Below are 51002 nucleotides of genomic sequence, written 5' to 3' on the forward strand. Positions count from 1 at the left end.
TTCTCCAAATGTGTCAAATACAAGTAAGTGAACTAGATATTATAAGTGTAATTGTTACCTGATAATTGTTCTTATTATATATAGCTTTACTATGTTAGAGTTAAGACTCTTTCATGGTTGTTTAGACAAAAAGGGAGGAATGTTGCAAATATCTGATTACACTATGTAAAGATATGTCACTATGATTGGTTTAAGCCAATAGCTAGGCAGGAGGGATAGGCAGGACTTCTGGACAGAGGGAGCTCTTGAACAAAGAAAGGAATAGTTGCCAGTCAGACACAGAAGTAGCAGGGTTAATTTAAGTTATAAAAGCTAGTTAGAAACAAGCCTAAGCTAAAACTGAGCTTTCATAATTAATAAGAAGTCTCTGTGTTATCTGTGTCATTATTTGGGAGCTGGTTGGTAGGACAGAGAAAGACTTTAGATGAAGACTGAAGTAGGACTTCATTAGAAGCATAATGTTATTTGAAAATGCTACTGGAGAATTTTCTTAGAAGCTTGTTGAGCCTGGTCTGGTGACAGATCTCTGTACTCCCAGCACACAGAAGGCTGAGGTCAGAGGATTTCTGTCTCAAACAAAATGAGAAAATTGTTGAGGTTGTATTCAATTTTTTTCTTTCACTGTATAAGGAGAACTCCCCTCAACTTCAGCTCTGAGGTAGAGGCCTACTGTGGGAGCAAGTGAGAAGATTGACACACTATCTGCCCAGTTTGAGGAAATGGATGAATCATATCCAACACTCTCTGAGGAACAAAAGGAAATCAAGACCAGGGCCTTCTACTCTGTTGCCCCGACCAGCGGGGGCCTAGTTATTCGTGGGTCGAGGTGGGCTAGAACCTGAAAATAATGGGAGAGAAAGAAGGAAGGAGACCAAGCAATCTTTGTCAAGGTCTAACTTTATTAGGCACAAAGGTTTTTAAAGCAAAGCAGGGAGGAAATGGGGAGGGGTAGCTGTGCTAACTCTGGGGCTCTGGTATTTTCCCAGGCCAAAAATATCAGACCCTAGATGTCTGCCTATCTCAGTTCCTGGTGTCTTAGTTCATCTCAGTTCCTGGGTTGAATGGAACAGACTGCTTTTTCAGCAGTTTTCTGCTTTACCAAGATAAGGCTCAATTAGAGTTTTAAGGTATACATTATTTTGCTAGAGGATGTGACTCAAGGCCGGCTCCCAACAGAGAGGCACCTCCAGTAGGTACAGCAAGGGAGTTTCCACTGGCCCTTTCAGCTGACAGAGAACCTGAAAGAGGATTGCTGGTAAACTCTTCCATGTAGGACCTGAGATGTACCAAATCTTGAAGTCAATTTGGGGGAGGGAACTGGAAAACCCCTGTATCATTGAAACATTCCTTGCCCCATGATCCACTTACCCTTCTGGAACACTGGACTCTTTAAAAAGATCTAAGGATGTTGTAATCACCTCACTGGAGATCCTTGATTTATTTGGAGTTGACTTTTGTGCAGGGTACTAGATCTATGAAACTATTTTCATTCTGCATGAAGCCACCAGTATGACCAGCACCATTTATTGAAGATGCTGTATTTTTCTTTTTTCTTTTTTTTTTTTTTTTTTTTTTTGCTTTGTCAAAAATGAGGTGTTAATACTTGTGTGGAGTTATGTCTGGGTCTTCAATTCTATTTATTGAGATGTCTGTTTTTATGTCAATGCATGTTGTTTTTTATTACCATTGCTCTATAATACAAATTGAAATATGGAATGGCAATGCCTCCAGCAGTTTTTTTTTAAATTGAGGATTGTATTAGCTGTTCTGAGTTGTTTTGTATTTCTATATGAAGCTGAAAAATTGTGCTGGAATTTTGATGAAGATCGCATTGAATCTGTAAATTATCTTTAGTAGGATGGCCATTTTCACAATATTAATCCTACTGATCCATGAGCACGGGTGATCTTTCCATCTTCTCATATCTTATGGAATTCTTTCTTCAATGTCTAGAAAGATTACACAAAGAAAAATTTGAAATTCTCTCAAATCTAAATGTATCATTTGTAGTGAGATATTCACCTTGTCTGCACTTGTAGCATAGACCACACCCATCATTGGGGGGTGCAGACAGGGCCAGATGTGACCTGGGGGAACTAAGGCTGAGGAGGGGGCTCGGAGAGCTCTCTTGCTTCCAGCATGGGGACAGGAGTACATCCAGAGGCATCCTTGGGACCAGGAACCTGCTGGTGTTCATCTGTCTATGTTGTGAGTTATTTCTCCCTGGATAAACATCTATTCGGCCTATTTGTTTCTCCTGATCCTTATTAAACATCAATAATCACTATCATTAGCAATAATTCTCTTTTATAAACTCTTCGTTTCTCATTAATTCTGCAACAGTCAGATGGTCAAGTTACTAATATTCATTCTTCATTTAGCAAATAAGAAGACAGACTTAATACAACCAATGTGCTTTCTTCCCTCCACATAGAAGTGCAGGGAATTATTTCAAACGAGCCCACAACACTTTCTTTCGTGAGATGTCTTATTTTGTGTTATTTTCCCAAACCTCTAAATTCAGAAAGGGGAAGCAGAGCAGCTCTTCGTTTGCTAGCTGCTTGTAATTACAGCAAATTCACATCCTGAGTAATCACGAATACTTTCCGGGGAAAACACAGACTGCCTGAGTGTCGAAAGCAGAGAGTGAAACTTCTGGAGGGAGCAGCTGGTGGAAGGTTGAGCCTGAGAGCTCCAGGGGCCTGAGTGATTGGACACAGGAGCACACAGGACAGGGCTGTGAGGACAGGTAGGACTTTAATGGGGCAGAACCCCTGGGGGAGACTTCCTTCAGATGGACAGACTGGAAGCTGGATTCTCATCTGTCTTTTCTGTTGACCGCCTGGTATTTTGGTTTAGATTCTAATCCCTGGGGAAGACTGTGCTCTGGATTGACAGCCGGGGAACTAGATTCATATTCTATCTTTTCTGTTGGCCACCTGTATGAACTGGCGAGTTAAATTCCCACCTGGGGCCTCTGTTTACTTGCTTGCTAAAAAGCAAACCACCTTTAGATTTCACCTGAAATTTGAACTGATGACCTTCTGGGTTTCCCCTATTACCCCACTGTTCCCCACTCAGTCTTACAAAACGTGTTCCTGGTGAAAACTGGGATTTGAGAAAATGTTGAATTTGGAAACTATAATTATAATCTAATATTATAACACAGAAAAGTATTCTACAGAGCTGTTTGCCTGAACAGTGGGAGTTTTTTAACCCATTTCAAAAGCTGTGGGCCACTACCACTTCACCTTATTATAATGAATGTTAAGGGACAAAGCATCCTCTCCATTGTTGGATTTGGAGGCAATGGTGTCAGTTGGCAAACATAATTTTTTTAAAAAAGAACTTCATTATATAGAGTTGCTCCTAAAATAACTATACATATCCAAAATAAATACAATAGCTGAAATTCTTTAAAAAAAACTCTACATGTTGTCATAAGTATATGATTTAATAGATAAAATAAGCATAAATTCTACAATGTTTTAAAGTGCACAGATGTTTCCTACAGCATTATTCATAGCAATAAAATTTAAAAAGAAACAGAAAAAAACAAAATGATCATGAACATGTGTCCGATTTAATGAATCCAGAAACATGCATTCATTTGGATTGTTTAATTAGAGTTAAACCCTGCTTACATACTTGTGGCATTCTAACCAAAGGAAGTTTTCAGTTAAGTGGCATCAAGCTCATTCATGTTCTGACACCTTTACCACCTTCCAACTCCAGAACTTGGTCATCTTTACAGAGTGGAACCATATCCACTAAACAGCTGCTCCTCAGCTCTTCCCCAGCCCTTGACAGCTACTGTTTTACTTTCTACAAAATTATGTAGACTAGTCAGGGTACCTCATAAGTAGAATAGCACAGCATCTGACCTTTTTTTGACTGACTAACTTCACTTACTTTATTTTTGAGGTTCATCTGTGCCGTGGCATAGGTCAGAATCTAGTATTTGGCTTTAATACTTAAGGCTTTTATATTAATTAGTCAAAGATGTCCACTGACAAATCAATGAAAAGAAATTCAAATGGATGGACTGACCATTTGCATAATGTTGTAATTGGGTAAAGTCATACATAAAGAGGAGAGAGAGAGAAGAGCACATAAACCCTGAAACTGATAGTTTCACATTAAATGCTGAGGAGTCCAGAACATTTAAATTCATGCAAACTTTATTTCTTTTAGTTGAAATTGTTGCTTTGTGGTCTTAAAAAAGCCCAAATCGGTCCATTTTAAAATAACAACAGAAAATAAATGCACACAATGTTGATAGGCTGGAGAAAAATCAACCAGGCTTCCAGTTCCTAACATGGGGCTTAGAATATTGTATAAGTTAGTGTTCTTGGATATGAGCCCTGGCAAACCCAGGGGAAAAAATCAGAACCAGAGAGATTAGTTAGTAAGATTAGTTGAAAGGGACAAAAGTCAAGTTAAAATCCAGGTTTCCCAATATGGGAGCAGTTCTGGGAAGAGACACCTTTAACACACTTCCCCAAGGCCACAGCCATTCCTAGGGGCCAACTCGTCACTCACGAATGGCAGTCAGTGCTCCAGATGTGACCAGCACTCCATTCCCATTCCCATTGCGGTGCCATCCCCCCTCCCCCACTGGAACAAGATCTGGGGTTCCTTTTGGTGCCATTGACCCCGTGCAGCATTGTTTTCTCCTGGAGTGGAGCTGTTAATACTGGGAAGGAAGAAGAGGCAAGGTGAAAAGAGCTGGTGTTGTGTAGAAGAAAATATTGCAAGGTCCTGATCCCAGTAGACACAGCCCAGGTACATGCAAGTTAGGCAAATAACAGACTAACAATAATTATATTTGCTACAGTGTATTAAACACATGCAATGCATCAGGTAAGTTTGTTTTTGACTTTCACTTAATGAAATGAACTTATTAGCTCCGAGTTGCTAATATATGAAATATACTTAACATCTTTAGAAGGATTAAGACCTTATGTGCTCTAGTGTCTGGGGGAAAAAAAAGTGGAGTAGATGTGTTCCTTTTATAAACTCACCCAATACTTATGGGTAGAAAATGAATAGTGGGAGAATTAGAGAGAATAAATGCAGCTTCAGTGTGAGCTTCTGGGAGATAGAGGATTGAACTATAGAGGAAGCAGGGTTACAAGAAGAAGAGAAAGGGGGCTAAATGTAAAGGCTTTGTGGGACAGGCAGTGAGGGCTGCAGAGAAAATTCTGTTTGAATTACCTCCAAATTGTGGGCTTCCTTTAATTGTTTATAGTTTTCCCCAATAGCATGTTTCTTATTCATCATGGATGAAGTACAACAAGCAAGCTAGCTCTTCTATGCTCCCCCTGAAACTCAGATCCAGTTCTGTTTGTAGAAAACAAGCCAGTCTATGGTCATTACACCCTGAATGTACCCAATTCTCATCTAAAGAAAAGTCATTCCACACTCCCTACAGACTCTGATGCCTGTGAGTGTGTGTCAGTCACGCCCTAGGAACTAATGAGCACAGTGCCTCTTCTAGCAATCAATAGTATCATACTTGTCATCAAGAGGATTTAGGGGCCTTCCTTCCAATGGACATCGTTATTCACAAAAGAGAAAGCTGGACACAGCCACCAAAAAGGAGATGACCTGGTTGGTGTGCCTAAGGAAGCCACAGTTCTTGGGGTAAGTCCATCTCATTAGAAGGATAACACATGGAGATATTAAGATTGTGCCCACACTATGGAGCTATAGTGTGTAGCTGAATGTTTTCTCTGCCATGCTGGTCTGCCTGGACTGGTTTCTCCCCTGCTCATGAGTCCATGAAGCCACTTATGAAATAATTATTCCGAGGCTAAGATTAAATACAATTGTTTGGATTATTACTGGCTAGCTCTCTTCTAAATTAAACCACTTTCAATAATCTGTGTATCACCACATGGCCATGCCATACTGGCAATATTCTGGCATCTTACCACTTTGGCAGCTACATGGCATCTCCCAACTTCTCCTTCTTCCTCTCCATAACTCTGTTTGGATTTCCTGCCTAGCTATATTCTGTCTGGCAATTGGTTAAATCAGCTTTATTCATCAACCAGTAAAAGCAACACATATTTGCAGCATACAGAAGGACATCTCACATCAACAGGGGATCTGGGCACATTCTTGACTTGTTTCTGGCTGATTCCACAATCTATCCAGAATGTGAAATACATCTATTTTGGAAATGACATCTTCCTAGGGCTTTCATTTAATTAAATAATTTAAACCACTTGTGCTTTTTCAACATAACACTGCATAGTTAAGAAATTACTTTCTTCTCATTAGTCTTTAGTGTAGATTTATGACAGCCATACACTTTTATTTGGTCTGATTAAATTAGGTCTTCTTACTTGAAGTTTGTTTTCCAAACATTTTCAGATGATACCATTTTAGATTGCTTTCATCCACACATTTCTCTGTGTCCACATGGGCTGCTGTGAGACATCCCAGTATCAACATCATTATACCTCATAAGCAGTAACCTATTTGTCATAGGGTTCTGAATATTTCCTGTTAAGACCCATCTTCACACACTTTACCAAATGTGTCTTCTGGGACTCTGGATCTATTAACTCCATCATGTCCTTTTAAAAATTAAAACCACTATTCAAATAGTTGGGGAGGGTAGACTAAGTGACTCCCAAAACAATATAGAAAATTGATTTAGCCCCTTGGTTGCTTCTCCGGGATCTGGGGAGGCTCCTTACTGCTGAAGACACTGCAGACTTAGGACATAGGACTCAGGTGATTCAAGCTGTGTCTGAAAGCTTCTTTCCTTTGGATTAATTCCCATGGTTCCAGAAAATACTATGCCAAAGAAATAAAACAAGCAGTCCTACCCAACTGCAATACTTATGATCCACAACTATCCAGCATAGCAAGATATGCATAGAGGTGAAATAAGTGGCATTCACATGTCAATGGCACCCAACTGCTGCCTAATTGGACCTAAGGCTGACTCAGCAGGAGGGAAATCATGCCTGGTGTGGAAACCTAGCCAGCCACCTGAGGCTAGTAAGGTTATGAGTCTTACAAAGAATAATCTACTATAGTCACTTAGCTATACCAGCATAATCCCTTACTGTTGTAATTTTGTAATTTAAAAAGTGGTGTAAGGCAGAAAGATGCAATGTAGCAGAGCTCATGTGGGGGGGGAGCTTTTTTTAATTAATGGAAAGGGAATGGGAAAATCATGGAGGGAAATGGGGGGACCAGCCTCTGGGGGCAGGAACAGCAGAAGAAAAAAAGAGACGGGGTGGAGACAGAGGGACAGGCAGAAAAGGAGAGAGAGAGAAAGAGAGAGAGAGAGAGAGAGAGAGAGAGAGAGAGAGAGAGAGATGGAGCCTCTTTAAAAGGGATTGTAGTAAATGTGCACAGGTGGTACTCCTACTGGTTGCATCTGAGGATGTATCCTGTCAGAACCCTGAGGGCAGGCCAGTACGGATGCCAGAATACTAACATTTACTACATCTTGAATCTTAATCATTCCCCTCTATTTTCTCAAATGTCTCTTCTTTGTTGAGCCAGCAGCACATTTCCAGAAGGCACATACTTCATCAGCAATTCTCACCACAAGTCGCTGAAAGGAACTTGGCATTGAGATCTTTTAGCTATGTTCTCAGCCCTGGAAATTCCCACTTTAGAAACTCATGTCATCTTACTCAGTGACTCTTTCACTACCTGAGAAACAAGACCTTGGCCCTTATATCACCACCACTGCTTTCAACAAATAGATGATGGATGGATGGATGGATGGATGGATGGATCAATTGATTGATAGATAGATGACAAATGGAAATATATATGTATACATATATTCATATTTGCCTGATTATTATGTTCCTGATTCCTTCCCACCCTCTCGGTGGTTTTTTTCTCTCCCAAATATTTTCTCTCTGCTTTTTTACCACACATGTGACGTGTGTGTGTGTGTGTGTGTGTGTGTGTGTGTGTGCGTGCGTGCGCATGCACGCGCATGCACGCGCACGCATGTGCACAACTTCAGATTCTATATACAAAAGAAAGCATGGCATTTGTCTTTTCTTTCTCATTGTTTTCTCTTATCTTCCACCTCTTGAACCACTTTCTCTCTCCTAGTAGTGCCTCTTCTATTCTCACACACACACACACACATATATATATACATATATATATATATATTTGTAATAAAGAAAACACAGTATTTATCTTTCTGAGATTGTCTTATTATTTAGTATGATGATCCTTCGTTCTATCCATCTCACAAAAATGTCATTATTTTATTCTTCGTCACAGTTGAATAAAATTACATTGTGTGTAAAGACCACATTTTGCTTTTCCATCCATCTGCTGATAGTCATCTAAATCGTCTCATGCCTTGACTATTGTGTAGCAATGAGCTTGGGTGTGCAGGCCTCTCTGTGGTATGTTGAGTTTGAGTCCCTTGGGGATATACCAGGAGTCATCATCTGGATCATATGCTGGCTCTAATTTAGTTTTAGTTGTTTGAGGAACTACCATGTTGATTTCCACAGTGGCCACACTGGTTCACATTCCTAATAGCAGCATTTAACAGTTCCTTTTTCCCTACATCCTCATCAGATGTGTGGTCATTTGTTTTCTTGATGATAGCCAGTCTGACTAGGATGAAAAGGAATCTGAAATCAGCTTTTATTTACATTCCCCTAATTAGCCATTAGGATACTATGTATTTGAAAAATATTTGTAATCTGTCCTTGTGCTACTTAATTCCCTCATGTTCCTCATCTGTAACGCAGATGTTACAAATACTGCTGGTAGTGCAGAAACCTTAAACATGTGAACTAGTCCGACACCTGGTGCTGTGACAACCACAATGAGTCTTAAATTCAAGTCACAAATGAAAAAGGATGATTGACAGCACTAGGAATATGATACTCAACGACTCTCAGTTGAAGTTGAGGCCTGAATCTACACTCACGTGGGAAGTTCCTTCTCCATATTCACCTAACTATGCTCTAGTTTAGATAACTTTTCTTCCAAAAAGGAAATGTGAAGTATATTTTTCAGAATTACAACATTCACATTATCACTTCCTGAGTTTAAAGAGCCTTTCCAAAAATAAAGTGAAATTTGGATTTTCCTCTTAGAACAGGCTTATTTTTCCTTGTGGGATCCCCCCCCACCTTTTAATATGGAAATCATACCTACTTTATACTTCTTATAAGTCAATGTGTATTCAAATAATCCTTTGCATCTACTTAAAGCATGTTCTAAAGTCCCTGTTTTGACTGTCACAGACCATACAGATACTATGTGCCCTGACAATTGCAAGCTTGGGGGGCATTTTGGTATCAGCTTCCTACTCTTCCTACTTCAACCCAGCAGCCTTCACCACTTTGATGACTGGATACCCATTTGTTGGATCCCTATGTGTAAGTAAAATTTGATCTCCAAAAGCGTTTATGCTTCCTAAATATATACTAGGCATTCAGTCATAGAATGGCTTCATCTTCAAGAGGAAAGGATGAACGAGGAGGCAATCTCAACATCCCTGTCATTATCTCATGTCCTGTGTCTCTTATTCACTTCAGAAGGGCTCTGATTAAGACAGGAGACAAGAAAAGACATCACACTGGATACATCAGCCCATTTCTTATCTGACACCATATCCTGTTAGATGAAAGGAACATTATTTACAGCCCTCTTTGAGGCTTTGAAGAGGCCATTGGATTCTAGCCATTTGAAGAGTAATTCACTTCTCAGGTACAGAGTGAGAAATGCTGGTTAAACAATAACCTGGGACCTCTATTAGACACCACAGTTTTGTCTCGGTAACGACAAGGCTTGTGGAAAACAGAGGCATTCTTCTGCTTCCAGGTAACCCTGAACCTCTGTAGAGTTCTTGGGCTTATCTAATGGCTCATGGGAAAGGGCACTGCTGGATCTTAGTTTCAGAGTAGCCAGGCCCAATGTATACCTCCTACCAACAATCATTTCTCTTCAGTAGAGAATCTTGTAAAAATGAGGGAAATGGGCACATACAGAGAAGATGAATTATACAAAAGTGACCACGATCCCTACCTGGACACAACTACACAGTGTGCAAAAAGTCTGCTCTTGTCCCCAAAGCATAATTTGTCCTGGAGTTCACTGTCTAACCAGTGGTGGCAGCATCCACAATTCATTAGTGAAGCTCCTACTGGTTCATTTTTGGCTTTCATTATCTGTGACTACCCAATACTCATGTCACAGACATAATCAATGTTTCAGCTTTCCAGACCACCATCCCTCTACTTGATGGGCCCTTTGCTAGAACCACTGCAATCAAATACTGCCTTCTTGGCAGTTATAATCAAAGTTTCACATCGGATCTTGTCCTCCTGATTTCATAAACTGCGGGCAACTTTCCACCTACATCAATAGCTTCAACTCCATATTTTTCTGTCTCTTGTCACATGAGAAGCTCCCTTGCTAGGTGCTTCTGTTGGTTTTCTTGTCTCCATTTGCCTCAAATTTCAAGTCATTGATCTTCCTCAATCTCCCCTTTAAATATTAGTAGCATCTTCCAGGTATTTGTTGCATCTTATCTGCAATTACTGCTTTACCATAACATAAACTCAACACCCTGAGCAGGTGTCTATTCTTTAAAGTCAGCACAGACATCCCAAATAGATATGAAGGCTCCCTAGCAAGAAGGACATGCCATTCCTATAGGGTTGTGTCCCTAGAAGTTTCCCATTGTTTATTCTGAGTGATTTGAAGGCAGCTTAGGTCAACTCTTTCTTTTCTCTCTCTTTCCTGAACAGTTTGTCATTGCTGGATCTCTCTCGATAATCTCTGGGCAACTCTCATTCAAACCTTTTGTAAGTATGAAGAACAATCTCCAGTTGGTTGTAATAGCTGGAACCTCATAATTAATTCTTCTAGTTCCATCCCCCCACTGCACAGTTTAGGGAAACAAAACTCAGAACAGGTTAGGGAGCATATGTTCTTCAGCTGACTTCCTGACACACTTGAGAAGTCACTTCTGAAGTGAATGTGTTCATTTTCCACGTATGATGGGAGAAAAACCGAAACCTAGAGTAGAAAAGCATTTGCCTGCTCTCTCTCTCTCTCTCCCTCCCTCCCTCCCTTCCTACCTCCTTCCCTCTCTCCCCCTTCTTTCTCTCTCTTGCTCTCCTCTCTTTCTCTCTCTCTCTCTCTCTCTCTCTCTCTCACACACACACACACACACACAGGGGGGGGGGGGAGGAGAGAGAGATTAGTAACAACTGAGTTGGAAGTCTACATTTCCTGATTGCAAGCCCAGGATCATGACCCCATTCAATGCTGAGAACTCTTCAACCACCATACAACTCAAGCTTCAGTCATCAGGAACATGTGCCAGCTCCCACACCACCATTGTGTTCTTAGCATAGCTATCTAGACCCTGTGGCTTCTGGAGTTGGGGTGTGTGGCAGGAAGCAGGGAGGGCATATACCCACAGGGGCAACAGTGTTACTGTTTCCTCCTACTGCATTTTATAGGCTACTGCCTGCTCATGTGTTATTGAAGGGTGAGCATAGGTAGAACCATAGGGACTAAGCACACACACCAATACTTCTTGTCCTTTCTTGGAAGGAAAAAGAAGGTGCACATTTGTCAGCTTCTTGTTAGATGAAAGTGCATTATCTTCCACTGCTCTAGGTTACCAAACCTCTTCAGTTTACTTTCACTATTCTCTAAAGCTGCTTTTTCCCTCTCCCAGTTCCCTGTCCCTCCCCTCCCTCTCTCTCTCCCTCCCTCTCTCCCTCTTACTCTCTCTTCCCCCTCACATGCACCCTGACCACCCTCCCCTCCCATCCCCCAACCCCAATTCCACATGTAGGGCAATGCTATCCAGGTGGGGTCATGTAAATCTGTCAAGTCATTTGAAGCAGGGACTAGGACTTAACCTAGAGACAGGAGAGAAGTCCTAAAGCTGCTTCTTTATGTGCGGTAAAACTATAGTCTTAGTTCTCCAGAGGATGCCAAAGGCCATGGTGTAAGAGATATTCAAAGGACAGTTCTAAGAGCATTGGAGAAGTTAGTGGAGATGCTGACAGCAGGCTTGGGCACCCACCTTGGTATTCAGCATCATGGAGAGTCAGGAAGTCAGACTGTGGGGAGCTGTTCACATTCTCCCCTCCAATACACATTTTCTGACTGTCTTGTGTGACAAACTGTAGAGTGATAAACAATACAAAGACAAATTATCATGGTCTGCCTGATAAGAGGCCCCAGAATATATTATAAACTACCCTGGGGAAGTACCATTGCAATATAATAGGCAAAGGGAATGGAGAATTCTGCACCAAGCCTAAGATGAGAACCTCTCTTCCAGGCACTGAGCAGCTTGGCCTCCAATGCAGCAAGCTCTGCTGTTGCTACAATTGGCTTCCTCCTCCTCACCCATAGCCTTATAGACATGGGGACTGCTTCTCCACACTGTAATTCAGAAAAGAAATTTCTGTCCTTAATGCTTTATTCGGAATCCCACCATTGGATGAATGAAGACAAGAACTGTCTCCTTGCTTATGTCAGCATCATGGTAAGTAATTCCAGACTAAACATCTTGTCATGTAAAACCCCTGTTTTTCCCCTTTGTGCAATTTTTGCTTTTTCAGCAACCTCTGGTTTTGTTGGTCTGACTGTCTGGGGCAGACAGGAAAAACACAAACACATATGTCAGAAAGTTAGTAAATTGTGTGTTGGGGGATGCAGGAAACAAAGCAGAAAGAGGGGAAGAGGGTGAGGAGATTAAGAAAATACAATGGAGAGTTTTAAGTCACAATAGGCAATGCTATTCTTTGTTATTTGTGTTGAACCTGAACTTGGGAAGCCCTTTGGGGTTGTTGCCTGGAGTTGGAACAATTCGCCCGTTAGAGATGTTTGCCTTTTGGTCACATGTACTCTGAGACTCGGAGCAGACACAAAGTGTTTAATTTCCTCAAGTGCACATCTGCTCAGGACTGGCAAAGAGGGGAAGAGGGTAGGAGGCAGCGAACTAGTAGATCTGACTCCTGTGAAAACATTAGTCTTCCTGGGCAGAATTTCCTTGACACCTCTGACCCAAATTTAACAGCCACCACCTACTGATAGTAACAGGTCTGGCTTAGTCCATTTTAAATGTAGGATTATAGTGTCTAAACCATAACAATGTTCCTTGTTCCTTCATTACTTCTCCTAATGGGAGCAATGAATGACCAAGCCAGTATCTTTCATTCTCTGGTGTCCATCTGACTTAGGAGTCTTGAAGAATGTGTGAATGTTTTTGGACTCATATCCCTCTATGAGTCTGACCCTGTGAGTAGGCCAAAAGTGTTGGGGGAGTGAAAGAATGGAGATCTATCTTGTTAGAAGTGAGGCTGAGACAGCCCAGGAGATCACACTGCAAGACAGCGTAAAGTAATGAGAGGAAAGTGTTCTCTCACTGGGACACTGGTGGATTGTTTCAATTAGGGTTAATTTCAGTACATCAAATTATCTGATACCCTGATACAAGTAGAGCCAAAAATGACTTCCTCAATACTAAAATGTAAGCCATCCTCAAAGGGATGTTAACATTTAATAAATACAGCATTAACCTGAACATACGTGTGTGTGTGTGTGTGTGTGTGTGTGTGTGTGTGTGTGTGAGTATGGTGTGTGTGTGTATGCATATGTGCGTACTTAAGACTGGAAGAAAGTAAAGGGGAGCTGGAGGAAGGAAGAAATAAAGATGACATAGGGTGCAGAAGCAAATAAGGATCATCAAAGCAGAAAACTGGGGCACCTACTCAGAAACAGGTGCTAGAGACAAGGATCCAAAACTGTTAACGCCCAGGGTAAGGGTTTAGGGTTGTCAAGCTCGTCTGCACACACCAAGAGCCCTGCAAATGTCTGACAGCTCACTCAACCTCGTGCAGATGGCACATCTAAACTCACAGTCCCATCAACACTAGGATGGCTTCTGATAAAGGAGTTTCAAAACTGCTTCTGTATCCCTGATACTCCTAAGGTCCTTACAAAATCAAACTTAAAGCAACTATCTAGGGACACATCAATAAATCCCACTTATAAGATTCTCACATATTGAAGACACAAACTAATACCGTCACCATCACATGTGCACTTAAACTATATGATGATAAGTATATGAAAAACATGATTTAAAAAAAAAAAACACTCAATCCTGTTGAGTGCTGTAAGAAAGCAGGCTGAGCAAGCCAGTAAGCAATATCCCTCCATGGCCTCTGCTTCAGTTCCTGCCTCCAGGCTCCTCTCTGAGTTCCTACTCTGACTTCCCCCAGTGAGAGTCTGTTACCTATAAGCATAAGATGAAATTAACCCTTTCCTCTCCAAGGTGCTTTTGGTCATGGCGTTTTACAAGAGTAATAGAAATCCTGATTAGAACAAAGCCAAAATCCAGGAACAGGACAGTATGATAAAAAGGACAAGGGAACTTAATAAAGAGGAACCATGACTAGCAATGGAAACAAAACAAAACAAAACAAAAAACTTAGGAACAGTAAAGGGCAGATTTAATGCATCTGAGGAAATATCTCATTAGAGCATATCAAATTTGAAAAATATAAATGACACAGATGCTGAAGTTACAAGGAAAGGTTGAACATAAACATGAGTTCTAGTAGAAAAGTTTGGAAGAAAGACTATGAGAAAATAACTATCTGAGAATTTTTCACAATCGAAGACATGAAATTGCACACTGAAGGAACCCAGGGAGGACCCTGTAGGTAAGTATTCTGAATCCACACCTGAAAATGGGAAGAATGAAAAGCACCAAGGACAAACAAAATGGCGAAAACAAGTAGGGACAGATGGGCAGTCACTCTTCCCTCTCATCTCTGTGTGATCACTAAGAAACCTGAAAGTGAAAACAGAGAGCGGATGGAGCCATGGTCTCTGCTCTTTCTGATCTCCATGGTTGAGGGCTTCCATGCCTGCCCCGCCCCCGCCCCCGCCCCACCCCCGCCCAGCCCCCGCCCCCGCCCCGCCCCCTGCCCCCATCTCCTCTCAGTAGGGCCCAAAGGCTTTCTATGGGGTTCCACCCAGGCCTGTCCTGCTTTGCAGAGTGGGCTGGTGGTGATGCTCATCTTCACTGTGCTGGAGTTTTTGCTGGCTGCATACAGTTCTGTTTTTTGGTGGAAGCAAGTCTATGCCAACAAGCCTGGGTAAGTTCTCTGTTTATTTCTGTCACACCCACCCACTGTCTCCCTGCTCTGATCTGCAATGATACAGGCACAAAGGATAAGATGGAAAGTGACTTTAATGATGAAAATAAGAGTTCGTTGAATAGTCACCTGGGTGGGATAAGACAGTGCCTACAGGGCAGCAGCACTGTAAGAAAATCCCTCCCTGAAGAAACTAGCTGGTTCTAGATGTTAGCCCCTGAAATTTCATTAGTGAACCAAAACTTAGATAAAAATACACGGGAAGAATGAGAGTTTACATAGCCTTGTTCTTATCGTGCACTCTGACATCTGTCTCCATAGCCAAGTGCTTGCTAACATGATTTTACCAAGATTTTACTGGGTTTTTTGTTGTTGTTGTTTGTTTGTTTGTTTGTTTTGCTTGTTTGTTTCTGCCTTTACTTAATGGCTTTTAATTATTATTTTTTCTTATTTTACATATCCATCTCAGTTCTCTCCCTCCCATGCCCCCTGACCCTCTCCCATCCCAGCCCCCCGCCCCACTCCACAAGGAGGGTTTTGGGTTTTTTTTTTTTTTAATGTTTTTCTGCTCTTCGCCTTGCTTCCTCTTATCCTCTACTGTTATAATTTCAAACTTTTCATTTCTCCTAAATGCTACAAGAAGATAACATTATAATTTGAACAAATCATGATTCAACTTCGAGGCTACGAGAAAGCAACACAATGAGGAAATGGGGTGAAATTTGCTTGAACTAATATTGCTGCAACTATATACTATGATGGAATTGCAAAAGTACTACTGTAAAATATTATTATAGTATATGTTGTATTATTGCACTTAAGAGAAATACATGAGTATATTTTAAACCTTGCCCCCCCCAAATCAAAGTGTTAAAGCCTATTAATAAATGTTATCCTTCTAGAGTGCATTTTTTTCATGCCTGAATCACAAGATCATACCCAAGTTGTCAAAAGCAGTTTGTTGAAGCCATGGATATGAAATACAGAAGAAGGAAGAAATCCAGTTCTCCCAGAAGAGCACAGATAGACATTCCTGAAATCTCAGTCTTGGTAGATCCAAATAAACTTCTGAAAGAAAAAAAAAAGCTTTCCTGTGGTGGCTTTCAATATGAGTCATTTCACTCCTGATGAAAATCATTTCCTCCAAGTCCAAGGCAGCAAGATTCTATATTTCACCATTCTACAATGACCACAGACTCTATACACTTCTCCAAACAGAATGAGCAGACAGTGTTTCATCTGTCTGAAGTTAGATGAGAAAGCGAGCAGCCCTGCAGGGGTGGAAGCTAATGACATCATGCATCTGGGTAGGATCTTTCTCTGTGTTACTTATACATTCCTGTTGCTTAAATATTAGACATCATACATTACCAAAACATTTGCAATCTTTTGAAAATGTGACAGCCTATGCATGGATCTGGGTTTTATACCCAGCATTGAAAAATAATAATAAATCATAGCTAGGCATGAAGCAGAAGGATTGCCCTGAGTTCAAAGGTCAGCTTGGGTGCAGAGTGAGACTCTGTTACAAGAAAATGGCTTATTTCTGTCTCACTTAATGATTTCACATATGGTAGGAATGGGATATTGAACTTAGGGCCTTGCACATGCTAAGAAAGAACTCTAACACTGAGTTAGATCCCAAACACACTGGCTTTAATTTTTATTTGAATTCAAAGACTATAATTCACCATGATATACTCTCTCATTTAAGTACTAGACTGAATAAGTCACTGAACACAGAAAAGCAATAGCAACTTCAATCCTAGATTGGAAAAAAAATCAACATTTCTCACCCAAGAAAGAGAGCTTCTAGTATTGCTTTGCATAAAGCAATGTTCAACTGAAATAAATATGTAAGGTTTCTAACATACAGACCTATTATGGAAACACAGCAGTACATAGACCAGTCCCCTACATGCCTAGGAACAGTAAAAAAGACAACTAAAATCTATAGAGAACTCAGAAAGAAAAGTGTGAAGAGAGTTCATCTCTTTTCCTTGGATTCATTTGTGTGTGTGTGTGTGTGTGTGTGTATGTGTACATACATGTATGTGCTTCAGAGGCCAGAGGTGCAGACGCCCCTTACAGATAGTTATGAGCTACCATATATCAGTGCTAAAAACTGAACTCCAGCCCTCTGAAAGAACAGCACACACTCTTTTGTTTTCTTTTCATCATCATCATAATCATAATCATCATCATTTTGCACATTTTAATGAAAATATAATATTATGGCTGGTGGGCTGACCAATTTCCAGGGCTATGGCTTAGCCCACCCCAATATCCAACTCATCTATGGACTGCTAGAGTATGTAAAGGGGCCCAGACCTGCAGATCCAAAGTTGCAGGATCTCCACGACCCAAGACAACAACAGGGTATCCAAGAGGAGTCCCAGTGAGGGTCCTATGACAATAGTAGCAGAAGCCAGAGTCCCTGAATCAGACCAATGATTCATTGCAATAAACACAAGTAATGACGTGTGGACTAAAGGGTACACTGTCTGACTCACTGTGACACACTACAACTTCCATACCAAGATTTTGTTTGTTTTGGTTTTTATTTTTATTTAAAATTTTTATTTTGTTTTAGGGATGAGGTTGCAAGGTCAAGGGAGAGGAAGATGAGTGGGATCAGGATGCATAATGTGAAATCCATAAAGAATCAATAAAACGTTTTATAAAAATATGTAATAGCATCATTTCTCTCCTCCCTTTCCTCCCTCCAGCCCCTCCCAAGTCCCCTCCTTTAAACTCCCTCCATGTCTTCTCCCTCCAAAATTGATACGCCTTTCCTTCCTGATTACCATTGATATATAGATGTATACATATGCACAAACATTAATATAATTATTATAATAATTATTATCTATCCATAATAAAAAAACTTGTGTGTATATGGTTTCAGGGCTGACCCCTTTATATTGGACAATCATTTAGGGAACTCATCTCCAGGAGAGGCTAAATCTTCCTATATTAGCAGTCATTAATTGCCAGTAGTTCTTTGTCTAGAGGTAGAACCCCATGAGATTTTTCCCCTGCTTCCACATTAGCATATCTATTGACACAGACATTGTTCAGATCTTGTTCATGCAGCCATTTCTATGAAAGACTTTCAAGCAGACATGCTGGTATTCTGGCCCTTACAATCTTTCCACGACACAAGATTTCCTCAACTGATTGTTTCCTTGGCTTGTGTACAAACTCTTAACCACTGAGCCATCTCTTCGGGCCCGAGAGTGGATCTTAAATTTCTTACCACAAGAAGAAAAGAGGAAAAGCAGTAACAGTGTCAGGTGATGGATATGTTAATTGACTTCATGATAGTAATAATTGTACAGTGTATTAAAACATTACTCTGAACACTAAGTATATGTTTTTAATATGCTGTAAAATCTGGAAAACATAGCCATAGTTTGCTATTTTAATACTATTAAAAGATACTGTTAAACAATAATATTTTTCCTAAAAGAAGGAAACTCCATTTACAAAAGGATGGAAGTATAGTTGACAGTAAAAACACAGGCTTTAGAGATAGAAGAACATCCTTCATCTATCTCTTGGCATTTATTCTTTGACAGATTGACCTTTCTGCTTCTCAGTCTGACCACTGTTCATTTGCCAAATGTGCCACTGCAGTGCACATTAAAACAAAGCACCTAACACAGTGCCTGAGATATAGTAGATGTGTTAAAGGCTTAGCTCCTTTATTATTCATAAGCAAGTTCATGAAAAATTCAAGAGAATGAGTGTGTCCAAACAACAGTATGCAAAGGTATTTGTGATTGCTGCAATTTAGGAACTATCTGAGATGATTCTTGCATCTGTTATGTCTGGCCTTATTAAACTGCTTACCTTGGTGATTTAGCAGTTGAAATCATAACAAATATGTGAATATAGACATTAGCCTGAAAAGCAAAATTCCAAACCATGTATAATTGTAATTAGTATTTGATAGAGTACCAGAGCATAATTGTGAAATATATATGCACATATATGTATATGTGCATATGTGTGTGTATATGTATACATGTGCATACACACACACACACACACAGATACAGGCATTTGTTTTGTATGCACCATCTATCTAATTTTGTGTTTACCGTATGCTTTTTAAGTGAACTGATAATAGAACAAGTTTTCAAGGTTCCCTCTGTAATAATCGAGAAGGCCAGTACACTCTAGAATTCTCAGATTCTATGACTCAATGACTGGGATTCTGTGGTTCTAGTACTATGTAATTGCTGTGGGCTCATGCGGCAGACTCCATGTGGCACTAGGGGAGAAATACATCATGATTATGGCTGCAATATCCTTTCACTCCTTCTCCTAACAGAGCTCTGCTGCTGAATCATGGAGTCACCATCTGGGGAGAAAAGAAGGTCCCATGTTATCACTATAGATCCAGATGAAGATGTCTTGACTGCCTTTCCCTACAGACCTCATAACTCTTTACTGGATCTCCTGAAGGGCGAGCCAAAGGTTTTGGGGGTGAGTTCTGCCTTATAATGGATCATCCCAGAAGGGAGAAAAGGGGCCTCATCTCCACTTTTGTCTACAGAGGTGGCTTTGTGTAATAATGTTCATGGAAGGAGCTGGGCTTCCTTCCTCCCTGGCATTTCCTCTGCAATGCATCCTTCTAAAGTCAAGGAAGCTCACTAGTCTCTACCCTTCACAGAGGAACTGTTGACAACTAATGGTTGCTGGGGGACACCAAAGGGATCAGTGATTTTCTCTAAAACTGTAGCTACTGATAAGTTTTGCCCATGCTCCAATAAATAACTCCATATCTCTGCTTTTATGATCAACCCTAATGCAAGTCAGCAAGTCACCAAAACAGACATGAAAACTAAGGACTAGTTGGAAAAAAGAAAAGGTCAGCATGGATGGGAGGAGGGTAAAAGAAGGTAACGTGTTAATGTGATAAATACATTGTTACATGAATGAAATATTCAGAAAATAAAAAGCAGCAGTACATCTAAGTCAATTGCTTGTGAAAAAAATGGATCTTCCAGAGAAAAGTTATCATGTGTCATTTCCCTTGATTTTGATAAAAATAGAAAGACAAAAGCTCTCTTTAAAAGTGCAATGCACAGTTTGCCTTGGGTCTGTCTTATATGTTAACTCTCAGCCATCAGTGCAGGAGATGTTTCTGAAGTGATGGACTCAGTAACTTTCAGGGAGTGAGTAGTCCAATAACTCACCTAACTCCAGGGAGGGAGGTCCTATGGCTGTTTCATGGGGAGCTAGTTCTGATCGTGGATTTTCAACATAGGGGAAGCAGGAAACCATGTAATTTTTCCAAATATCTTCCTGAAGAAATGGCCCCAGGGTATGGCAGTGCCTCTCACAGAACTAAGAAGCCAGTGAAGGTGAAGTCAAAGTCCCATCAGTGAAGTATAGGTCTAAAGGATGCATAACCTCAGGCTCGAACAACATGGAATGAAAATACTTTTTAATTATGCCTTACTAAACGTACAGCTGGTTTTCTTATAGTCATTCTGCAGACAGTACAACAGCTACTTCCTGCTTTACACCCTGTTAAGTATTTTGTTCACTCCCAGGCAGATAATGCTTAGACATTTCTGGTGCTCATGTGCATGGTACATTGTATTTTACCATCCTAGGAGACAATTTAAAGTGCACAGGAAGAGAGGTGTGGTGACACAAGTCTGTCATCCCAGCTATGGGAGGTGGAAGCAGAGGAGATGGGTGATCCTATGCTCCATAGTAACACTGGGGACAGTTCATCCTGTGTTCCATAGTGCCACTGAGGACAGTTCACCCTGTGCACCACAGTGAGACTGAGGACAGTTCATCCTGTATTCCATAGTGAGACTGGGGACAGTTCACCCTGTGATCCATAGTGAGGTTGGGGACAGTTCATCCTGCGTTCCACTGTGTTCCATAGTGAGACAGACAGTTCACTCCGTGCTCCATGGTGACAATGAGAACAGTTAGGAATCCAAGAGATCCTGTCTGGGAAAAAAAAATATGTAGAAAGAGGATATGTGTAGATTATCTACATATATTATGACATTTTTATTTATATTAGAAACAATCTTATTTTATATATCAATCCTCTCCTCCAATCCTTCCATGCCTCCCCTGACCTCCCCCCACCCCGACCCTGTCCCACTCCCCATCCACCCCCCCCCAGGGAGAGTGAGGCCTTCCATGGAGGATCATCAAAGTTTATCACACCATTTGGGGAAGGACGTAGACGCTCCCCCCTGTATCTAGGCTGAGAGAGTATCCCTCCATAGGGGACAGGCTTCTAAATTCCATTTGTGCACTGGGAGTAAATACTGGCTCCACTACAAGAGGCCTCAAAGACTGCCCATGCCTCCTAACTGTCATTCACGTTTGGGGGTCCTGGTTAAAGTGGAGATACCCTTGAATGAATTGGTATAGGAGACAACTGCCTGAACTTAACACCAGCAGCACAGACAATGAGATCAACAATTAATAAATGGGACCTCCTGAAACTGAGAAGCTTCTGAAAGGCAAAGGACACAGTCAACAAGACAAAACAGCAGCCCACAGAATGGGAAAAGATCTTTACCAATCCCACATTGACAAAGGGCTGATCTCCAAAATATACAAAGAATTCAATAAGTTAGTCACCAAAACTCCAAATAATCCAATTAAAGAATGGGGTACAGAACTAAAGAATTCTCAATAGAGAAATGTAAAATGGCTGAAAAACACATAAGAAATTGCTCAACATCCTTAGACATCAGGGAAATGCAAATCAAAACAACTCTGAGATACCGTTTCACTCCCGTCAGAATGACTAAAATAAAAAACACCAATGAAAACTTACGCTGGAGAGGATGTGGAGAAAGGGGAACACTCCTCCACTGCTGGTGGGAGTACAAACTCATACAGCCACTTTGGAAATCAGCATGGAGGTTCCTCAGGAAAATGGGAATCAGTCTACCACAAGATCCAGCATTTCCACTCTTAGGCATGTACCCAAACGATGCACATACAACAAGGACATATTATGACATTTTTAACATAAGAGACTTAAGCATCCTCAGATTCTGGTCCTGGTCTCTCACCCACTTTCCCATGCAAACAGAGGAATGACTGCACTTAGCATTGACAATGTGGAGGCCAATTATGAGGGTAATCAAGATGTCAGTGTGACAGAGGAGGAAGGGCGTAAGGAAATAGTGTATGGGGCCTGTACTTAAGAAGTTTGCATCTAGGTTTAGTCACACACAAATTCAAATATGTCTTCTACTACAAGAATGAAGAATTAAAATTGGGATGGACTCAGTATGATGGAGATATGGAAAATGTTTATATTGGGGTAGTGTGCAGCCAGAGGTGTGTTTGGGGCAGCCTACAGGTCTTGGCTCTTGTTACCTCATGTTCATTTTCTCCTTCCAGGCTATCCAGATTCTTCTTTCTCTGATCATTGTGGGCCTTGGGATTATATTAGCATTTAATTTCATCTTTTTTCTCCAAAAAATTTCCTCTTGTGATCATCACAGGATATCCATTCTGGGGAGCATTTATTGTAAGTACCATCTGCTAAGAACTTCTCAAAAGTTGCTATGAACACTAATGTGAATTGGATTCAGCTCTATGACAATACATTTCATAAGTGTGTCCCTTCTGAGATACCAAACAGGCAAACCACTCCTTGGCAAAAGAAATTACCCCATATTATTTCACTGGCCATTGTCTGCAACCCTCACAATGATGATTGTTCCCAGGTACATTGTGCTTTTCCAAAGCCCATGGGTATAATACATCCTGCAGTACCAAGCTGGGCAATGAAACAGTAGATAGTCTACCATGTTCAGACACAGTGAGTGTGAAAACAGAAACACATGAAGCTAGCACTCACAGAATTAGATTCAGTGAGTAAGAAAACTTGAGGGTAATCATAGCTCAGCACCCTTCTTACCTCAGAGGGTTCGTGTCTGTCACAGGGAACTATTGGAGCCATCAATAATTGTTTAGCACAATGTTGGTTCCACTGAACATTCCAGGCTTTGTTCCTGATCCTATGCTACACTACCTAGATTATCTCATATCAAAACATACAAGAGGGCAAGAATGAGTGTTTTACTTGCTTTTATATTCTCAGAAATTAGAATCATGCTTGAGATATGAGATACATGAATGAATGCATGGATCAATCAATCAATAAATCAGAAACTGAAATAAAGAATTAATGAGACCAGCATCACTATTAAAAACCAGTAATAAGCTATTTCTATAATTTGTATTTCAAAAACAAATTTTCCTAATGAAATAATATGATCTTGATTTCTAAACTACACTCACTCTAACACAAAGAACCAAATGGACCCAGTCTTCACCTCCTCGTTCTCCAATCAGTTTCTCCCAGTATGATTTGTGAGATTTATTGCTTCTTAAAAATCCACTCTGCATGGTAAAGGCATTTATTAAACACACAACTACATCTTCTTGGTAATGCCCCAGGTCTGTAAGTACTGTTGAACAAAGCTCTTTCTGAGAAAAGTGAAAGATGTTTTTACACTCACCATAAGTGCTCCAAAGAACTGTATGAGGGAGAAGGAATGTATGCATCCCCTGTCTATGACAAAAGGCACTAGCTAAGGGTGCATCATAGGAAAAAAACAACTGAGAAAAGTGCATGATTGTGGCATAAAATGGAACCACCTAGTCACTGTCTGGTTGTCGTCTAAAGGGCATCTGAGCTGACTGCAGTTCTAGCTATTGTGAACAGGGTAGCAATGCGCATGGATATGTGTAACTTCAATATACAAGCAAATGGTTTCTGTTGATTTTTTTCTTCTTTTTGTTGAAAGTTGTGTTCTCATTAGAGTACATTATGGGTTTTTGAGGAGGAAATGAATTCAAGGACGACAGCCATTCTGGGAAAATCAATTGGAGAGGAATTGCAATTGCCCAGAGAGGGAAGGTGATAGTGTGAGGCACTGAGAGAAGGGCTTTGAGGAGGAACAGGAGGAGGATGGGCCCAGTGGAGCAGAAGAAGACACCAATAGTAACTTCCCAATGTCTGTACTGCACCATAACAATTTTAGATTCTAAGACCCAAATCCACAGGTGCCAATGCCAACCCCCATAGATGGAATGAAAACAAGAACCTTCCTCCCTAACACTCAGGTTAGAAAGATTAGATACTGGGGGAGAGAGGGTAGCACTGACAGTTTGAAGACCCAAAGGAGACTGTGTTGTCGACAGATTAGATGTACCACCTGTTAACCATTGCCTCTTGTCTTCTGAACAGTTTTTTCTGACAGGATTTGTCACAATGTTCAATGATAAACCAAGACAAATTCTGGTAAGTAGTTTTTACAACTTGTACATGATTTAAAATCTACTTGCTTTGCAACAGCAGCTTTGGCCTTAAGTTTCAGGGTTTCTTGGGAAGATCTTGATGCAACAAGTTTTTGGTTCAAACCCAATCTGTGGGTGATTTAGCCCTGTTCTTTCCTTTTCTACTACTTCTCTGAGCAAACAAACTGAAAGTCACTCAGTGGGAACCACCCTACATTGTTGTAACTAAATGATTTTTAACTGGGAGTAGATTATTGCTCCTCCTCTTTCAATGGGGAATAGTTCACAATATCCAAAGATTTTTTTGATTGTCATAACTAGGTAGGTATACCTACCTAATTGGCAGTTAGATGTTAAGAACTAGGGTTGTCTCTAAGCATCCTTTTACTTTTTGGGTCTATTTTGTTTTATGTGTAAGAGTGTTTTATCTGGTGCCCACAGAGGCTAGACAAAAGTGTCAGATCCTCTGAAACTAGAATCACAGATATTTGTAAGACACTATGTGAAACTGAACCTGGGTCCTCTAAAAGAACAGCCAATGCTCTTGATTATTTAGCCATCTCTTCAGCTCCCTCTAAATACCCTTTAGAACGATGAAAGCATAGGAAGGCCTCCTACAGTAGAAAAATCATCTGACCAAAATGTCTACAATCTCAAAGTTGAAAAGCCCTACCTCAACCAAAACCCATCAAAAACCTTGTCACCCTTGCTTTATATTCCCAGCCCCACCTCCAGTGAAAACAGAGGCTTTCCTCAGAGGCCTGCCCAAGGACTAGACAAAAAGAGTGGCACTGATGCCACATGGTTGTAGGACTGAGTCAGAGCTGATTGGCTCTCAGTGCTCTTTCAACCTGATGGGAGATTACCTAAGAGCTTCTCTGAGGATTAAGATGTTATTTACAAAAGGCATGGTGATAGGCATGGTGATGTTCAAATGCTCCTACCCTCATCTAATCACTGCAGAAAACCCTAGAGCTATGGGCTTCCACTCAAAGTCACTGGATCCGTTTTCATGGCCTTTGGTCATGAATAATTACAAACTCTAGTGAAGTCCTAGGGAAAGGGATGAATGCTCCATCTGCTCCTCTGGAGATCAGTACTGACAGTCCCTACTGTGTCTCCTTCCAGAGCTAAGACATACTCAAAGGTTATCTGTGCCTCCCGGAGAGCTTCATGGATGGAAGAAGGCATGGCATGACACATGAGTATGGGATTGCAGATCCATAATAGCATGGGATGACTCACAGTCACTTAGTTTCATGGATCTCTAAAACACAGAAAGCAAGAGTCTTCCTGACATCACAATCCCTTAATAAGGATCAGATGGGACTAAGGCTGTGCTCCTAAGGTGTGATCTGCATGAGGGATCACATATCTACAGACCCTAGTCTGTTAATAGTCCCTGTGGAAGCCAAAACAGAGACTGGAAAGACCAAAGGACTTAATATGGAAAGAGCTTGACAGATTTGCATGCTCTTTGTTTTTATTTTGTTTTGCTTTGTTTTGTTGTTTGTCAAAACCACTAGTTTTCAATAAAAATCTTGGTATATGATAAACAGTTGTGAGTCTTGCCATACAAGGCTACATACAGAAATGTGTAAATGCATAGTTTCATTTCCAACCTCAGAAGACATAATGCAGCCAACAGAGGTATAGTAGATACACTCTGAAATGACCCTTTTTAAAAAGCAAGAGTGAATATAAAGAAAATAATATGATGCCCCCAACACAGTTTTCTTGTAAGAAACTCATACACCTCTCCATCAAATATACTGGGAATGAATAAAAGGAATTAAGCAGAGGGTGCCCAACACTAATTGATGTATCTACAGTATAACCACTACACTGAAGGCTTGGAGAACATCATAAATATGGGGTAGAAAGACTGTAAGAATCAGAGGAGCAGGGCATCTACTACAAGATTGCATCTTCTGTATATGACAGGGAATCTGCACCTATGACCTCAAAAATAAGGTTGCCTAAATAAGATATGAAAAACAAAACCAACTGACATGCCAGGTCAGGGTTAGGGTTAAGGAGAAATATCACTAGGCCCCACCCCTAGAACTACAATCTTGTAGCTGAAGAACTACAATCAATGACTGATGAGGTAGAGACAATCAATTTGTTCCAGAGCTAAGCCCCCAGTAGATGACCCAACCTCAAGAGTTCAACCCTAAACAAACATACAAATGAACAACACTAAATTAACTCTGTAGGTTGTATTATAAATTTATATGCACACATATGTGAAAATAATCATTAAATAATAAGAGGCCATGAATTTGAGGAGTGAAGGGATAAAACAAGGGAGAAGTTGGAGTTGGGGGCAGTGATGTAACTACAATACTCACGTACGTAAGAAATTCTCAAAAAAAATAATAATTTTAAAAATTAAAAAAAAATTACTGGGAGCAATCAGCTTTTTATGCCTCCCATGTGGTTTTGTTGATCATCATTTGATCCTTCCTGGGGAATATGGTGAGCTGTCAGTCCCCACGTGAGCCTTTGTATATCTGGAGCCATATGGTAATGCTTGGTATTTAGCATATACTAAATTTTTAAAAAATAAATGAATGCTACACTAAAGTCATTCTCATTCTTTTCTATTTTTTTACTTTTATTTAAGTTAGAAACTATCTTATTTTACATATCAATCCCAGTTACCTCTCCCTCTCATCCTCCTGATCTCATTCTTAAAGGTAGAAATCGAGACCCAGACAGACTAAATAGTTGGTACAAGTTCTAATGTAAACAGGACTCAAAACCAAGTCTGATTTCCAAGTTGAGATGCGTTCCAAGGCACCATCCTTCCAGGGTATGAAAGATGGTTTGTGCTGAGATGAAATAGACATTTTCAGGAGTGTTAACCATGGGGGTATTGCTGGCCCATTCTACAGTATGCTTTGCCTTCTGACTTCGACCAGTCAGAACTGAACTTGTCAAGCCTTCCAATCACAGGGACCTGATGAGGCCTCTAGAACTAGAAAAGTCCTAAGCATTTCCTACGAGGTATCTTTACCTTTCGTTCTTGTTTACTTTACCATGCTTTAAATCTATTTTCCAGAGACAAAGGAATCACGACCATGAACATCATTAGCTCGGTGGTTGCGGCAGCTGGGACTGTCCTGATCCTCATCAGCTTTACACAGCAGAACAAATTCTGTCAGGGACCCTCCCTTGAAGGAACATGTATTGTAGGCACAACACTTCTTCTCGTGAGTGACCGATTCTGGAGGGAGGAGTCTGAGCAGCCTTAGTCTGGCTGTGTCCATGACACAGTGATGTGTTGATTTTTACTCCTGACTTCACCATAGTCTCTTGATTTTTACTCCTACTTCTAGCTGCTGGGAGCTTGTAACCTTGACCTAACATTGTGAGGTCCCAACATTTTGGTTTTTCCCTCTTGTAAAAAATTAAAATACTAATACTGTAGCTACGTCCCTGTTATTTGATTACTTCAAATAACATCTGGCAAGGTATAAATGCTCAATGGTTTTTTAATTATTACTTCAATTTTATTCAAATTTACTTCTATGCTAATTTAAAAAATTGCTCAATTGATATGAAACAAAATGCAGTAGGAGAAAGTACTTAAGTGAAGTATTTCAATCTTCTAAATACACAAGCCATTTTGTATATTGTATACCTGTATGATTTTTACTCAAAATGGTAAATGACATATTCATTTACCAGGAAATATAATTACACAAGAGATTTTTACTTTATTATCTGTGTAGGTGTTTTGTATGAATGTGGGATTGTGCACCATAGGCATGCCTAGTTTTCTCAGAAGCCAAAAGATAGCAACGGATGCTCTGGGACTAGAATTACAGATGTGGATTCTGGGAATTTAACCCCAGGTCCTCCAGAAGAGAACCATGCTCAAAATTTCTGAGCTATCTCCAGCCCCTAATTAAAGTTAAGGTTTCGAGTCTGTTTTATAAGTAACATTACAATTACTTTAATTCTTTTTTACACTTATTTATATGAGGTGTGTGTGGTATACAATGTCATAACTTACATGTGGACATCAGAGAACAACTTGCAGGAGTTCTTTACCTCCTTCCAACATGTGGATCCCGAGGCATAAACTCTGCTTGTCAGGCTTGATAGCAAGTACTTTTATCTGCCCTCACATCATTTCCATCCATGTCAAAGATTTCAATGAGCATTTTCCTTTGGTCCCAAAGCAAACTCTGGGCTTTTAATCTGTTTCTGATAGCAACATCTGGAAGACTTGGGTCCTAGAATTTGAAAATTTGAACCAGTAAAGACAAAAGTGAAGAAGATATGTGGGAAATTAAATCCCATTGTTTAATCCCTGAAACCACCCAGTGAAGTGAAAGCAACAGACCTCCTTGTGTGTGCTGAGATAAACTCAAGAATTAGACTTGGGTTCCTAAGGACAGGCTGAAAACAATAAGGATAAAATCCTGTCCTACTTGATCCAAGTGAATATGATGGAAGCTTTACAAGGACTGGGGGCCAGTTCTCTCCTACTGGAAGGTAGACTGCAGGTGGGGGAATTTCACACAGCAGGATGTGATCACACTTCAGCTTTAGCAACAAGGCAGTTATCTAAGCTTCTGCATGTGCTCAAAAGAAAGACATGGAGACTTTAGTCACTTTCCCAGTATAAGTGTGACCTTGGGCCCAGTTGTACCCAGCTTTTGCTGTCTCTAGTACTTAGGCTTTTTTTTGAATACCACACTGCACCATACTGATTCTCAATGAAAACATTACCTTAAAGTAGTGCCTGCAATATGCCAGTCTGTGTACTAGATCCATTTGGCAGGTTTGTTTTATTTGACACATAGGTGAATACATAGCTGAAACTTTCAGTTCAAAAAAGAAAAAAAAATGTGTATAACCAGTTTCCTTGGAGAAGAAAAAAAAAAAAAAAGGTGTTGGGTAGCATATTCCCACACTGAAATAAGTCATTGTAATGAAATGGAAGATGCTTACAGGAAGGCTTTTGCTGTGTACTGGCCCCCTCCTTGTTTCAATCTAGAGAGTGAGTTTGTTACCCACTCCTCACCAGAAAGACATGAAAATGATGCAATGTGTAATAGCTACAGAACGGCATGAATATGAGTTTTTCTAAACTCAGTCATGGGGTGTAAAGTATTCTTGGCTTCTGTTTTTAAAGTGATGCTGCTTTTGACCTAAAAATGATTTCCTTCTCCTCCTTCTTTGCAGGGAATTTTGTCAATCTTACTAATCATCACCATAGCAGAGTTTAGCATCTCTGTGACTATTGCAGCCTTAAGAAGCAGGTGCTGGACCAATTCAAGAGAGGTGCGTCCAAGACTGTCGTGGGAACTGAGTGTGTGTGTGTGTGTGTGTGTGTGTGTGTGTGTGTGTGTGTGTGTGTACGTGTTCCTGTGGGTGAGAGAGCAAGTACTCCCATGCCACAGTGTGAGTGTGGAGATCAGAGAATAACCTCAGTTATTGGTCCTCACCTTCTACATTGCTTTGAGAAAATGTCTCTCCTGCTGTTCACTACTGCTTACTCCAGGCCAGCTTGCCTACAAGCTTCCAGCAATCCTGATTTTCTTGTCTCTTCCCACCCTCCTCCCTCTAAGGTTACAAACATCACAGTTGGTATTACTGCATCCACACAGAGAGCATCACTCCCCATTGACTTCTATTATGTGCAGATATTCTTAGATATCACACTGAAACTCTTAAATTAGGGAGGTCAGACGGTTCTGAGCTTAAGACTGATACTTACTCTACTCTTTAAGATAACTTGCTTTCCTTTTTTGTCCTATCTACTGTCCTCAATTATCTCTGATCACATATAATTTTTCATCTTCCTGAAAAAAAATGGAAGTATGGAACTCTGTGGAAAACCCATAGTACTGTGACTTTGGGAGCTTATGTCCTTACTGATTGTTTATAATGTCAAACATTATTATACTCACTTAGTGCCAACTTAATAATGGTGTTAATACTATATCAACACCCTTATTCTACTACAAAATGAACTAAGGCTTAACAGAGTTGTTAATTAGCATCTTCAGTATGGCAGAACACGGGATCCTGACTTTGTGGTGCAGCTCCTGGCCTTGCTTTCTGAGTTACAACAGCAGTTGGGACTGCTCAGCATAGTGTTTGCTTGCTTCCTTGCTTGCTTTTAACTTTAAACAATCAAATGCACACATTCGAAGTATGCTGTGCAATAAATTTTGACAAATTTCACACATCTATTTAATTGTCATTACAATCAGGATATAGTTCAATCCTACCATCCCAAAGATTAATTTGGATTTTTCCTGATGGTTAGCGATACACATATTGGCAGGAATAGCTCTTCCTTGAATAAGAAAGAACTTTATATAGGTCCCTATCCATCTCTTAATTAGGTTTTTCATTTGTCATTGTTGTTGCTGTATTGTAGTGTTTTCACATGTACAGTTTGGTAATTTCTTATTAGACATATGGTCTGTAAATATTTTGTTCCACCCTGTCTCCTTGGATTATTGTTTTTTTTACATTCTGGATAGTCTCATCAATGTACAAAAGTCATATTTTTTAATCAAATCTAATTTTCTTTTCTTTTTTTTTATTTACAAGCTTGGATATATTGTGATGTTATGCATGTGGTATGTGATTGTGCACTCATGCACAGTGTGTGTGCCCAAGATCAGCATTGTGTGTTTTTCCTCAATTGGACCAGTCTATGTTCGTTTTTGAGATCAGAAATCTCACTGAACCTGGGGTCCATGAATCTACCTAGGCCATCTCCATGTCTCCAAGGCTAGGGTAATAAGAACATGCTTTGTCATGGTTCACATGGCTTCCAGCCTCTGAATTAAGGTTCTCTTGCATATGCAGCAGGTACTTTACCAAATGAACCATCTCCCCATCTCTCTCTTGTTGTCCAACACATGAAATTGTCACCAAATGCAACTGTGACAGTATCTTGGTTGCCATCTTAATTGGATTACAAAGAATCTAGATGACTTTAGGCCTCTGAGCTTGTCTGTAAGGGTATTTCCATAAAGGAAAGGGTAATTAAAATCTATCTTGAATGTAGGCAGCACCATTCCAGGACATAGGAATTAAAGAGGATGGGACCCACCAAAGTGTACATTTTTGGCTTTTAAGTTTGATCCACTGAGAACCAATGTTTGTCTATGGTATTGGGTAAAGGCTCAATCAATTTTTTTCCATGTGGCTATCAAGTTTTCCTAGTGCTAATTGTTAAAAAAGACTGTCCTTTCCCAAAGAATGATCCTGGCATCACTGTTGAAACTCCATGAACTATTTATGCTATGATTGTTTCTAGGTTCTCTATTTTATATACCAGTCCATCTTACCATAACTTTATTGAAGTTTCAAAATTGGCAAGTATTATTTCTTTAAATATTCTTCTTCTGTTTAAATAATTTTGCTATTCTAGACCACTTAAGATTCCATATAAATTTGAAATATGTTTAATGCCTGAGAATGAGATTATTTGTATTTTGACATGGATAGCATTGATTATTATTTTTTTACATAGCATTGATTTTTAACAACTTTAAGCCTTGTTATAAACAAACATGGAGATCCCCATTTGTCTTTCAGCAATATTTTCAGGTTTCAGCATAGGAATCTTTCATTTCCTTGGATAGACATTTTTTCTTGAATATATCATTCTTTTAAATGATACTGTAAATTAACTTTTTCCTCAGAACCTAGTACATATTATTGTACTGGGTGATTTTTTATCATTATATACTCATATATTAGTCTGATTTTAATTGTCAACACTTTCAGGGTGAATTCAGATTGTCTTTTATCACCAGCATTCAGTTCATCTAAATAATTAACAAATCAAATAGTAGACTTTTGTGTGTGAATATTAACTGGATACTTTAAACGTCTTAGAATAATTTAGCATTATTCACTATAGAAAAAAAACCTGAGGCAATTTTGATCAAATCACTTCATTCAGTATCTAGGATTGGGACCAAATAATGAACAGACAGGAAAGGCTGGAGAGCTTCAGCTACCTTGTGCGTACATGTGTACATGAGAGAGGAAAGATAATATGAGAGTACAGTGAGAAGATTACATAAAGACAATTCTGGCCTATTAACACTGTACTTTCCCCCCTTGGTATTACAGGCTGTATTTTTTTTTCCTTCAGAAATTACTCAAAATACTGAACAGTCTGTTCCAGAAGAAAATCATCAATTACAATTTGAGTTCGAAGGAACATCTCCCAGTAATAATTCAGCTTCAAACATAAAAACCATTTTCTTGGGGGGGTTATGCTTTCTTCAAGCTCAGAGTCTCAAGAAATCCTTCAGCTCCCCAAAATATCCCACAGAAAAGTGATAAGGGTCCATCTTCTACGCATGTTCCAGATGAACAGGAGACTATTCCTCCACCTTCTCTAGAGGAAGAAATTAAACTGAATGGTTTACCTCCCCCATTAATACCAGAGTCTTCAGAAAATATTCCTTCTCAGAAAGAATCTAGAAGCAATAACCTGAATGATGAGGACTTAGAATCTATTACAGGTCATGCCTCTGATCCGCAACCCAAATTGCTTAAAGACCAAAACTTGCCACTCAAAATTCTGAAAACTCCATCTTCACATGATTTACTCCCTTTGTTACATGATAGTTTATCATCCCAAACATCAATGGCAGGTCTGTCAACACAAGTCTTACAATCTAAAGCCCCATCATCCTATATGTCACAGACTTATGATCTGACATCTGATGACTTGCCTTCTGAAGACATACCATCTCAAGAAACCCCATCCCAAGACATGCAATACCAAGACACACTAACTCAAGATGTATCATTCGAAGACATGCAATTGCAAGATACACTAACTCATGACTTACCATACCAAGATACTCTATCCCAAAAGACTCCATCCCAGGAAAGTCCATACCAAGATACTCTATCCCAAAAGACTCCATCCCAAGAAACTCCATACCAAGATACTCTATCCGAAAAGACTCCATCCCAGGAAACTCCATACCAAGATACTCTGTCCCAAAAGACTCCATCCCAAGAAACTCCATACCAAGATACTCTATCTCAAAAGACTCCATCCCAGGAAACCCCATACCAAGATAGTCTATCCCAAAAGACTCCATCCCAGGAAACTCCATACCAAGATACTCTATCCCAAAAGACTCCATCCCGGGAAACTCCATACCAAGATACTCTATCCCAAAAGACTCCATCCCAGGAAACTCCATACCAAGATACTCTATCCCAAAAGACTCCATCCCAAGAAACTCCATACCAAGATACTCTATCTCAAAAGACTCCGTCCCAAGAAACTCCATACCAAAATACTCTGTCCCCAAAGACTCCATCCCAAGAAACTCCATACCAAAATACTCTGTCCCCAAAGACTCCATCCCAAGAAACTCCATACCAAGATACTCTGTCTCAAAAGACTCCGTCCCAAGAAACTCCATACCAAGATACACTAACTCTAGATATGCCATCCCAAGAGACTCAATCTGCAGAGACTCCACCACAAGAGATTCCCTCCAAAGATACTCCATCCCAAGAGATACAATTCCAAGATGTATTGTCTCAAGACAAAATATCCCAAAGCACACAAACCCAAGATACAGCACCCAATGACATGTCATTCTCAGATCTTCAAGTACTAAACACTCAAGTTCAAATCCAGCATTGTCCAGAAATATTTTATAGAGACATTCGAACAGAAGTCATGGAGCAAACTCAAGAGTGGAAATCTAATATGAGCAAGAAACCCCCAAGAAGACTTTCCTTATCCTTGCCAAGCAAACATGGAAAATTCCGTCCCAAGAGACATTCCATGGACCTTCAAATCAAAGGTGACAAACCCCCAAGGAGACATTCTGTAGAATTACAAAGGAAAACTTCAAGACGGAAATCCATAGATCAGCAAATCAAAGACTGGATATCCCCAAAGAAGCACACCACAAAGAAACAAGATGCATATACTCAAACCCCAGAGCAGTTCCTATACCAGCAAGCTGACCAGCAGCAGGCCAAAGAGGAAGAGGTCCCAGTACAACAATCCCAAGATGAGCAAACCAAAGACCAAAAATCTGTAGAGGAGCTATACCCTGAAGAACAGATCAATGGCAAAGAGGAAGAATATCAGGAATCTGATAAGGAGCAACCTCCAGAACAAGAAGCTCAAGTTCTACCAGCTGAAGACCAGCAGCCCCAAGAGCAGACAGCCCCAGACAGCCAGTTCCCAAACTGGCAAGAAAGACAACAAATGCTAGTAAAGAGAGCCCCAACACAGTTGTGTGAGAACTGGGACTCACAAAGCTTTCAATTCACAGAAATGTCATGTTCATACTGGTCAACTCCATCCTGGCAGCCTGCTAGCCTGGGATCCCAAGACTGGAGAAGTCAAGGCTGGAGAAACAAAGATTGGAAAGCACAAGAATGGCAGTTTGAAATACATCATTCCCTAGACTGGGAATCCCAAGAGCTATTAGAAAGAGAATCCTTAAGGCAGAGAGCACTATACCAAGACATCCAACCCCGTAGCACCATAGTCCAACATACCCAAGATCATCAAGTGCGTAACTTTATATTTCAAGTAGGTCTGTGTCAAGGCAATGACCAACAAGATTCTGAATCTGTTGTTTTAAGAGGAGATACGTATGCAGATGTACAAACAAGAGACAGAGAACACACAGACATAGCAGATACATGTCAGAAACCAAAAGACCAGCAATCAGAAGATGGGAGGTCAGATAATTATCCTCCTTGTCAGAGTTTGGTTCCATACACATATACAACCTGTTTATCCAATATAGCTTCAGAGCAAGAGGTGCAGAACAATTCACCCTGTTCAGATTCATCCAAAGATCTGAATGCCACTTCTTCATGGTTTCAGAGAGATCAACAGCAATCTGAAGATTCAGATTAACTTGTGCGTCTAACCAAAGACCACAGATCCCAGATAGTGGAGCCAGATGAGGATTAAGCAGTTGATTCTTCCCTAACCTGTGTTCTCACCTGTGCTTGCTGCCTAATCCACTCACCAGAGATAAAGGGCATGCAGAACCTACAAAGAACAGGGATCTCTTTAAAACTAAATGGCAACAAGTCGAATGTTGAGACTATATCAGAACCTTCTGGGAGTGAAGAAATAAATCTCATCTAAACTGTAAAGTTTTTGTCATCAATTTTAGTATTTCAATGTGTGGTTGGCAATTCAGCTTACTACTTAATGGTTCTGTTTTCCCATAATACCAATATCTTCCCCACATTTGTGATGTAGCTGTGTGCATTAGATTTGTTCAGTGCTTGGTGAAATAGGAACCACAGCCAGAGATAGAAGAGTAGAAGTCAGGGAAGGGTGGCCATGTGCATATTATAACAGAAAATATGGCAAACGACTGTATTGAAAGAAGTTGCAGCGTTCTCTCGCATGCCTGCACTCACAGCTTTGTCAGTATTAGGAGCCAATTTCACTTTTTGTGGCCAAATGAATTGTGTTAAAAAACTGTCAGTTACCCTCTGTCTTCAAAGTCAACCACAGTTCTCTAATCCTCTTCTCTTTGGATAAAATCTTGCTTTTCTGTCAGCTCTGAAGCTTAGCATTTTACTCAGCTGCACAGTCTTCTCTCTCTCTCTCTCTCTCTCTCTCTCTCTCTCTCTCTCTCTCTCTCTCTCTCTCTCCTCTTTCTCTCTCCTCTCTCTTTCTCTGAGTGTGTACTTGAACTTCCTAATCTGTAAACACAGAAGCCTCAAGAACATACATAAAAAAGAGATATTAAAGCTGAGGGATAATTTTGAAGCACATAATGTTGGATATCAGGTACTTTTCATGTAGTCTAACAAGCCACATTTTCCACCTTAAAGTTGGGGCCTGTGGCCAGTTAAGTCCAGTTATAGTACAGAAACAATGAGGGTGGGTAGAAGTGTGCTCTGATAATAAGCAGGATTGTCTGACATGGTAGCTCCTTCAGGAGAGGCCTAATAGTCTTTTCTGGCAAGGGAATATTCTCATAGATAGCCAGGTACCACTTGGGACAAGGGACCTCCTCCCTGAAAATAGTGGACTCATTAGAATTCCAGATTCAATGTTTTCAAATTTGCAAAGTCTTACCATAGTTAGCCATTTCAACTTTAAAATTCCATTTGTTCTTAGCAATGTCTCTACTTTAATAGAAGCACCCCTGAAGGACAGAATTTACCTTGCATTGTAATCCATCCAGTTGCTAAATGAGATTCTGCATTTATTTTTCAGCAATGTTAACTCTGTAGCTACAGATGAGAAGAGGAGCCTTCAGAACACAGAGCAGTGGGTCATGTCTATGGTGCTGGGTCTAGGAATTCAAATCCCTGAGATCTTCCCTCTTTTTCCCTACTTTGCCCAGAAGAAAATAATAACAGCAATCAACTTCATTATATTTACGCACTCTGAAAAGCATTTTCAACCTTCATGAGCAATGTCACCTAGAATCTTATATACAAATGCTTATTAGGAGCAGTAGATGGGGAAATTTGTAAAATTCTGAAGCCAGGTCATGCCATGGACTAAGATGGCTGAAAAGAGACTCCTTGGCATCTTTATGGATGATGAAACTGGAGAGTTTATTTTGAAACTCCAGAAAAAAATATGTAAGAGTCATTCCTTTAAAAAAAAATAGTGAATATCATGAAAGGAAGGTTATTCTGTTCCACAGAAACTTTTCTTAGACCAAAAAAAATGCATGCCATAGATGTCTACAAAGACAAATCATTATTACATAGATGGATGGCTAGATGGATGATAGATAACAAACAAATAGATGATAAATATTGCTTTATAGTACTGAACAAATTATCTCTTTGCTTTGGATTGAAATATCCTACCTATAAATTCTAATGCAGAAGTCCTACTCCTCATAGAATAACAATGGAAATAAATCTTTTGAAGATAGTAGGTTCCAGTGAAAATAGAAGAGTGTGACCCTCATGGTGGGAGTAGTGCCCTCCTACAGTGACACATTCCTATACATCTAGCACTCAAGAATATGAAGAAGAATTGGAAGTTCAAAGCCAGCCTGGGCTAGTGAGCTTGAAGCCAATTTGTACTCCACTATGAAATTCTTTTACTGCACACACGAGAGATGGGGGGGAAGGGTTTGAGGAGACAGAGAAAGAGACAAACACAGAGATACAAAGAGACAGAGGCAGAGATGGGGAGGGAGGAGGGAAGGGTAAAGAGGGAGAGACTTACATAGGGACACCAGAGAGCTGGAAATGTCATACAAAGGCATCAGAAGAAATCAGCCACCTGAAAGCCAAGAAGAGAGCCTCATAAAAAAAAAAACCCTACATTTGTAGGAATAAGAACAATTGTTTATATATTATTGTTAGGGATGTGATGGTTTAATAAATTATGGGTTCTAGATTATCCTTCAATGACCATGATTTCACCAGCACTGAAAACTAGGTTTCCAGTACCAGGCCTGGTTTCCCTCCTATTGAATACATCTTTATTATAATTAGAGAATTTTTGTTTTCCACCAAGACTTGTGTGGCACTATTACTACACCCTTAGGGTTATTGTGCCATGCTGGTTGATGTAGTTAACTGGCATCATAGCTTGGTTAAGACTATTTGTTGCCTCCCTCTTTTGGAAGCTTTCATGGTACCTTCTGACCTTGAGCTATCCCTCATGGAGGAACATCTGAGTCAGTTCCAACTTACAGGTGAGTGTAGTCCACTCCACATCAAGGAAACTTCTCTTTACAACAGAAAGAGCCCACTATAGAAAAACATAATGACTCAAAGTGCAGACTTTGTGGAGCACAGTGTTAGTGGAAACACATACAAACCATTTTTTTTCCACACTAAAGGTTCAGGGAACACTATGAAAGAGGAAGCAGAGAGTTTGTAAGAGTTACATAATAGAGTTTGCTGTGATTTGTCTTGTAGTAACATCAGAAGCAAAATCCATAAAGTCTTGCCAACATGATTTCCCAAACATGAACTGAATGAGTATGATACCAAATGACATTCCAGACTGACGAGGAAAAGCCCAGGTCCTTCATCCCTACACAAAGAACTACAGGCAACTAGAAAGGCTGGGAGCATGAGAAGTCTTTCCCAGGAAAGGGCACACCAAATGGCTGTCCAGTGACAAACAGTGATGGAAACACACATACAAATAACATTCTAAAGACTGAACAGGTTATATTTAGAAATACATATGTAATATTATATTCACAATTAGTGGGAAAAAAGCCATGAATTTGAAGGAGAGCAAGTAGGGGTATATGGCGAGAGACTGGAGGGAGTAAAGGGAAGGGAGTAATGTGGTAATTATAATAATCTTAAAAATTAAAATCTATGTTTGATGGCACCCAGATTTAATATTTTCATTTTCTAGAATCATAAATAAAATTGTTATACAAATTTCCTCAATCTCACCATCTTACTCCTGCCAGAATAGCTAAAATTAGAAACACCAATAACAACTTTTGCTGGAGAGGATGTGGAGAAAAGGAACACTCCTCCACTGCTGGTGAGAGTGCAAACTCGTACAGACATTTGGAGATCAATATGGCGGTTCCTCGGGGAAAATGGGAATTAGTTTACCACAGGACCCAGTCAATCCCACTCTTAGGCATATGCCCAAATGATCAACATCCATGCATGCAACAAAGACATCTGTTCAACTGTGTCCATAGCAGCATTATTTGTAATAGCAAGAACATGGAAGCAACCTAGATGCCCCTCAACTGAAGAATGGATAAAGAAGATGTGCACATAAACACAATGTAATACTACTCTGCGGGGGGGGGGGGGAATGGAATCTTGAAATTTGCAGGCTAATGGATGGAACTTGAAGAAACGATCTTGAATGAGGTAATCCTGTCACAAAATGAGGAACATTGTATGTACTCACTCATATATATGGATTTTAGAGATAGAGCAAAAAATCACCAACCTATAATTCACACCGCCAGAGACACTGGGATACAAGGAGGATTCTAAAAGAATTCATACAAAGGTTCCTCACAAGAATGGAGAAAGGGCGAGATCTCCTGAGCATATGGGGAGTGGGTGGGGAGAGAAGTGAGTGGAGAGGGAACTAGGAGAAAGAGAATGGGAGGAGAGGGAAAGCATGTGGGACTAGGAATATTGAGTAAGGGGAGGAATAGATGAGAGAAAAAAGAGATATACAATAAAAAGAGGGAGCCATTATAGGTCTGAAAGAAAGAAACTGACTCTAGAGAAATGTCCAGAGACCTACAAGACTGACCCCAACTCACAATTTGAGCAATGGTGGAAAGGCTACCATAAATGCCCTTCCCTAATAATGAGATCGATGACTAACTTACCCACCATCATAGAGAGCCCCCTCATCGGTAGCTGATGGAAACAGAAGCAGACATCCACAGCTAAACACTGAGCCCAGCTGGAATTCAGGGATCAGAAAAGGAGGACAAGACCAGGCTACAGAAACCCACAAACAGCTGACCTGAACAAGGAGGAGCTAATGGGTCCCCAGACTGATAGCTGGGGAAACCAGCATGGACCGCCTCAGACCCCCATAACATGGGTCTCGGTTAGAAGGACTGAGCAGTCTAGGGATCTCTGACAGTGAAACCAGGTTGTATCCCTGGTGCACAAAAGACTTTGGGAGTACATTCCCCATGGAGGGATGCTCCCTTAACCTAGAGGCAGGAGAGAGGGCCTAGACCCTACTCCAACTGACAATTTTACTGACCCCTCCTGGAAGGCATCACCCTCCATGTGGAGTCTGGGGGAGGAAATGGGATAGGAGGGTGGTTGGGGGGGCATGGGAGAGAGGAAATAATAAGAAAAACTTTGCACAATCTCAGGCACTTAGTCATAGCAACCCAAACATCCTAACGCCAAACCTTTTATATTTTTCTTAGATAGCTAGAAAAGAGCAAGGGCATTAAAAAAAATCATCTGACCTCATAAAACCAAATACCACTTCATCTTTGATAAACAAGTCCCTAAAAAGTAGTCAAAAGGGAACACTATATGGAGAGAATTCCATGGGCATACTTATATAGTGTGAATAAGAATTGCAAAGTGTATGTCCAGAAGATACATCCCTAATGCCTGCTTTTATTTAAAATACTCTATGCATCTTGAACCCCAACTACCGAAGTTAATAAGGATTCAGTACAATGACAACACAGTGAGTCATCATCCATAAAAGCCAAGATAACAGCCCAGGACAACTCAGCAAAACAGGAAACCCCAGTTGCTTTCTTCCTCTCATGTCTCCTCGTCACTCCCCAAAATAACTGAAGATATTGGAAGGAACAATGGACTTTCACAGTCCTTCATGGGATAAGGTCTAAGTCAGTGTTTATAATTTAAAGAACAAATGACACCCAGAGGACTTGGAGACCTTCAGGCAGAAGACACCTGTCACTGTCCTACCTCTCTACGGCTGAATATCATTTTTCAATAGAAAGACAAGAAATTTCAAAACAAAGAAAAATAAGCTTAATCTACATTATGTTATAAATAAAAGGACTTGGGAGCCTTTCCCACAAGGGAATAAGAGAAGAAGCCTTGAACTAGATTCTCATCTCTTGCATCATCATAACTTCCCAAGAATAGTTAGCAACAAGATAAAATAAAAAAGATAGTAGTTTGAATATAATTGTCCCCCATAAGCTCACAGAGAGTCGCACTATTAGGAAGTAGGTCTTGAAGTAGGTAGGTGTAGCCTTGTTGGCAGAAGTGTGTCACTGTGAGGGCAGGCTTTGAGTCTCTTTTGCTTAAGCTTCCCTCAGTATAAAAGACAGACCATTTCCTGTTGCCTACAAGATTAGGACTCTCAGCTACTTCTCCAGCACCATGTCTGCCTGCATACCACCATGCTCCCTGACGTGAGGATAATGGACTGAACTGGTGAAACTGTTATGTCCGATATGGACATAACCTCTTCCACTAGCAAGATTCTGGTCTTGACAGAAAATTCAGTGTAGGAAGGGATGAATAACAGAATAACAGAGCATCACAGTGTGTGTGTATATGTGTGTGTGTGTGTGTGTGTGTGAATACATAGAGATATAGAATCAAGATATACATGTGTACATACATATACTTGTAATACATACATATCCCACAGTGGTACACAGAAAGCTGTAGTTAAGAGTACTCTTACAGGGGACCCACACTGGGCAGCTCAAAAGTGCCTCTAGCTCTAGATTCAGGAAATGTGACAACCTCTTCTGATCTCCATAGATGCCTGCACACAAGACACACATGGACACACACAACACACACACACACACACACACCTTTAAAAAGTAAACAAATTCTTTCTTTTGTTTATGTCTTTGCAATTTGACAGGGCAGATCCACTATTGAAGTAGTCTATTTCTTTATCACTTGAGTCCTAAACTGCCTGGAATTGCCTAAGCTAATGGGACACTACCAAATGACTCAACATGAGTCTGAATGGCATTATTGTCCTGAAAAAAAAAAAGAACAAAAGTTCTAGTGGGCCACAAATGTGTGAGAAAACTTGGCAGGGATTAATAGAACAGTACCTGCCAGGAAAACCAGCAATAAAAATGGCAGTGTCCACAAAATAAAAATGTAGTTCTTTGAACCCACTATGCTTTGGGGTTTATAAGATAAAGCTAGCCAAAATGAGGTGGCAAAAAAAATACCTTTTAAGTGACAGGCAACATGGATAAAGCGCTTTTTAAAAATTGACTATTGGTTCAAGGCTTAAGGTTTCTCTTCTCTACATCTGAAGTGGAAAAAATGGAAATTTGGATATTAAAAGATTTCACAGATTGAAATACATATGGGGGAAGTTGTGAGAACAGAGGACCAAGTGACTTGCTCAAGGACACAGTGTTTTCTGACCAAATCAAAACCACTAGTCAGCTTCTCCAATCCAATACCACAGATGTCCAGGGGCACTTTAACTCCATATCTTTGGGCTCTTGACCATTCCTGAGATTCTAAGACTCTGTGACTTTATGGTTCTATAATTCTAAGCCAAAATATAACAATGCCAGTGTTCTAGATAGCCTCAGTACGGAAACAAACATGGTCTAAATGGGAGTACCAGCTACATCCTTTTCTTCCATGAAAAGATCAACTATACCATCATGGATTCAAACAACATACACAGACCTGTGCTCCTAGTATTTCCTCCAGAGATCACCAGTCCAGGATACAGAACAGCAGGACTTATAGCCACAGCCTCTAACTCCCAAAACAAATTGCAGAAAGTCCTTATTAGAAAATTGAAGATCCTAGGGGTGAGTAAAATGTGTCCCTCTGTGTATGCTACACAGGGTTGAAATTGGGTAAGCGCTATGTGGTAGCATACATTCTCCAATAGGAATGACCTCCAACTTCCATCTCCACTCACTTGAGGAAGAATGGATTGTGCTTCTATATAAATTATGCACAAGACTCTGCCAGCAGGGAAAATACAAGATGAATAAATTCAATGTTCCTGGACTCTTAAAAAACAACAACCTTCAAGCCAACCATCTTTGAGATTTTTCTAGTCAATTGCATAGAGGAAAAGGAAAATGACAGTCAAGTAGAAGTTAGGCCAGACTCCCCTAAGCTTACATACTGTAACATATTTTTATACCTGCCCAAGAAAAGCTCAGAACTCACAGTTTTATACAACATTCACATATATGATTATTTATGCATATAAGTATAAATATTTTTTAGAATAACCTGTTTTTTCTTTTTCATTTTTAAATTAAAAATATAAGTACATAATCTCCCATAAACTTAGTTCCACTGTTCCCTCTCAAAACTGTGGTCTCTTTTTGATTGTTATATGTATGTATAAATATACAAATACATAATAAATACAATCTGCTGGTTCTCATAGTGTTGCTGACCACTTGTACTTGGATCACCAATTCACCAATTAAAAGACTAATCTCCCTTTCTCAGCAGTCTTGGTTGCCTGTAGTTTTTTGTCTAGTGGTGGGGTCCTGGCAAATGTTCATTTCTCTGTCAGTCAACTTGTTAATTCCAACAAATACCAATTATATTTCCAAACTTTCTTAAGGTAATGGGCAGGTGAGAGGTAGTCACATACATTTGAGGGTTGTAATGCAATGCACATCTTTGAGAATATTTTGTCCTTTGAACTTCAGCCTCCCATAATGGAATATAGAAAGTAATCTTTTTCAGGAAAAAAAAAAAGATATAAGAAAGATCATCCTGTGGCACACGGAAGACTGCTAGGCAAGTGCAATCTGCTTCAGCACCTCTTCAAATACAGTGGAGTCAGTCTTGGACGAAATAGTTTATGTTAACGAAATAGAACTAGGTGCAAGTAAGTATGTTAGTTACTGTATTCACAGAAATAACTGCAAGCTAGTTTTTCCTCACTCAGGAAAATAAAGGTATCATTCAAACATAATAATAGCATGAAAATACAGATTACATGACCCCACCTGGAACATAGCCCTACATGGAATGGAGTGGGGGGATGGGAGAGGAGGGTGGTCAGGGTGCATGTGACAGGAGAGAGAGGGTAAAAGAAAGGGAGGGAATGAAAGAAAGAGAGAGAGAGAGAGGGAGGGAGAGAAGTAAAGAGGAGAGAGGGAACTGGGATCGGCATGTAAAATAAAAATATAATAATAAAAAAAAGAAAATATTGAGAATTATATCTCAATGGAGTATCTAATAGGAGCATAAATGGTAATAGTGGCAGTGGGAACTCCAGAGTTGGACAAGTTGTTTCCAATTAAAAGGGGTGGGCACTTTTGTTTTAGAACAATCACATTACTTGTTTTGGGGCCTACTGTTGTATGCCAAGAGTTTCCCATGTGAGATAGAACATATGTATCTAATTACACCAGATAGGGAGCCCACCATTTATCAAAATTCAGACCCCACCAAAGTCTACCTTGGCAAAGCAATGAGCTCTGTTGGGGTAACCTACAGGACTAAGCATTAATTACTGGAGGAAAAAACTATGCAGAGACAGATGCGTTCCCTATGCCCACCGACTTGTGGTAAAGCTCACTGGAGCCTGGAGCATGCTGCACAGCCTGAGGCTGGAGAGTATCCTTTCCAGGAGCCTCAGTTGGGCTGTACTTCTCACAGGCACCTTGCCTTTTCTTCGGCTCTTTCGGGCAGTTTGGGTGGTCTCTGCCTATTTCTAGGCTGCTTGTTTTGTCTCAGACTCTTCTTTGCAGGATGGCTTGTTTGATGAATTCTTAGCATCTTTATTGCTTACTCTTGTCAGGAAGTTACTTTCTGGACTTCTTGTTCACTTTCAAGGACTTCCTGAAATTACTGAATTGTTTACCTTCTTGCTGTGATGGGGCAAACTGCAAACCTCCAAAGGCTGTGATTGTGTCAAGGCTATATTCAGGCTAAAATGCAGCTGTCAACAACCATGATTGGTGCTAAGATATCTGGGTGTAATTGCAACTCCACAAAGTTTGGCTGTAATTTATGTGAGCATTCCATGGGATTTCTAATCAGTCTGTTCCAACTTAATTTGTGAGTTGCCTGGCAAGAATTGTATAGCATTATCATCCCTGGATTTGTGGTACATGAGACTCAATAAAAGAATTTATTGAGTGATCTTGACTACTTTTAGTTGTGTCAGCTGATTTGGCAAAATGAAGAAAAAGAAGCAACATACATAGCAAAAGCAATATCAGAATGATACTATGGGCAGTGAAGTGGCAGACCCAGTGACAGCTGCCCAGGAAGGCCAACTTGAAGGGCAGCTGTCTTTGGCAGCAGGAGTGGAGACAGAGCATTTAAAGCATGATGGCGAGAGGAAAAAAAGAAAGTGGCAAGGGTAGAGAAAGGATAGAATGCTGAGGAAGAAGAAAACAATAAGCTGTAAGAAACCAGAGAAGAACAAATCCAGAAATACTCTACTGTTAAGACCATATAGCCAAACATTTCAAACTTCAGATAAGAGATGTAACAGAAACCATTGTTGAGACTTACAGATACATTTTCCAGTTCTACTAAAGTGCTATTCCATTGTCTATTGTTAAGTGCCCAAGAGACAGCTACCTAGATCCTGCCTGGAGGCTAAGACCTCACCTACAGCAAAAGGCTGAGGCACTGACCTATTGTCCCCACGCAAGAAAAAGCTAAAACACTGTAAGAGCATTCCAGGACCTGAAGCCTTTGTAATTATTGTAATCTTCTGAGGCTATTTCTGTTGTTCCCACTTAACTGATGGGACCATTCATTCACTGCTGTTGAGCACTAAGGAAAGCTAGTCCTGGTAGTAGCAGGCATTTAAAGAAAGTCTTTCCTGTTTCTAGCTTATCAGAGAAATTGAGACCCTCACGACTGATATGTGATGACAGCAAGGACTGAATGCGGGTGGAGGGAAAAAGGAGGAAGTGACGGAAGAGGGAGACAAAGATAAATTTAGAGTTTGGGGAAGACAATGGGAATTATTCTAGAAAAACTATAAACCAAATTGAGTTGCAGCTTGACCTTGATTTTCAGCATCTCTCAGTAAGCTCTTACCTTTTTCATCACTGAATCTCCATTGACATATTACTCAATTTTAATATGTACATTTGTGTATTTCATAAAAATGTCTGAAATGTATGTTTGTTAATATTTCGTTCAGTTAGTGAATCATTGTTCTCTTACTCTGGAAACTTATTTTGCAGGATGCTTTTGATGTCTAAATATGAGTATGTATGAATAGATAATTTTCATCAAACATGGCAACTTTTTTCTTAAAGTGCTCTTGATACCACAACTATAATGTTATCAATAACTCAAATAAAACTTTTGGATAGAAAGTTTTGTGTTTGCTTTTGTATTGTGTTCCATCTTGTTATGTGTTGTGGACAATAAAGCATTTGTATCTAACAATAAAAAAGGGGGGGTGAGCGCATTTCACAACGAATTGGACATTTAATCCAGACTCCAACAAAAGGCTGGAATTTCAATAAATATAAATGAAAGGAAAAAAACAGAAGCATACTAGATGCAGAAAGCACTGGTAGGCAATGCACGGAAAGCATGGAGGGGCTTGGTGGTAGAGGAGAGCTGTGAGGTCAATCTAGGCTTAAAGGATTTAAGAAAGACTAAAAATAAAAAGAATCAATTAGTCATGTTACACCCATACAGGTAGAATAGTGTTCTGGTACAAGAAATGAGCTAGCATGCCAGAGGAAGCAGAAAGAACCCCATTTTCATATTGCTAAGCGAAAAAGTCTCTAAGTGCTCTGGATGATGATGGACAATGGAGGAACATCTCTACGTGTCCACCAACATGTAGGAGAAAATAAAAGTTTAGGAATTAAGTACCCAGCATTATCTACAACAGGAAAATGGGGTAAAAATCAAATATGTATGTTTTTGTAATTCCTCTGTGTCAGATTGCTATTTATATTTTACCTGTGTTTATTTGTGTGCATATATGGTCATATGCATACCACTGCACATGTGTATGTGTGGTATGCACGTGGAAGTAAGAGGAAAACTTTCAGGAGTCCTCTCTCCCCTTCCACCATCTAGGCTCCAGGGATGAAACTCAGCTTGTTAAGCTTACTGTCAGACACCTTTACCTGCCAAGCCATCTTGTTGGCTGAAGTATGTATGATTTTACGAGCAGAGATAATAGGACAGTTAGCTGCTTTGGGATTGTTGCAACCGGGGAACTTGAAAAGAATGGGTGACTTGATGATCCCAGGCCTAAAACAATGACAGCATCAACAACAGAATCAAAGAAGTCAGAAAATCAAGCTTAAAGGAGGAAAGTGAGCCCATTTTAGGACATATGGGGATTGAATGGGTAGTGGGACATTCAAGAGGGATAATGGAAACCAGATGTGATAAAAATGCTCCATACCTCTTAGGATTTGGCCACTGAATGTTGGTACTGCCACAAAAGAGCTCACCCAGACTAAAGAAGTATAGTGAAAAGATACATAGGCCATGACCCCTGAGGCATACACCTTCTGTCTTTTGTTACACCTCACCAGGCTTCTCTAACATGCATGGATTCCCTGCCTAACATTAACAGTGTGTGGAGAACATGCCTTACAAGCATAGGACAGGGAGAATAAAGAGCAAGCCACTAGGAATGCTCCAGGCTTGGAAATGCCACACTGCTTCAGAAGGTTCAGAGGAACATTCACCTCCAAGAGGATTTTCCCTTAGTGTCCCCTTGAGGCCCCTTGTGCCTCATGTGCTAAAGAGCTGGGGAGTTTAGTGAGACACAAATAGGGCCTGAAAGCTTCCTGACCTTAAGCTTGGGAGCAGAGGGTTAGACTCATTCTCCTCTTAACAATTACCAGATGGAGGGGAATCAAGAAAACATTAAAGGAATATTGTAAAGGGATGTCCATTATCCTTCCCTAAAGAGGTACCTGCCAAATCCTTGAACTAAAGAATTCCGTAGAATGGGCCCACACTTCTTCTGAGCTCAATTTCCCCTCTGCTTGCAGACCACCCAGATCCTGTTTGGAATCATGAACTTTTCGTTTGGAGTTGTTTTCCTTTTCACCTTGGTAAACCCATACCCAAGGTTTCCTTTTTATATTTATCCTCCGGATATCCATTCTGGGGCTCTGCTTTGGTGAGTATAGTGCATTTGATTCAATTTCAAGGCATATAAATCAGGCAAGGTGTTAGTGAATGAATTCTTGATTATAAAACAAGACAGACTCTGTAGAAATGACACAAAGATATTAACCCCCGGCAAATACTTCTATCTTCCACTGAATCACCAGAATTGATGGTAGCTCATCTTTGACTATTGAAATTTGGAGAGAATATTCCTTTGGGTTTTATGGTTGTTATGGTCCATTAATTCATTCAAAATTAATTGCAATATATGGTAAACTGTATTCAAAGAACAAGACAATGAGGATCCATTAGTCTAATCAGAAAGAAACCATGCCAAGAGGTCAACATAATTCTTATACCTATATGATTTTGCTTCTGGTGCTAATAAGCAAGCAGTTTGCTCTACAGAAAGTGAAGAAGCAGGGGCAGGATGTGCCCTCTGAACCCACATAGAGATGCTTATTTAATCACATGTAGTCCACAATAACTTAGCACCTAGTTAGCATCAGAGAATGGGCAGGGTGTGGAATTCAGTACAAGGCAGTCCCTGGTCACAAGTCCTCGTACCATGGGGTATTACAAGTATTTGGCAGAGGAAATATAGGCTACTTCCAAAAGAAAAAATATCTAAGTGTAAATGGAACTGTCCAGAGTCATTTCTAGCTGGACCAGGGCTTAAAGGATGAGGGGTTGTTTAATTAGGTGTAAATCTCATACAAAGGATGGGAACAGGGATTATCTGGATAAAGGAGGGAGGTTCTTTGCCTGACCAACAGTCTGGAAGAGTGTCCACTGTTAAGGGGGCTGGAAGCAGAGGCTGAAATTTTAAATATATCTGGGCCAAAACTCAGATTTTGAAAGTTTCCACTAGGCAATGAGTCTGCCATATTTGACTCACCAAATTAAAAAAAATTTAGGTGTGTGTGGTTTCTTCCTTCTTCCTACTTTCCTTCCATCCTCTCTCCCTCTCTCTCCCCCTCTCTCTGCCTCTACTCTCTCTGTCTCTCTCTCTCTAGTCTGTTGCTGAAATTGTATCTAGTGTTCCCATCCAACAGAAATACATACTGATTGGACTATAATGACTATATGACCTTAGTGTCCCTAAACTGATGACACTGGTGTCTTTGGAAGCTGAGTCATGATATCAATAACAGGAAATGGATGAGGAAATCAAAGTCCAGTAAGGTAGAAACAGCCTCTTCTTCAAACAGGTGGCTCGAGTGAAGCAGATCCAGTCTTTGTCCCCTGTTCTGTGGGCAGTATGTGAGGTGGTTCACCCTTCTCACTCCTCTGGAGTTTCTGTTGCCTTAGGAAGGAGGAATAGGGGAAGAGTGGGCAGAGATCTGACCTGAGAACCCTCTGCTTTAGCTTAACATGCCCATCATGAAGATATTTTATTATTATTATTTTTTTGTAGTTCGTTAATTCTGGAGCCTTTCTGATTGCACTGAAAAGAAAAACTACAGACACTCTCGTGAGTTCTATTTCTACCTTATAAAATTATAATTGCTGAGTAATTTGAAAATCATCATAGAATCAGAAACCATTAGTTATCAGGAGACTTTTCCAGATTATCATGTTTAGTCTACATGTTCTACATGAAGATACAGGCACAGAACAGTTCAACGACTCACCCATGGTCTCAGATCATTAATTCAGATTGGGTCTCAGTAATCCAATCATTCAGTCATTCATTCTTTCCATAAGAAGTAGTTTTGATGCCAAGTGCATACCAAATGCCTTAACAGGCCATAGTTTTGACTCACAGGAAAAGCACAATATAGACAACCTAATGAAATCATGAATGTAAAGAACATATTGCTGATATGTAGACATATTCTCACTCAAAGAAACAAAGATTAGATAATAATTTATATGGCAGTAAGTTATTTGGATCAAAGAACATCCTAAAACTTTGTAATTTAAAAATGTTTACTTTTGTTTATTGGGTATGTATATGGGGGAAGAATTGCATGTCCATGCCACAGTGTGCCCGAAGTACAGTTATACATGTGACAATCATGGTGTAGCCATGGAAGTCACAGTATACCCTTGGAAGTCTGCAGTGTACCTGTGGAAGTCACAGTGTACCCTTAGAAGTCACAATGTACCCATGGAAGTCACAGTGTACCCATGGAAGTCACATTGTACCGTGGAAATCAACAGTGTACCCATGGAAGTCACAGTGTACCCATGGAAGTCACACTGTACCCATGGAAGTCACAGTGTACCTGTGGAAGTCACAGTGTACCCATGGAAGTCACAGTGTATGCTGTTACGCTTTTCCTCACAGTGTCCCCCATCCTTGTTACGGCTCACAGTGTGCCGATGGAAATCACACACTGTACCTGTGGCAGTCACAGTATACCCATGGAAGTACACTGTACCACGTGGAAGTCACCAGTGTACCTATGGCCCCCCAGTCACGGTGTACCTATGGCGGTCACAGTGTGCCTGGAAGTCAGGAGATGGCTTGTGGGAACTGGTTCTCTCCTACACTCATGAGCTCCAGGGATGAATTCTAGGATTTGTCAGGTGGCAAGTGCCTTTATCTGCTGAGCCATCTCACCAGCCCAAAAGTTTGTAATTTTAGGAAGATGTAAAAGTGACAGAGAAATATAGTATGAGTGTTTGGTCAAATGTAGTCTTTAAATGAACATTTAAACATGCCATAGCTACTTCTGTTTGAATGGAAGTTAACTTAAAAACAGAATGTGAGAGATGGAGGGGTTATCAAAGGTTGTCTGACTGTTCTCATTCACTGTGGGTGAAGCCTGAGGTGTATTATGAGTTGTAAATGCCATAAATTATCACATGGTGTTTTCTTGGTGTTGTGACTAATCCAGCTCTCCCAATACTCACCCACCCCTACTGCTCTGTTTGTGGTGCAAGAGTAGGCCTGAGTCTTGTGTTATGTTCTGATTCTATTGCAGATAAAAATGAGCCAGGTGATGAATTTACTTAGTGCCCTGGGAGCAGCGGCTGGAATCATTCTCCTCATATTTG

At 40.2% G+C, this 51002-nt stretch overlaps 3 protein-coding genes across 3 annotated transcripts; all 3 read left to right on the forward strand.

Moving 5' to 3' along the window:
* Nucleotides 1-5283: 5283 nt before the first annotated feature.
* Nucleotides 5284-16136, forward strand: LOC127227194 (membrane-spanning 4-domains subfamily A member 7-like). The gene is given in 7 exon segments (XM_051191528.1): nt 5284-5572; nt 5574-5646; nt 9261-9395; nt 10770-10826; nt 12326-12532; nt 15055-15155; nt 16058-16136. Coding segments are annotated over 7 exon segments (615 nt in total). The 5' UTR covers nt 5284-5552; the 3' UTR covers nt 16080-16136.
* Nucleotides 16137-19487: 3351 nt separating this feature from the next.
* LOC127227204 (membrane-spanning 4-domains subfamily A member 14-like) lies at nt 19488-35618 on the forward strand. The gene is given in 8 exon segments (XM_051191538.1): nt 19488-19649; nt 22560-22622; nt 22624-22689; nt 24418-24475; nt 27537-27685; nt 29670-29768; nt 32589-32726; nt 32728-35618. Coding segments are annotated over 8 exon segments (3357 nt in total). The 5' UTR covers nt 19488-19511; the 3' UTR covers nt 35374-35618.
* Nucleotides 35619-42543: 6925 nt separating this feature from the next.
* On the forward strand, nt 42544-50995 carry LOC127227213 (membrane-spanning 4-domains subfamily A member 5-like; the record flags this gene model as incomplete). Its single annotated transcript, XM_051191548.1, is given in 5 exon segments — nt 42544-42712; nt 47876-47974; nt 47977-48006; nt 49414-49470; nt 50930-50995. Coding segments are annotated over 5 exon segments (405 nt in total), but the record flags the coding sequence as incomplete, so codon positions are not given.
* Nucleotides 50996-51002: the final 7 nt, after the last annotated feature.

Source organism: Phodopus roborovskii, unplaced genomic scaffold (assembly GCF_943737965.1).
Source record: "Phodopus roborovskii unplaced genomic scaffold, PHOROB, whole genome shotgun sequence".
NCBI classification, from domain to species: domain Eukaryota; kingdom Metazoa; phylum Chordata; class Mammalia; order Rodentia; family Cricetidae; genus Phodopus; species Phodopus roborovskii.